The 70,979-nt window shown below is 43.3% G+C and overlaps 2 protein-coding genes and 1 long non-coding RNA gene across 16 annotated transcripts in view; 1 reads left to right on the top strand and 2 right to left on the bottom strand.

The window, feature by feature from the left end:
* Nucleotides 1-5,975: 5,975 nt before the first annotated feature.
* On the bottom strand, nucleotides 5,976-35,323 carry Tmem39a (transmembrane protein 39a). Of its 12 annotated transcripts, none has more exons than XR_015632669.1 (10): nucleotides 35,036-35,323; nucleotides 33,818-34,009; nucleotides 25,843-26,065; nucleotides 23,263-23,346; nucleotides 16,523-16,677; nucleotides 12,383-12,725; nucleotides 11,452-11,639; nucleotides 10,430-10,610; nucleotides 9,501-9,621; nucleotides 5,976-6,446 (listed from the first exon to the last, which is right to left on the bottom strand). XR_015632669.1 is itself a non-coding variant. In XM_087575829.1 (10 exons), the coding sequence occupies exons 6-10, from the start codon at nucleotides 16,651-16,653 to the stop codon at nucleotides 6,180-6,182; spliced, it is 1,050 nt and encodes a 349-aa protein (XP_087431955.1). In that variant the 5' UTR covers nucleotides 16,654-16,677; nucleotides 20,151-20,200; nucleotides 23,263-23,346; nucleotides 25,843-26,065; nucleotides 33,818-34,009; nucleotides 35,036-35,323; the 3' UTR covers nucleotides 5,976-6,179. The 12 variants fall into 12 exon arrangements, 6 of the variants coding, with proteins under 6 accessions (XP_087431955.1, XP_087431956.1, NP_001013887.1 ...); XR_015632672.1 differs by having other exon boundaries at nucleotides 11,452-12,282; XM_087575829.1 differs by lacking the exon at nucleotides 10,430-10,610 and adding an exon at nucleotides 20,151-20,200.
* Nucleotides 35,324-43,940: 8,617 nt separating this feature from the next.
* Poglut1 (protein O-glucosyltransferase 1) overlaps nucleotides 43,941-70,979 on the top strand; it is a 27,848-nt gene continuing 809 nt past the window's right edge. Inside the window, exons 1-11 of one of the 3 annotated variants that reach the window (NM_001100652.1) lie at nucleotides 43,941-44,124; nucleotides 44,757-44,847; nucleotides 45,366-45,509; nucleotides 47,492-47,627; nucleotides 50,258-50,379; nucleotides 54,115-54,174; nucleotides 62,978-63,077; nucleotides 65,679-65,737; nucleotides 67,867-68,034; nucleotides 69,199-69,255; nucleotides 69,992-70,979. The exon at nucleotides 69,992-70,979 is cut by the window's right edge and continues 809 nt beyond it. In NM_001100652.1, the coding sequence (NP_001094122.1) occupies nucleotides 44,040-44,124; nucleotides 44,757-44,847; nucleotides 45,366-45,509; nucleotides 47,492-47,627; nucleotides 50,258-50,379; nucleotides 54,115-54,174; nucleotides 62,978-63,077; nucleotides 65,679-65,737; nucleotides 67,867-68,034; nucleotides 69,199-69,255; nucleotides 69,992-70,148 (1,179 nt within the window). In that variant the 5' untranslated portion in view covers nucleotides 43,941-44,039 and the 3' untranslated portion in view covers nucleotides 70,149-70,979. Of the gene's footprint in view, nucleotides 44,125-44,560; nucleotides 44,848-45,365; nucleotides 45,510-47,491; nucleotides 47,628-50,257; nucleotides 50,380-54,114; nucleotides 54,175-62,977; nucleotides 63,078-65,678; nucleotides 65,738-67,866; nucleotides 68,035-69,198; nucleotides 69,256-69,991 lie in introns of all 3 variants that reach the window. The other 2 variants (XM_087575826.1, XR_015632668.1) reach the window with 2 other exon arrangements.
* Nucleotides 70,754-70,979, bottom strand: part of LOC103693581 (uncharacterized) — a 3,508-nt gene continuing 3,282 nt past the window's right edge. Inside the window, exon 3 of the long non-coding RNA XR_015633464.1 lies at nucleotides 70,754-70,979. This exon is cut by the window's right edge and continues 2,272 nt beyond it. This is a non-coding gene — a long non-coding RNA (uncharacterized LOC103693581).

A 70,979-nucleotide genomic window follows, 5' to 3' on the forward strand; every position in this document is an offset into this window, starting at 1 on the left:
TTTTAGAGACATTGATCACCCAAACAATGGTTTAATTTCTGCTGTTGATGAAGTCACACATAGGCCCAAGATGAACTTTTAATTTCATGGAGTGTTAGGCACACAGCAATCGTGTTTGGTCAAAATCAGGTTGGAAAGTCATTTGTCTACCAGGCCTATGTTCCTACCTTCAGAAGCCCTGGAGAAAATAAGATTTGTTTGTTTAGGACTGGAATGGAGGAAGTTCCTACTAAATCCAATTTCTCCTTAGATTGAGACTATCTTCTACCAAAACTGGTTCTACTTGCTAACAACATGCATCTCAGAGTTTGCTGTCCAAGAGTTTAATTTTGGGCATTTCAGAGAGGAGGGTCAGCTCAAAGTGGGCAATGACAAGAACATACTCCCCAGCATCTTTCCTGGACAAACGAGGTTGGAGGAGGGAGCAAATGCACCTTTGTAGGCAAGAGGAGAGGGAGAAGCAAGAAGGGCGTTTGGCTGAGCCCAGCGCCAGTCCTAGCAGTGTAAAATACTTGGCACACTGGTCACTTAGTTTGAGGTACATGAGCAATGCAGGAACTGGTTCTCAATGTGGGTCAAAGAGGAGGTAGCTGACGTAAGAAGCTGTGACTCCAGTCATATGCATAGCACTGGATGAACCCCGATGATTTGACTCAACGTAATGCCATTGTAGTCTCTGGTTCACAATTCTGCAGAGTAAAGCACTTTTTCAAAGGCCCCTATTGGCAGCCATGGGATTGCAAGCTGTTTTTGAACTCTACAAATGTTTCCAAAGATATAATTGAAATGTTTTCTATTCATTAAAAAATATATTAAAGCTACCCATAGAGACCTCTAAGTGTAATTAAAAGATTGTTATGCTTTAAAATGTACTCTAATAAATCATATATAATTCTTGGGATGGAACTATTGGTTGAGGACATGGGGGTCACCAAGATCAACACACAGAAAAGTAAATCATGTTATCAGACTCATAGTTCTGGTTTGTCCTCTGCGACATCACTTTTGTTGTTACTGTTACCTCAAGGTCAGATTTCACAAATTTCCCATAAACCTTGGTTTTGCTTTTTTAAAAAAATGATGATATGGGTAGCTGGGGAGATGGTTCAGCAGTTAAGAGCACTGTCTGTGCTTGCCGAGGACCTGGGTGGATTCCCAGCACCCAGCTGGGGGCTCAGAACTGTATATAACTCCAGTGCTAGGAGATCCATGCCCTCATCTGACTTCACCAGTCACACACATGGGGCAGAGACACACTTGCAGGCAAGACACCCATACACATCAATTTATTTTTTACAAAAAGAGAAACAAACTTATAAGGTCTTACTCTGTGGATCAGCCTAGCCTTGAACTTGCAACAATCCTCCTGCTTCAGCCTCCCAAGTGTCAAGATTTCACGTTTGAGTCGCCACATCCAGTTTTCATAAGCTTGTTTCTGTTACATCTTAATAATCAACTGTTTGCAACTTCACCCTCTAAACTAGTCATTTAACCAAAATCCCCAGAGTAAGTTGACATCCTGTGCGGAACTCTGTAGCTTAAGAGGAACTATGAGCCCACCGCGTGGGTACAGGCTGTTTCCCTATTGCTGGAATCAGTTAAGGGCTTTGGATTTGAGGGTGGGCTGTGTGGTGCGCTCACCTATGCTTGTTTACGGAGTGTGTGGAGACCACACACACCACCACGGGCTGGGGTTAGAGACAGGCCCGACACACCTATGCAGCTGTTGCGTGGGTACTGGGGATCTGAACTTGCATAGAGGCTTCTGCCCACGGAGACAGACCCCAACCTAAGGACTGAGTGGTCATACAGTGCTAGAAAGGGTTAAGGGCAACATTTCCTATCCTGGACTACATCATCACATGTAAGTGGGTGGGGCTTGGGATGTGGGAGGAGCCTAGAGACTTCTACGGGGGTACTTTGTTTTCCTACGCCACCAGACTTCTATATAGGACATAAGGTTCCAGCTTCTCATTCCTGTTCCTGTTCCATTGCTTCTTCATGTTTCATACAAAATATCCTCACTACCAAAGCACATGGTCCAAGCTGTTTCAACATGTACTGCTCTTTAGGCACGATGTAGTCAATCGAAGATGTCCTCCTAGCTTTGGCACGAGGCTCCACTTCCTTCTACGGAACGAATGTCTCCCCAGCCCTTGGAGCTTTATTCTTCTCAAGGAAAGCCAGCAACACCCCTGTGGTAATTGTCCTTTGTTTTTATCTTCTTACTGGGATTACTAGGGCCCCATGTATACCAGGCAAGCACTTTACCACTGACTTATACCTGGTACCCAGGTACCAGGTACCCTGGAACTGGAGTTACGAATGGCTTTGAGCCACCAGGTGGGTGCTGGGAACCAAACTCAGGTCCTCTGCAAGAACAACCAGTGCTCTTCACTGCTGAGCCAGCTCTCCAGCCCTGGAATCATTTTTTAAAAATTGCACTTATTGTAGGGGTACACATGATGGATTTGAGGCATACACGGAGATCGAGACAATTTTGGGGAGTCAGTTCTGTAGTTCCACCAGCATAAGGTCTAGGAATCAAAACCAGGTGTCAATGTTGGGGACGCCTTCACCTACTACACCCCTGTATCTTCTGACTTGATTCTGGGACAGGGTCTCACTACATTTTTCAGACCAGTCTTGAACTCACTCTGGTCAACCAGGCCTTGGATGTCTGACCTGCTCACCTTTAATTCCTGAGTGAAAGGGGTTACAGGCTTGAATCACCAGGCCTATCTATGTTATCACTTTATTTCTACCAACTTAAAATTAGTGTGGGGAGGGGTTAGAGAGGAGTGTTGGGCTCCCAAGTACACAAGTTGAGGTCAGAGACAACTTGCAGATTTCAGTTCTCTCCTTCCACCTTGTAGATTTGGGGAATTTAAGCTTGATAGCAAGTACTGCCTTTACCACTGAGCCATCTTTAACTTTCTGACTTCTGACCATGTATGGGGCTTCTAGGGTTACATGTAAGATTATTTCACACCTGGTATTCCGTTATCCTAAATTTCTCCTCTTCTTAGAACCTTCTGTTCTTGTGAGTTTATTCCATTTGTATAAGATTACCAATGCCTGGCCCACCACTATTCTAGCAGCACCATTCTCAAACCTGGAATCCTTCTGCCTCCGACTCCTGAGCACAGGGTGGCAGCTGTGCACACCTCGCTTTTATACTTCCCCTCATTTGACCTGCCTGGCAGCCATCTGCTGGTTGTGCCACACTTTCAGCCAAACCAGCTCTCATCATGTTTAAAAGAACAGTCTAAGGGGCTAGGGAGATGGCTCAGGGATTAAGAACACTGACTGTTCTTCCAGGGGACCTGGGTTCAATTCCCAGCACCCACATGGTGATTTATATGTATCTCTAACTCAGTTCCTAGAGGAGCCAATGCCCTGTTTCCATGGGTATTGGGTACACACAAGGACCAACTTGCATGCGACCTTTCCTTGTTGCTGCTGAGACAGCCTCACTATGCACCCCATCGACCTCAAACTCACTGTTCTCCAACACATTCCCAAGTGCTGGGATTACAGACATGGGCCACTGGACCTGCCTACATTGTTAGTCATGAGAAGCAAACCTTCAAGGTCCTAAGGAAAGTACAGAAAAATGGCCACTTCCCTACCCCGCTTTCCTCACAATTACATTTAGGTTCAGCCAATTTAAAGAGCAAGAAAGCTAATGCACCAGCAACCTTCTGCTTTGCTTCTGCCTCCGTCCATTGTACAAACGCATTCCCATCTAAAGTCAATGGCCTTACTGCTGTAAAACGAAGCTCTTCAGCTGGCCTAGTAGATATAAAGGCATCTGCTGCCAAGCCTGGAAATCCCAGTGGAATCTCTGGTTCCACATAGACGAGAGATTCAACTCTGGCACACTGCTAGCTGTATGCTCACTGTGCCTAGAACACAAAGCTGTATCTTGCTGTGTCTGACCTTTGCTGAAAAATCGGCTGATGGTTCCGTGAGTAAAGGCGCTTGCCATCTGCCACCTGATTTCGATCCAAAAATTGGAATAATGTGAGAATTAGTTCCCAAAAGTTGTTCTGATTTCCAAAAGCGCACACACACACACACACACACACACACACACACACACACACACACACACACACCTACTGCTACTGCAGAGGATAAATCAGGAGCATCATGAGTCAAGGCCAGCCTGGGCAACTTCTTAAGACTCTGCCTTTTAAAAGTAAAATCATTTCAGCCAGGAGCAGTGGTGCACACCTTTAATCCTAGCACTCAGGAGACAGAAGCAGATGGATCTCTGAGTCAAGGACAGCCTCGTCTATAGCCAGGGCTACACAGAGAAACCTGTCTCAAACAACAATCTCCTTAGCTGGCCCTGGTGATACACACACGTAACATTTCCTTCTAGAGACTGACATGGGAGTGTTGTGACAGCAAGACCTTTTCTAAAGAGAAAAAAAAAACCCTCCTCAAAGATGCTTTTCAACAGTTGGCAGTCATGAACCACTTCAGGCATTCTTACAGCTTTCTAAATGAAAACCCTACTTTACTACTTAGAATATGCCTTTAATGGGTGCCATTTCTGCTGTGTCCTTGCCCTGACTTCTCCCTACTGCATTCATCATTTCTACCAGAAACTGGGCATAGAAGCTGGCTGATTAAACAACTCACATCTCTTCAGGGTAAGCTACGGCATTTCCTACTGCTAAGCCCCAGGGCCTCTACAGCACTTGGCAGGAAACTTCATTTGCTGAGTGGGTAAAGGGTGGCTATCAAATAATTCAAACTTCAGAAGCAATATCCACAGCACACTAAGAAAGCCATGGTTAGCTGCAACATGAAGGGGGTCAGCCCCACACACACACACACACACTCTCTCTCTCTCTCTCCTAGAATGGGTTGATTGTGTTTTTTTGTTTTTGTTTTTGTTTTTGTTTTTGCTGAACCCTTTCCTTTCGAGCACTCCTCAAGAACTGGTTTGTGAATTAAGCTTTTGAATACAAGGTTGCTTGCTTGGCTTTACAAGTCACATTTGCATCATCCAAAGCATCAAAGTCTAAACGGCTGAGGCCAGCACAGAACACAGGGCAGTCTGGCTTTGGTCCTCTACGACAGGAAGTTGACAGTGCATCAGCTCCCAAGAGCAAGGGCAGTGGGGAGGTTAAAGCTCATGAATACGAAGGGGCTCAAGTGTGACGCTTACTTACTTATTTTTTGCACTGTTGGGGAACAAATTCAGACCTGGTGCATATGAAGCAAGTACATTAAGGTGAAGCTGCATCTCCAGCCTTTGAGTATGAAATCTACAACACAGATTTTGGCTATAGATCAAATTCTGAGACAAAGCAGCCACTTCTTGTGTTTTTCCTCCCCTCAGGACTGCAAACCGCCACTGTAAAGAGGTGGCAGCTGGAGTGCCCCAAGGCTGCTTTGCTGAGGGCTTGCCCGGCTGACAGCTCCCATCCCCCACACTCTGGTGATCCCCGGGGCATTTACACTCAGCTTCTCCCAGGGACCCAGCCACGTGTCTTCCCCTTCATGCGTGTGGGCACCCCAAACACTTCCTGTCTTTGGAAAGCATTGTTACATATAACTAAGAGTAAAAGGGAAATCTTTGGAAGTGAAAGCCATGAAAGGTCAGGCAAAGTGACAGCAAATCGTAGAACACAAGGGGAGATCACTCAGAAGAATCTCACGAGCAGATCAGCAGAGGCACCGCTTCAGAGGGCCTCCTCCCAGTAGACAAAAAGAGCACCGGACTCAAGACTTGAACTCACTTTGCTGCAGTTACCTGGTACTACTAACCAGCTAAGTTAAGTGGGGGTGGGTACTCCATCCGTCTGGTGGATTTGCTTTTCTACAGCAGTAATTATGGCCAGGAGAGGGACTAAAGATAACAAAAATGACTAGGAAGAAAACAGACACACCAAAGACACCATGTCAAGTGATATGCAAACCATGTTCCTAAGTGAATGTTACTCCAGAGCCAGACAAACAAGTCAATCTTTTACTGAAGGGGCAGCCTCTCATGTATAATATTCAAATATACTAACACATGAAAGATAACATCGTCTTGTTTATGGATACATTTAATATCCCTTACCCTTCCCAACTTTCAAAACAATAGTATACAAAATATAAAATATCTTAAATATTTATAAAAATCGCAAGAAAAAATAGATCGTATGAAAATATCTTTATCTGAGTTCTCCCTCACTGCTGAGAGGCAGCTTGGTCTGCCTTGAGTCCGTAGCTGTTGAGGGGTAGGAGTATGCCCTGCCTAGGACTATTCTGTCCCGCAGGAGCTTAAATAAAACATAGTAGTTGCAGAAAAGAACGAGTGCCATGGAGAGCGTGTGGTTCCACTTCTCCGAGCGCAGCAGCGAGTACAGCTGGTAGATGATGACACTGCCCTCGATGAGGATAAGCAGGTTCAACACTCGTAACGGGCGATGGAACAGGAACTGTGAGGAAGTTAGCAGACAAGTGTTACTCTGGGGAAAGCAGAGTTGCTGGATTCAATTTCCTAAAACAGTTTCATAATTATAAGCGCACATACCAACACCAAGTAAATCTGCACATTCAGTGGCAAACTATGCTTGCTATAGAGATCTAGAATCTTTCTCCTTTTGCTCAAAAACAAACAAAAAAAACCCTTTATTTCAATGCCTATAAAATGCAAAAAATGATTATGTACAATAAGACCTTTCTAACATGGTATCAGAGATGTATTTTATCTAAGGCATTCCAAAGTATATTTATCACATGGGAGTATTTTAGGCTTTGTAACACCAACCAAAAATTTAAAGCTACAATGTAGTAGTGACATAACTACTTTAAAATGTGTATTTAAAATATTATATATTTAAAATACCATAAAATATTTTAAAGTATATATATTTATTTATAAGTTGTTTATGAATTATAAAATAATTAAAAAATCATTCTTAGCTTAGGACCTAATATAAGACATAAAAAACAAGGCAAGTTTGGGGACATATCAATAGCTTGCTACGCAGCCTAAGCCGGCTGGTGCTGACGGTCAGTTTGCCTTAGCCTTCTGAATGTAGGGATTATAGGTGTTATTTTATAGTGCAGCTACCTCACCAAGCTACAACAGTGTCATCATTTTCCCTTAAACCCTTTACCAAACTTTGATTACTTACTGAAATCCTCTACCCCACATACTTCTGCTGAGTCCTTTCTCATTCCCCTGAATATGAAGAAATCAGGCAAAGACATGGATGGCAAGAGGGAGCCTGGGAAATGAGCAGGCATTAGAGCCGGCCAGAAATGGGCTTATTTTCACCTGGCCTTCACCTAAGGGCTCAAATCCTAGCTTATTAATAAAAGGTACTTTGACTGCAGAAACAGACTGCATAGTAACCTGTAACCATCCAGTCCTAAACCCAAATGAACCCAGGTGCTACATAGTTACCAATTTGGACCGAATTTCTGTCTCAGGAGCTTAAATGTGAGACTGAGGCTAACCTGCCAGGGCTGCTGTCAAGGACACTGAGTTTCTTAGCAATCTTCCGGGGACGAAAACTTTAACTTGAATTTTATAAAGATACTCACAACACCATTGGCTCAGAATTACTGTTCTACAAAGATTAATAAAGCTATTTTAGATTCTAGAGCAAAGTGTAGTTAACTGTACTAGTAACCCAGAAACTGAGCAAGTCAAAAAGAAAGGTGGCTTTAAAGTGGCATAGCTACTGCTAATAGGCAGACTTTATTTATTAAGTTAAATTTATCGGGCTCTCTTGCAGCTAAAGGCTGGCCCGGAAACTCTTAATCCTCCTGCCTCTACTTCCCAAGTGCTAGGATTACAGATGTGAGCTGCCTTCCTAGGCAAATAGTCAGGTTTTAAATGAATTTGAATGTTCTCACTTCACAAAAATGTTCTAAATGCATGGGCTCCTCCAGGGATTCGGATTGAGATGTGTAGAAAAGGGACCTGATCACTGTTACAGAGAGGCCAGATAATGTACACACAGTAGCTACTAGGGCTTCTGAGAAGTAGTGATTTACCTATTTGGTAATGAAAAACCAACAATTAATTCACCTTTCTTATATGAATTTGGCTTGATTTTTTCCAGCTATCCAACACAAACAAGAAAACTGTAACAGCTTAAAGGGATAGCACTGACCAAAATAATTAATTCGCAATACCCTTGAGACTCCACTGGCTGAATTAAATGCCTATGGGAAAATGAAATGCTATGGAGCTATGACGGGAGTCCCCTCCTCATCTTAAGGCAACCCCCCATGAGTAGATACTGTTTCCTTTTCAAGACGCTCTTCCTTCTTTCTTCCTATGCTCTCCCCATAGCAAGATATGTCCAGGCATCCTGCCCTTGATGGAGGTGAAAGGTCTCTCTCTCAGTAACCAGAAAATCCATGTCCTTTTACAAGGAATTGGGAGAGACAGGAAAACAGGAGATAGATTTTTTTTTTTAAATCTCCATTTTGTTATGGAATTTAAAGGTAATGCACGGGGTTGGGGATTTAGCTCAGTGATAGAGCGCTTGCCTAGCAAGCGCAAGGCCCTGGGTTCGGTCCCCAGCTCCGAAAAAAAGAAGAGAAAAAAAAAAATATCGGGAACTAAAGGTAATGCACTACACACCAGGTATTTTGACTAAAATGTACTCTCTGCATATACCTTTTCCCCACCCACATGGGTGAGCCAGCTGCCCTTTCTTTAGAAGTCAGACCCTTCGGATCCTAGAGCTGGAATATCTAGAAAACAGGTCATTAGACTATAACTCGAGGCATAAGGTCAAATGGGACAGAGCTGGGCTTAATGCCTACTGCTTTTTCGTATTTAAGTTTCAACTTTATTTCTTTCAAACTCACACAAATACTTAAAAACCATTATTCAGGGGCTGGAGAGATGGCTCAGCGGTTAAGAGCACTGACTGCTCTTCCAGGGGTCCTGAGTTCAAATCCCAGCAACCACATGGTGGCTGGCAACCATCTGTAATGGGATCTGATGCCCCCTCTCCTCTGGTGTGTCTGAAGACAGTTATAGTGTACTCATATACATTTAATAAATACTAAAAAAAATCCTGTACCAAGTAGTACTTTATACACAGATCTCGTTGGCTTGTTTTTGAGCAGGGCTGATACAGCCAAGACCTCCTTGAGCTCTTGATCCTCCTGCCTTCGCCTCCCAAGTATTAAGACTACAGTCATGAGCCCCCATGCCACACCCAGATACAATATAAGTGAAGGTCACTGCTAAACCAAACTATTAACAAATTAAGCTGTCAGGTGAAAAAGGAAGTCCTATAATTGCCTTCTTGTTTTAAGCAACAGTATATGAACTTCAAGCTGTCTTTCCAAAGACATTCCCAAGATCAAAGGCAATGTCACAGTAATAGTAATAATTACCTGTCATTATTAACTTCCTACTGTGCATCCATCACATACTGTGCTAGGTGCTTACTACATGCATACAGAATGGCCTCCTAACCCTTCTAGATTATGCTTGAAAATAAGCAAATGGTACTTGCATAAAAGCGGGCATGGGATCCATCAGAAGGCACTGCTACGTTGTAAGGTCCCATGGCTCTATATAAACATCTGCTGTGCCGCACCAACACCCCTTGAGGCCATATTGTGTTCTCTGACCAACTATGGGAAAAAGAAATGCACTGTTAGAATACTGAGAATTAGGGAAGACAGTGTTTTGAAAGGTCAGCTATAATTCTATGGAAAATCTGATTAAGCTTTCAAGGCTTCATCTGCCTGAACTCTAGACATACATTCCACAGCCAAAGCCTTAGACGTTAGGAAGAATTTGTTATGATAACTTCACTGCTATACAGTACACAGCAATTACTGAGTATTAGGCTTAACTCCGTGTTGAAGGACTTACAGGCTTGGAAGAACAAGCAGGCCAGAAAACACAGTATTAGAGGGTGACTTGTCGTCTGGATCCCAAGTGAGCAGTAAAAGGATACAAACAGGAAGCAAAAGCCAATGACAGCAAAAGCAAGAGAGAAAGGAATAGACTGCCAACTAGAAGACATCTGCTGCATAACTACACCCTGGAGGACCACTCTGCTGTGTCTCGCAGAGGTGACAGGCTGTATAGTAGCACAGACACACACAAGCACTAAAACACAGACTTCTCTCTTTACCACTTTCTTAGGTTATTTCTATAGAGGTGTCTCTAAGGAAAAGAAATTAGGGAAGAAAAAGTTTCTTTCTTCCCAGCATCAATGTAATGGAATTGCAGAAGAATGGAAATCTTCAAATTAAACCTTTTTTTTTTTTCCACTTAAATCTAAGTTAATTCATCACTTCCTGATTTTGGAAAGGTTAGTTTCCTAGGATGAGAACCGGGACAGCAGTTTAGAGATGTTAAAAATAACCATTATTCTAGTGCCCTGCAGCTCTCCCAGTTTACAGCATGTTCCACGGCCTTGCTCACACTTACCAGCATTAAGGTGATGATACACCTCATGGCCACGTGCCACCAGTAGCCTGAAGATGTACAGTACTAGGACTGTGGGTTGTACTTTCAATTGTTATTGAAATCTGTCCTTTGCCCACATTCAGGTTTCTTTTCAGCCTGGCCCAATCTCTTTCAGTTCCTGGGCTTGAAGGCCTGTGCTAATCTGTATCAGACATCAAGGCAGATAATTGAAGGGAGAACTCTGAGGGGAAAAGGGAGGGGAAGGTCACCTCAATCTGTCCCATTTAATGAGGGGGAAACTGGTGGATGAAACTGTGAGATATTTAATTATAAAAGAGAGGAAGGCGAAGAGGGTCCATATTTGAAGATGCTCCAAAACTGAGGGACAGTCATGACAGGAGGCTCACACTGACGGGATGAAGGCAGCATTTGGAAGCTAGCTAGGCATTTTGAATCAGAGGCCATACGAAGAAATGATTAATAAGGGTACGCAATAAAAGCCAGGGACAATTTCATTTAAGAATAGGAAAAACAAGGAAACAGTACAGAGATTAGGAAGAAAATGACTACACCCGATCTGATTAATTAAAAAGGATTAAAGCAAATTCCAGCTGTTTCAATGTGGGGTGATGAGGTAGCAACTACTGAGCTGTGGCAATGAAGATGCGAAGACAAACCTTAAGTCTTACACAATAGTTTAAAATATATTGTATGTACATGTATGTATACACACACAGACGCACACGCATATACACCCAAATCTGTCTGGGTTCGGGTAAAGGGTGAGAACTGAGAACTCCCGACCAAGTACAAGGCCCTCCAGAGTAAATGGGCAGCTGAAGTGTGGACCCACTGGAGGAGCAGCCTATGACGGTGGTGGAAATGAGTTAGCGCCTGCATTCTTGTTAGTACTATGACAAGCAACCATGTAAACAGAGACCAAGTGACGAGAGAGAGCGCGAGCGAGCGAGCGAGCGAGAGAATGGCACACAGAGCACACAAACATGACGGCATCATGAAGAAGTGCTCCGAGGACTACTCACATGTGCTGGGGAGCATTGCTGTAGAACCCATGTTCCAACTTCTGCCACTTGCCCAGGTGAGCCGCTGATTTGTGTAGCAAGTCACAGTATTTGGATGGTAGCAGCTGCGTGGTGAGCATGACAAAAGCATTGATCCACACCATAATGAGGTGCTCACATGACCAGCGCATGTCGTAATACTGGGTACTCTGGAAGAGATCATACGAGAAACGATCCATGCACTGGTGATGAACAGAGGCGGGGAAGGGTGTGGGCATACGCCCTGCAGACAAATTCCACACTGAGTCAACATGCACTGTTGTCCTGCTGTCCGTGCAGAAACTTCAGGAGCAGAGTCCTCCAAAACCAACCTGACTTTCTGGCTGCACGAGTTAGGGCTGGGAGGGAGAGTAATTGTGTTTAAGTGTGTCCTTCTAGAAGAACTGAGTGCTTCTGAAGTCCAGCTGCAGAAGTGCTTCTGAATGGGTGAAAGGGGGACCCTAAAATGGCCCCATGTGATATCCAGACCACTTATCTCTTCTTTTGAAATAAATTAGGTTTAGTTGGATGGTTAGGTTAAATTCAAGGAAACTTTTGAAAACCTGTTAATAACCACAGCAGTCTAAATTTCATTGAAATTTTGGTTCTCTTAAGCTGCTACGTAATCATTCTATGTTAAGTTCAATCTTTACTCTTCCCAGAAACTTAAAAAAACATTTTGGGGGGGAAAAAAAGGAAGGAAGAAAGAAAGGAGGGGCTACCACGGGGTGCATCACATATACGGAAATACCTCTCCGCCAACCAGGAGCGGTATTAGTGCACTCCAGATGCAGCCGAACTCCACCATCCAGGCTGCCAAAGGGGAGACAGAGAAAAGGGGAATTAAACAAGAAATACCCAGTTTATGTAACTGACACAAATCCAGGGAGAACAGAGCAGGATACCTGCTTACCTTCACAAAACACAGCGGGAGAAATGCTACGTAGTAGGCGCTGAAGAGGGAATTGAAGAGAACGTCCTTGATTCTGTGGTTGAAATCTGCCTTCAGACATTCCACCTCATTGCGAATGAGGTCAGGAGACAGGGGGCAGCTGTGGGTGGGGATGGGCGTGCTGTTATTAAACTGCTCTTTTAGAGACTCCAGCAGTAAGGACAGGAAATCTTTGGATCTGGTCAAACTGCCCACATTTGAGGCTGCGTCCTCTACTGCCTGGTGCTGAACCACATAGTCTGTGAGAAGAAGATGGGCTCTGCTATCTTGATGGAAACAGTAGAGAGGTACATAAACACCAAACCTGTAACACAAAGTGATTATGAAAATGAGACCAATCTCCATCTTGGCAGATCATGTGACCACAGCATGGTCTACCCAAGGCAATGTAACCCGGGCTTTGTGTTCTACAGATGCAGTATATACACATTGTAGGGTAGGACAGTACATAAAAGCCCCAGTGACAACAAACAAACATGTAGAAACAATCATTTTTATCTAGTGCAGTTTTTTCCAGAATGCAAATTTTATACATGGTCACTACCAGCGGTTATTCAAAGAACTGAAATAAAGCTCACAGATACCCAAGGGCCCATGATTACTGTTCAGGCTTCTCTCTGAGGTTCAGAAGGATGACTTTAGTTACTAAGAAATACAACGAGAGTCTGGTTCTCTCACGCTGCTTCCCGTGATGCACATGACTTTAATTACATACTCTAAATTATGTATAAGATGATAAATAGTCACTTCAAGACAGTCTGACTTGGGGTTGGGGATTTAGCTCAGTGGTAGAGCGCTTGCCTAGCAAGCACAAGGCCCTGGGTTCGGTCCCCAGCTCCAAAAAAAAAAAAAAAAAAAAAAAAAAGACAGTCTGACTTACTGCTCTTTCATCAACCCCAGACCAGTCCAGGACAGACCAGTCTTCCCAGTCTTTGCTGGGAATAGATCTGAAAAGAAACTATCTAAATCTGATTGCTGCTACAGGGAAAAGAGAGCCACCCACTCACTCTTCAGAGAGGGAAGTCTAGGCAGCTAGCTGCTGGCACACTCGTGCCAGGGTTGCTAGGTGCATGGTACATGTAGGTGAAGGAACTGGACTGCCAAGAACTTTACTCGGGGGACGCAGTACATAACAAAACCCAGCAGCGCCCCATGATAGTCCACGTAACTGCCTGCTTCATTCATGTCCTTGTTATGTTCTCCACAGATTTTACTTGTGTGCTTGATAGATTTGTTATCTGAGGACAGTATTTGTGTCCTGAATTACCAATTTAAACTCTATAATGCAATTTAAGTCCACTTAATTCACTGATGTGTCCTTGGTGCCTGAAATAATAGATGAACAGAGCAGTCACTTACTCAGTAACTACTTGAGAAATCAATGCAAAAGTCCTAGAAGTACAAAAATATCTACACACAGTACTCTGCTAAAGAAGTGAATTTTTAGAGAATTCTAACAATTTCTCTTTTGATCCTAGGGCTAAACTCAGAGTCCTTATAAATGCTAAGCAATCTACCCTGGGCTGTACACACCTCCAGCCATGAGCATCTTAGACTCATTCTAACTACTCTCACATCTTCATTAGGTAACTGCCACAACATGAATTAGATATTGGGGGTGGGGGTGTAGTCACTTCATGGATATCAATTCAGGTACAAAAAATACCAGTAAAAAATGATATATTTCATTTTATAACAAAACTAACAATAACACTTGTTCCTAATTTTCTATGAAGGGAAAAAATGAACTCTTTACTAATTGAGAGAATGGCTTGTGGTAGCTTCAGGATCCACTGTGCATAATGAAAATGTACATGTATATCCTTGAGAGGGTGGAATTCGGGCGGCATAAAAAGGCACAAGCTTCAGGTAGAAAAATCACTGTGTACTTGAAACCATCAAACAGTTATACTGCCAAGAGTCTGAGACCAACCTTGGCTACATGGTACATTCCTGACTACACAGTGAGACCCTGTCTCAAAAACAAATTAAAAATCTCTCTATTCAAAACTGTGTTGTCAGGGTTGGGGATTTAGCTCAGTGGTAGAGCACTTGCCTAGCAAGCACAAGGCCCTGGGTTCGGTCCCCAGCTCTGAAAAAAAAAAAAAAAAAGAAAAAGAAAAAAAACTGTGTCATCTACAATTTTATGAAGTTCAATGTTGCTGAAACGTGTGTGTGTGTGTGTGGGGGGGGGTGCCTTTAATCCCATCACTTGGAAGGCAGAGTCAGGTGGAGGATAGCCTGGTCTACAGAGTGAGTTCCAGGATAGTGCAGACTACAAGAGAAACCCTGTCTTTTACACAAAACAACAAGAAGTCTGTTGAAACACAAGCTGACATCTAGAAGTGACTGAGAGGCTCAGTGTATAGGAGAGTGGGATGGGGACCCCACTTCATTGACCTTCCTTGGCCTCTTATACTTCCTCTGTGGCTGCACAGCTCATCCTGTGGGTGAGTGATGCGTCCCATCCTCATGTTGAGCCCAACACTGAGGCATTTTTGTTTGGGACAATTAAGATGTCAGCCAACACGGTAAACAGAAAGCTAAAATGAGCTTGTACAAAGACACTTTTAATACTCGGCCAAATTCCTGTGAATATAACCAGGCTAGCCAGCTAGAGAATGAGACATGGAGAAGAGAGGTTACATGTATGTTCTAGTAGCCGGTTAATCCCAAGTTTGTGGCTGAAGCCAAGCAGTTAAATCAGGAGAGCCTCCTGATTGCCAGGTAACCTCAGTACACATGCAATAAATGTAGGCTGAGTAGGACAGCATGTGTGAATGAACTGACTTAGGGTAAGATGAGAAGAAGCAGAAGAACACATCAGACCATTGAGTGCTGTGTACAAAGAGTCATTAAACATTATTCCCCTTTTCTTAAAAGTGTTTCTTTGTGTAACTGCCCTGGCTGTCCTAGAACTTGCTTTATAGACCAAATTAGCTTCAAACTCAGAGAGCCTGCCTTTGCCTCCTAAATGCAAGATTAAATGCATGTGTCACCATGCCCAGCCACTAGAGCATTTTAAAGGATGTATTTCATGTATATATGTATTTGCCTGTGTATACATATGCTCACCACAGTGCCCATGGAGGTCAGAAGAGGGGTCAGACTGCCTGAAACTAGAATCATAGATGGCTGTGAATGACCAGGTAGGCTCTAGGAACTGACCTAGGCCCTCTTAAAACTGCTGAGCCATCTCTCCAGCCCTCAAGGAAGCGTTTTAAAGAAGGGAACAACAACACAATTAAAATTTTCAAATTATGGTCTCAAACTATATAGACCAGGATGACCAACCTTAACTGATCCTCCTGCCTCCACCTTTCAAATGCTGGGGTTACAGGCATTACCACACAACCCAGCTAAAGTTCCCATTTTGAAAAATCATTCTAGCTATCTACAATGAAATGGAATGAAGAAAGCAGGCAAAGACATGGATAAGAGCCACAGTTGTTAGACTTGGACTAACTACACTAGTGAAACCTTTAAGGTGAAAATGGGGGAGGGTTTTAAAAAAATACTTAATAAAAGGCAGATTATACAAATTCCAAAACATAAAAACAAATATATAAACCTAAGATTTGTTTAATTATGTAGTTTATTACTATTTTGTGGCCTTTTTTTTGGGGGGGGGGGTGGGTAGTAGGGTGTGAAGCAATGTGTTATCAGGTAGCCCTGGCTCATCTTGAACTCAAGAGATCCACCAGCATTTGTCTTCCAAGTACTGAGATTAAAGATGTGAGCTACCATGGTTGGCAATAAGCTTCTCAATGTACTTAAATTAAAAAGTCTGCTAGCCATCCTGATGATTGAATTCCTCCTTAGAGACCTTTACTAGATGAGCAGAGCTAACTGAAATATTCTCCACTGGGAGGGCAGCCACACATCTCAGTTTCCCCCAAATGCCCTTGGTTTATACCTTCTTCTCGAACTACGTTACTTTAGAAAACAAATTATTACATAGTGGGCATACCTACTGGCTTTCCAATTTTCTAAATTCTTACTTTATACATGAAGAATCTCATTTCCCCTCCATTATACGATTTGCATAACTCAAATAACTTCAAAAGATCTGTTAATACGATGTAAAACTGAAACACTCACGGATAGCCAAGGAAGAGGAGATTGAGGACTGAATGGCTTCGGAAGAGATTGACCAAGGTCCAACAAAGCACCCATCCACACAGAGTAAGGAGCACCAAGCGGGCCAGTATCAGAGCTGTGTAGTGAACCATAGATGCTGCACCTGCTTTAGTAGCCTGAAAGCGTAAAAGCACCAAAAGAAACATTTACACATTATTTACACATTTACACTTTTATACGCGTCTACTCAAAAGCAATGTGCCTTACACTTAAGACTCAGATGCAGTGAAAGCTAAATTGTCCCTTAATACAATAAAAAAAAAATGTGCCCTATCCACACCTACCTAACAGTTGAGAATTCAGACTTCTCATTTCCTTCTTTCACTCCATACCCTCATGCAAACCTCCTGTAAGTTTGTATAATTATCACTTGTTTATACCTGGGCTTCTTAAATCTTAACCCAAGAACCAGTCAGCAGAGGGCCTCCAGACTGTTTATTAAACATACCAATTCCAAACAACTTTCATTCCAGAAACAGGCAACAGGATTCTGAATCAAGGAATCTGTATTTCAACAACTTTCCAAATGATGTTTTTATGTACATGACGATAGAAAGGTGCTGAGCTGGTGGCAAGACCTGTAATCACAGCTATCTAGGAGGCTAAAGCAGGAAGGTCACAAGTGTGGAAGCTTCCTGGACTATAGAAAAGCCAGCTTGGCCAGCTTAGATGAGGATTTATAGTCAGCACCCAGTATCATAAGAAAGAACAGAAGATGGAGAGGCACTGACTATTCTTTCTTTATCTCCTACCAGACAGCGAGGGCCTCAATATCTCTCTTTTAAATCGTCTTCTGAACTTTTTGCTGGATGAATATTTAATAAATTACTAAAGATACATAAAATAATCACATTTTTCATAGATTCAAGTTTCCTTTTAAACTTCTGCACATATGGAAACAATGACTTATCACATTTAATTCTTTTTTATCACAGCTGCTCAAATATGTCTCTTTAATCCCAAATACTTAAAACTAACTACCTGTAGTAAGAAAACAGTTTTGGCAAAAGCTGAAGCTTCAAATGTCATGGTTTTCTAAAATGAACTAGAAAGGATATCAGGAGTAACGTGCAGGGAACTTAGCAGGCCCTGCTCATGACTAGGTAGCCGTCTTTCTGCTGTTGTTTTTCATGTTCGTATTTTCTGCTGCAGATAGGGCCTCGTTAGGTAGACCAAGCTGATCTCAAACTCCTAATCCTCATGTCTTAGCCTCCTCTGTGGTACCAACTCAAAACAGTAGTCTTAGGACCCAGAAAAGGAGTAAAATGATCTGCAGTCACCAACGCACATGAGAGAATAGCAGTTCAAGTCTTGCTTTTACATCCATGCCTCAGTTTACAGATCATAGTACTTAGCATACATAACGTATAATAAGTACTACACACTACACTAATGCTCAGTAAAACATTTCAGCAGAGTGGTTGGAAGAAATTAAGGGAGAGGTGGATGCAAGATGTGTGTGTGTGTGTGTGTGTGTGTGTGTGTGTGTGTGTGTGTGTGTTATACAAGATATTTATCACATGACTTCATCCCAGTTACTTAGAAAATGGAGGCAGAATTGCTTGAGGCCTGGAGATTGAGATCAGTCTGAGAACACAACCTCATCTCAAAAGGAGAAAGCATTAAATGAACTTTAAAACTCCTCTTGTCTAGTGACAACATAGCTGTCAGAATGACATAGTTCCTAGTATGTTTCTGATGCTGACTTCAACATACTGTACTTCCAATTGTATAAAAAGTACAGTATAATTACATACAACAGTGTTTGATAAAAATTATTGGAACTAGATTATGTATCATACTTTATCATTATCGTAATGTACTCCTTATAAGTTTATTCTTGTAGAACAGTACATAGTACAATTCTGGCAGCATCACCTCTTGACTACATCAAGAGACCATGTGGGGTGACTGACAGCCATCATCCTAGTTTCTCTAAATAATCTATGCAGCGTTCACACAGTGAGAAAACCTCCTAGCAATGCGTTTCTCAGATCTTTGCTAAGATATACATGATAGCATCTGTACATATGCTTACACACACACTGCTGGTAAACAGTATATGCAGCTAAAATGAAGAATAGCATTAAGTGAATACCACGCCTCTACTTAAGCCTCAAACTGTGGGAAAGGATCAAGGTATTCTAAGCTATAGTAGGAAAAATGGCTCCATTTCAATGGTGTAGATTACATGTTCTACACCAATGGACCTCATGTGTCAAATCCTGGGGAAGTTATTTAAGCCACTGAAGCTTAAATTCTCCTGCCTCCATTCTCAACTTAAAATCAGAAACTTAAAAGGCAATCTGGTGGGCTGGAGAGATGGCAGTTATAAGCACTGACTGTTCTTCCAGAGGTCATGAGTTCAATTCCCAGCAACCAAACGGCGGTTCCCAACCATCTGTAATGGGATCCAATGCCCTCCTTCTGGTGTCTCTGAAGACAGCAACAGTGTACTTACATACATAAAATCAATTTTTAAAAAAGGGCAATCTGGTATCATGGCACATACTTATACTCCCAACACAGAGGAACTGAGAAAGGAAAATCCTGAGTTGAAGCCAGCCTGGGCTACAAAGCGACACTCTGTTTCAAAAACTAAAATAAAAGACCGTTTCTAGGCACTGGTACTAAAACAGGATTTGTAATACTCAGTGACTTTGCCTTATTCCAGAACCTTGATTCTCAACTACCATGACATTCATGACAGAGCCCATGCGAGGTCTGGAACCAAGGCAATTATGACAAAACAGTCAGTCAAGAAATGCAAAGGTTAAACTTAAACAATTGTTTGTACTATGGTGAGTGCTACAGGAAACACTTAAGCAGCTACCGGGAGCACATGTAACAGAAGTCTAAGCAAGGGAAGGAAGGCTTCCTGTAGGCACACTCAGGGCTGGTGAACAGACCTCTGATCCCACAGACTGACTGCAAAGCCAACATCTCCCTAGACTCAGAATGAGTTCAAGGCCAGCCTAGGCAATTTAGTGAGCCCCTGTCTCAAAACAGGAAGTAAAAATTAGGCTGAGGTTATAGTTTAGTAGGAGATCTCTGGATCTCTTGCCAAGCATGTACAGAAGTCCTGTGTCCAATCCCAGTATCCCTGCCTGCACCCTTTTAAAGTTGTATTTTTATTTAAGCTGAGATCCGAGGATATAATAAGCTCTGGCCAAGGAAAGGGTAGAAAATTATTCATAACCTAGGTTAAGTGAAAAATATACAGATGTTCTCAAGCACATGAAAAATACATACACACACATACACATGCACACCAAACTTATATGTGCATATAAAGATTAAAAGAAACTGTACAAAAAATTTATTCTTCATAATGGGACTGTAATTTTTAATTTCTGCTTTGTTTTTTTAGTTTTCTCCAATGAAATATCCTATCTTCCTGCTTAGAGCAATGTTTAAAGAAAGCTGGTTCCAACTGGTGAAAGTTGAGTTCTGTTTAGTCTTGTGGAGCAAACAAAGCAGCAGTCTGGCCTGGAGGTGAAGCAAGCAGAGTCTACAGGGAGAGCTAGTCCCTGCTACCCAGGGAAAGCTAGTCCCCGCTGAGCAGTATTGAGCTTTCTGAGTTAATTACCTCCAGCCTGTCCTTAAAAATGACTGGTCTTTCTCAGGTAGGGATCCTTTCTGTGGCATAAGAAAACAAAAGAAGGCAGACATATTTTAATGGAAGACAGAAAAGATGTTGTATGATGAGCTTTATCCATCTAATTTAGATATTTTAGGAATTATGATACAGCTCTTACTTTAACTTCTGACTAGGTAGTAGCCACAGTGCTCAGATACGAAAGATCAATAAAATACAGGGTTTGTGGTGAAGTGTCAGTATTGTCCCCAGCCACCACCAGATGCCGGGCATTAGTCTGTGGATCTTCCCAGAGACAAGTTATCCAAGTTAGCAAACAGACTCTTCCTTCTCCTTGTCTTCTTCTAACATCACTGTCTTTAGGCCAGACAGGAGGGTCCAAGCTTGTAACTCAGGATTCGGGAGGCTGAGACAGGCAGACTGTGCCATGAGTTCAAGACAGACCTGGGTCACACAGTTAAGTGCCAGGCCAGCCACCATTAGACATTAAGACCTTTCTGTCAAACAAACCAAGTAAACAAACAACAAACCTACTCTTTTTAAAAGCCCCATGCTTCTGCACTTACTTGAAGGTCAACATGTCAACATCCTGTCACCTTTCAATGGCTGTATACTGCTCCATTCTGTGGACATACTGTAATGACTCTACACTCCCTTCCTGGACAGTGAAGTACAGATATCAGTCTTGGATTAAAAGTCTGTTTAAACTCAGCATCTCTTTTTCAGTAAGAATTGTAGACTGCTTTGAAAACGGTCAATGCCTTCTAACATGGTACAAAAGCTGCTTGATCATTATTTTTTTTTCTTTTTTTTTTTCAGAGCTGGGGACCGAACCCAGGGCCTTGTGCTTGTTAGGCAAGCGCCCTACCGCTGAGCTAAATTCCCAACCCCAATCATTATTAATTACATCATCAATGAAGGCATTAAGTGCTTCAAGCTTTAGTCTCTGTAACAAGGTGGAAATCCCAGTCACTAAGGGTTTACATGAAGTCAGGATTGAACCAGTTGACATGCATAGGTATTTTTCTTAAAAAAAAAAAAAAAAAAAAAAAACAAAACAAAACACCCAAGATCTCACATAGCCTAGGCTGACCTCAAACTCATGGTTTACCCAAGAATAGCCCTCTTCCAGATCTTCCTTGCCTCTGCCTCCTGAGTACTGGGATCATAGGCCTGCACTGCCACAACCAACTTAACAAGTACCATTTCTAACTGAAGGACTAAAAGAAACAAACAAAAATGTCTAGTTTAAAACAAAAGAACCAAACACTACTGAATTGCTCTGAATAAAGTTCTTTCTGGGAACATCCAAACTACGCTTCCAGTACAGAGAGTAAAGGGTCACCTAGGCCAGGGCTGTCATCTAGCTACATGGGAGACTGAAGCAGGAAGACACAGAGTTCATGTCCGCCTGGCCCACAGCATGGGCTCAAGGCCAGTCTGGGTAATTTAATGACAGCAAAGCAAGGGCTCCGGAACACATGTAGGTGACACAGCACCTGCCTGGCATGCATGAACCGTGGGTTCCTTACCCTGCTTTAAAAAAGAAAAAGGCATCCGTTTTTATTTTGTTTATTTTTTGAGTATGTAGTCCAGGCTGGCCTTGAACTCACTACATAACAAGGCCAGTCTTAACCTCCTGATCACACTGCCTCCCAAATGTTGGTACTTCAGGTATGTGCCACCAGATCAAGTTCAGCATCTGTCTGCTTTGATCACCTGAAACAAACTCCGTGAAAGGTTTCCCACTATTGAAAAGAAGCAATCTTACTACCACAGCTTTGCAGCTAAGTTCAACTACTGTGGTCACAGACACCCAGGTCTTCAGTTAGAACTCATACATACTGACTTTTATGTCTGCTCTAGAGGAAAACTCTGGGGCTGGAGAGGTGGCTTGGCAGTTAAGAGCCTGCAGCTCTTCCAAAGGAGCCAAGTTTGGTCCCCAACACCCATATCCGATTGCTCACAACCACTAAAACCTCCAGCTCCGAGAGATCTGTCCCCTTCTTCTGACCTCCATGGACAGCAGCACGCATGTGCTAGACACTCACACAAACACAAAAATCTAAAAACACGTAAAATCTTAAAAAAAGGAAAAGCTGGGGGCTGGAGAGATGGCTCAGCAGATGGGAGCACTGACTGATCTTCCAGAGGACCCAGGTTCAATGCCCGGCACCCACATGGCAGCTCACAACTGTCTGTAACTCCAAGATCTGACACCTTCACAGATACATACATACATACATACATACATACATACATACATACATACATACATACACGCATGCATACATGCAGGCAAAACACCAATGCACATAAAATAAAAAACAAATAAAAGAGAAAGATAACTCTGTTTTCTAGAATTATAGCAAATATTCATTTAGAATTTCATACTAAAATATAACTTTCCAAGATTAAGAATCATCAGTGACTTTGGCTAAATTACCATTTTTTGTTTTGGCCATCATTTTCATGTTAAATATAGTAGAATTTGTGAAAACACATCCTCTTGCCTCACCAAGTTTACACATAATATAAAAAATGATACCAATGACTACCTCGGAAACAACATCAACCCTTAAATAGATCATTTAATATTGCAATTCTTTCCTCTGTCTACTAAAGCTTAGGTTTTAATTTTCAGATTTAACCCTGTCTTTTCAAAACTGGAAGTTCCAATAAACTCAAATGATTTCTTGTTAGGACATTTCACAAGTAGTATACAAACCATTTCAAGTGAATGTTATCTGAAAATGAGTATTTCAGATTCAGCTACATAAGAACAAGTAACTCATTAACTGAAACACATCTTGTTTTTAACAAGAACTTTAGAATTAAACATTGCACACACAAAAAAATCTATAAGCTAAAAATAAGCTCGAATTGGAAATTACATTTCTAATAATTCTCTTAAAATACTTCACATTTAGATTTAAACACTGTTAGGAAACCTTTTTTCTTAAGTACTAGTACAACTCATAGAAACAATTAATTTATAACTCTATTAAAATTAGATTTGGTCATTTCACATTTTGAGTCTGATCCCGTTCTGGTGACTACGTCCAGCTAGAGGTGACAGAAGATAGTGAATGAGCCAGTATACCTCGGAAATGAGGGCCCATACGAGCCTCCTCGCAAGCATCACTGTGATGAATGCTGCCAGGTAATAATCAATGAGATGAAAATTCTACAAGAGAAACAAAGACGTGCATCAGAGAGAAGCACAGCGTGTACCAGCTCATTGCTGTAACAGTCTGCCCCCTAAAGGTCTCCAGAGACTACTACAGGACACAGAGATTCAGATAATCCCAAGACCTCTACTTCTCCTTTCGTGACAAACTGTATCTTTCCAAACATTAAAAAACTATCTAAAATATTTTTCAAACAACTTTATTGAAAAGAAAAGGGCTGGGCATGGTGATGAGACATGTCTGGTCTACAAAGCAAGACACTATCTCAAAAACTGTAATAATCTACAGTTATGAGACCAATCCATCTAAAGGCCACTTCATCAGGTGTCCAATTAAACAGATCATCTGGGATTCACAGTGTTTAAGTCACTACTGTTCATCTCTTTACTACATTAACCTGAGTATCTACTGCTAAGCCCTCTCCTACTTGGTATATCTGCTCTACTCACTTAGTCTTTCTAACTTGATTTAGAAATGCCTGGAAAATTGCATCCACCAGAGGCTACCTATGGTTCCTGATTCTGTTCATGTTCCCATGTCAGAAAGGAAAATGAAAGGTTTAGGAGGAGTATCCTAGGAACTGAAATGGGACCATTTTCATTCCGATGGTCAAAATATCTGCAAGTTTCTACATTTGCTTCAAAAGGAAAAATTTGAATTTCTTAAATAATTCAATAAATATGTATTGAACACTCAAAATATGGCAGGTTCCTGACACGAAGAACATGATGCTGAGGAAGACAGCAAATGGCCCTACTTTCCTGGCTCTCACTGTCGGCTGCGGTTTAAGAGGGAAGCAGAACAGAACTCAGCAGCCCTGCTCTACCTTCACGGTAAACCTGTATCTGGGACTGACTCCTAGACGAGCTTCTTCCGAGCTTCTTTCCGAGAACTACCTCTGGGCACGGAGAGATGAAGCATACAGTATACACTCAATGAGTTCATAATCCAGGCAGAGAGATAAAGAACTATAAAAGAATGTTTTTACACCAATTCATTACAATTCTTATATTAAAATACAAAGTCTCATCGCATGAAGTGTAAAAGGTCAATACAGAAAGAAAAGTCTTAACAGTTAATTCCAAGAACAACCAAATGTTATAAATACTTAAAACTTTAAAAACTTATTTCCTTCCCATATCTACCCATCTAGAAGGGTCTTATATATTTTGTAGCCAATACAATATAAATTAACAGAACAGTGACTTCTGCCTAGATAATATATATGTCAAGTCCTCTGACTAGAATCATGGACATTTGTAGACAACCTTTATGGAAAACTTTCTCTGCTTCATGATTAATATTACCTTTCTACATAATGAAAAAGAGAGCAAAAGAAGATTTAAAAGGTTTACTTTTATCATTATGTGTATGCATGTCTGTGTGGACGTGTGCACACGAGTGTCCATGAAGAACAGAGAGGGTGCTCTTTGGCCCTGGAGTGACAGGAGGGTGTGGGTCAGGACATGGCAGGTGTAGGAGCAGATCCTGACCCTCTGAAGAACAGGAAGCACTCTTACCTGCTAAGCACCTCTCCAGCCCATAACAACTCAGCACTCAGAGCTGGTTCCCAGCTCAATTTCATCTTTGTAAGAGAATTTATTTTATTCAGATTAACAATATATATAATGTACTTAAAGAACACTCCAACCTCCCTTATATTTAGGCCTGTGTATGTGAAAATGATGGAGGCATGTCTCGTAAGACATGCTCCTTAGAAACTGGGGCTGTAGCCCAGCTGGTAAAACAGACAGGAAGAGGAAGACTGGCAATTTACCATCATCCTTAGTACATAATGGGTCTGAGGACAGCCTGGAATATATGAAGTCCTGTCTCAAAACAAACACTGTCTTTTATGCTTTCCTACCCATTTCTAGTTCACAAAGGTTAACTACATCTACCTTAAAGGACAAATCAAAATGGCAGTCTAAGGAAGAACTGCATCAGACTGTCACGTGTTACGGACATTACATAATTTGGGGGTTTGCTTCAAAAATTATTATCCAAATTCAGCTTTTAAAAAGACATAGTTGATGCTAGAGTTATAGCTTAGTGCTCAAGTATGTTGTCTAGAATGCATAGGGTCCTGAGTTTGATTCCTGCTACCACTGAGAAAGTGGCTGGAATTTAATCATAGTGGCATCTGGCAATGAATTCAACACAATGTAGAGAAAGCCAAATAGTGCAAACTTTATGTTATTAAACATTTCTATTATTTTAATTTCTATTTGTTTTCTTTGGCAATATTTATATTTTAACAATTTTAGGGAGTTTTATTTCTGAAAATAATCTGATGTTTGGTAGCAAGATACTTTATTAGAGGATTTATTTCTAGATAGGTGGTAGCGCTATGGAGGCAGAAGTAGGAAAATTAACAGTTTCAAGGTCATCCTTGGCTACACACAGAGTTCAGGACCAGCCTGGGTTATGTGAGACCCTGCAGCTGCTTTCTTGCCTGCTGACAATGAACTTAAAGGCATCTCAAGACTTACCAGTGAAGTACAAGATGCAGGATGATTGTATGGATACCACCACACGGTCTTATAGATGTTGATATACTGAATGAACAGAACAATCAGCAGGTAGATGAAGAAAAGAAATTCAAAGAACAGGCTCCCATCTACTGGTAAGTCGGGGATTTGGCAATGACGAACAGGACCTGGGGTAATTAAGGCTGTGGTGGGTGGGACTGGAAGGCCAATAGCACTACCATTCCTGAAAGAGAAATCACAGTTAACTCAGTGATAGCCTTCGGTGTTACCCTCCATCTACTCTACTGCTGGCTTTCCCCACTCCTTCTCTTCCCCACACATTATCAGTGATCAGTGATGTAGCTATGTCTCACCACTGTCTCCTGGGTGAGCAAGACTAAAATTTCTCCACAGCTCTCCTTCAATTTAGTCTCATTACACAATCCATGCTACCCACCCCAAAGTCCTGACACTAGTCCATAGCTTATTCTGCTGGCTGCCCAAGTTAAAATAACCATCTAAACCACAACATCTGTCATCTGTCTGTCCATATCATCCACTCTCTAAAGGACTGGACTCCAATTTATAAAGTTTTCTTTAGCCTCACTTCCCCTCTCAATGCACTATCTTGATTCAACCACTTAACCAATGTTCACCTAAATCACTGCACCAAACCCCACATGTACCTCTGCTCTGCCTTAGGATCTCTCTATGTGAAATTACTCTTAAACTGTAAAATAGTTCTGCATTGCCAATGATATAACAGCCAAAGCTTTTTAGTAAGTCATGAGGCCCTGTCCTTAACAGGTGGCCTTAACCACAAGTCCCTCCTCTACCTGCACCACACACGATAGCCATGCTATGAGCTATCTGAGATGCATGTGTTATTCTTTCTGTGGATGCGTTCTCTTTAAATATACTATACCCACACCACCATTACCTTTCTTAACTTCTCACACACATAGTTATTGACAAAATTTATTTATGTTTTCTTATTCATTCTTCAAGACTCTTTGTTTTGTTTTAAGACAGAGTTTCCCCGTGAAGCCCTGGATGTTCTGGAATTCACTCTGTAGACCAGGCTGGCCTCAAACTGTGTCTGCTCCTGAGTGTTGGGATTAAAGGTGTGTGCCACCACCACCCAGCTTCATTCTTCTTGACTTTTAAGAGCCTGGGGGAGGGGGATCCTACCTCCGTGACAAAGTAGTAACTAAGCATGTACAAATTATCTGGGTTAGATCTGTAGAATCACAAAAAGAGGAAGAAAAAGAAAAGAAAAGAAAGAAAAAGAAAAGGAAAAAAGAAAAGACCTACTTAGTTAGGAGGATAGTTCAGTGGGTAAAGGTGCCAAGATTTGAATACTGGGACCGTACAGAAAACAAAACAAAACTCTGCGAGCTGTCCTCTGACCTCCATACATGGCACATGGCACATGCGTGTGCTCTCCCCATGCACAAGATATAGGGCTGGGGGGAAGATTGCTTTGGGGGATGTTTCAAACAAATGCTGGCACATCTCTCTTCATCAAACTTAAATTAATTATGCCTTTAATAGTGTATTTTTAATTCCGTCGCATAGTTTTTGCATCTAGATTTATGTCTTAGCTACTTGTTCATAATCCTGAGGACAAAAAAACTTTCCTTAATTCACTGCAGATATATACATTCCAGAAGACAGCAGACCAGTAGTCACAAAGAGAACGACAAAGTCAGTCCCTATCTGGTTCTGCTGTCCATGTCTCCTCACAGGTCAGAGAGAGCTTAGCTGTCCACAGTGAGAAGACAGAGATAGAAATAGTTTCCAGGAAATAGTTGGAGATCTAAAAGTTCATTCTTGTTTACACAACAAGGAAAAGAATGTTTTGTTTTAATACCCAAAGAAGGAACAATATTAGTGCTACCACTCTAAAGTTTCCAAATATAGGATTCCAACTGGTATGTGGCATTTACAGTTCTTTGAGGAACTCCTGGGAACACGAAGTTTGCTCATCTGAATAGTGAAGAACAGTATGACTTGAAGGAAAAGGATCAGCACCACCGCTACTACCTCACTTCAGTTAGCCATAAATGTCGACTAAAGATGCTGATGAAATGTCCTAAGACCAGGAGACTCTAATCTAACAAAGGAGAAATTCTTCTACCCCTTCAATCAAAATCAAGGGTGAAAGCAAGTGCAACTCACATGCTATTTAAGAGTTTAAAGGTCATAAGTTCTCCAAGGGTGGATACTTGTCCCACTAACCAAGCCAATGAAATGCTTGCTTCAGAACAGACACTTAAAGTTTTGACACAGAAGATTCACGCTTGTGATACCCTCTGCAGCTTTAGCTTTTTAAAACTTCAAGCCAAAAGACAAGAGACTAAGGTCAGATAACGCAATAAAGGGCATCAGAAGAAAAAGGAAAAGCACTCCTATATAAAGAGAATATGTAAGACCAAGTCGTCTTCTAAAATGTTGGAAGTTCTATAAAGTTGAAAGCTGGAGAGGGATATGTCAAAAGTTCTAAAACCAAAATCATTTAAAAAACTGAACAATGCACATATATTAAAATGCTATATTATACTCCATATATATGGCTATAAACCTATCAAACATAAAAATACCAAGAAATTTAAGAATCAACACACTTGATCAGTGGGGATCAAGAAACTAATTACAGAATATTTAGGAAGAATAAAACATGCCATTCCTGGTCTGAGGATACAGCTCAATGGTAAAGTGCCTGCATAACATGTAGAAGGAAAGGCCTGGGTCCCATCCCTAGTACACAGAAGGCAGGGAGAGCCATTTAATGATACAGACTCAGGTCTGAGAGTCCTAACTTTCCTGCTGTTTTTGTTGCTGTTGTATTGAATGTCTGATGCTCCTGCTTCTACCGCCAGTATCACAGAATTACAGGCCAGTCTGCCACCACCCTGGTTCAAGGGTTTGCTGAGGTCTAACCCAGAGCATCTAGTATGCTAGCCTGTACTCCACCTACTGAGTTACACTCCCTCACAGATTGAAGGACTCTCTATTCAGGGTGCACATAACTCTAACCACAGCAATTTCTTAAGGCACACAAGGTACTACCAAGAACGCCCACTAGAAACTACAATCCCTAGACTTTCCTGTCTTTCTTTCCTTAAACAGGTCTCCCGATGGCCTAGAAATCCCTACATAGACCAGGTTATCTTTGAGCTCACAGAGCTGCCTCTGCCTCTCCTCTGCCTCTCCTCTGCCTCTCTGCCTCTGCCTCTGCCTCTGCCTCTGCCTCTGCCTCTGAGCACTGGGATTACAGATGTTCACACTGCACGGGGCAACACCCAACTATCCACTGCAGACGAGCCATAAGAGCACTCTCTCCTTAGCATCAGCCTCTCCAAGGGAAAGCTACTGCCAAGCTGGCTGGCACAAAAGTAAAATCACTGAGACATTCCTACGGCCTGCACAAGGGCTTTCCAGAAAAGTTCACTAAGAGGGAAACTCACTGTGAATGGGACTTGCCACCCACGGCCTGAGATGAAATAGGCAAGGGGAAGTGTGAATAGTAGCACAGTTCCCGGGTCTCCAAGAAGTGAAGTCCCAACTGCAGGCCTTGCCTCCATGACCTCTGTCACATCTCTCCACAGAGGGGACCAAAAGCTGCTTTTGTTAGGCTGTGTCACCACAACAAGAAAAGTTAATTTATACAGCTGTCTTCACAAAGACCTACTTAGGACGACATCTAGTATGTGGCTGGTAAACATCTCCCTCCACTAATTAAAAATAAGACCACCTCCCCTAGATGTAAGAATGGTTCACTGTGATTCACACTCAACTCTCACTAGGTGCTTGCACACAGTTTGTGCCTAAAGACTCACGAGCAGGCAAGATCGCTCTTTGATTTGTGGGACAGCAAGCAGCACAGGTGAGATAAACAAGTGAATAAATCAAGAAAGACTCAAAAGGAGAGCAGGTGTGGTGGCACATACCTATAATCCCACTTGGGAGCTCTCTGCAAGTTCAGGGCCAGCCTGGGCTACACAGCAAGCTCCAGCAAGTTATCCTCAGACTTCCAGAAATACACCATGCACTCACAGACCCAGTCCCATCCCCAAATAAATTAAGTTTCTCTGTGTGACAGCCCTGGCTGTCCTGGAACTAGTTTTGTATTTTGTAGACCAGGTTAGCCTCAAACTCAAGAGACCTACCAGTCTCTGACTCCCAAGAGCTGGAATAAAAGGCACATACACCACCACCACCACCACATCCAGCTTATAATTTTTTTTTTTTTTTAAAAAAGAGAAACAAGCCTGTTTTGTTTTACTGGGGATGGGGGGGGGTGTTGATAAATGTACCCCAGTGACTCTGAGCCTAAGTTCCTCCTGCCCTACCTCTCTGTGCTGGAACTACAGGTGTGCACTTGTGTGCCTCAATTAAAAAAATGGCTTTTTCCAGGGGTTGGGGATTTAGCTCAGCGGTAGAGTGCTTCCCTAGCAAGCGCAAGGCCCTGGGTTCGGTCCCCAGCTCCGAAAAAAAAAGAAAAAAAAAATGACTTTTTCCAAACCAACCTTGTGAGGCAAACATACAATTTCATAAATAATATATCAATGAGAGTCACAACAATTCTTAAATCAATTACCTTTCATTTTTAATCTACTGAAAAACACATTCTTCCATCCCCTCATCTAAAATTGCAAAGATCACATATTTTAAAAGAGAATGGTAGTTCAAACCAAACATGACCAAACCTCAAAAGCCAATAAAAGGCACAAGAAAGAATAGGAAAATATATCCGAAGTCCCTCCTCAAAATAAATAAATAAATTTTAACATGAGCATTGCTAAAGTCAGTTAAAACTATCAATACTGCCAGGAATGGTGGTACATGCCTTTAACCCCTGTACTTAGGAGACAGAGGCAGGCAGTCCAAGTCTGAGGCCATCGTAGTTTACAGTTTGTTCCAGGCCAGCCAGACTCTGTCTCTAATAATCATAATAATTTCATCATCACCATCATCATCACCATCACCACCACCACCATCATCATATTTTATTTAAAATACCAGCATTTTCAAATGTTTCTCTTTCCTCCCCCACACTGTTTATAGAATCCAAGAGTAAGCAGAACTACCTAGGAATGAAGCTTCAGCCCTAGTCACTCTGTGTTTGAGGTAAGCCTGAGTATGTAGCCAAAGCTGCCCTTGTGCTCTAGATCCTTCCACCCTAGCCGCAGATGTGCACCACCAAAGCTAGGCTTTAGCTCCTTTTGAACTGCAGACTGCTTCCTTTCCTTATCCTTAAAGATATTTTCAAAATTTCAGTACTTAAAACATTAAAAGTTAGTCTGAGAGGACCAGCAAACCTAGCCAACTACGAGATTTCCTGATCACTTTTTCCTTCTAAGCTACCCCGAGCAGATCAGGAAGAAGCCCATGGAGCAGCCTTGAGAACAATAAACTAGAGGAGGAATGGGCAAAGCCAATGGACAAACTGACTCAGCTGACCTGGGTGGCCGGATGGGTAGCCGCTTCCATGCCCACCGCTCTGAAGCTAGGCACTCAGTTGACGGGAATGACTTCCGCAAGTGGGAGAGGATCATTGTTAGGTCAAGTGTATGTGAGTAGCTGTACTCCTCTGCTAGAACCTCCACATAAACTCAAATATACCAAGAGAGCTTGAAAGACAGACGTGTACTAACTGGTAACTCTGGAATCCAAAATCAAGACACGAAAACCCTCTTTTTAGGGAGGAAAAAAAGACTATTTGAGCAAAAATTATCTTGCCCAAGTGCATGACCAGGTAAAAGTATCTCTGTGCTGGTGCACGATCCTCCAGAGACTCCCCCTAAGTAAGATCAACAATAACTCATCCTGGGTGGGCCATGTAGCCCGGTAGTGAAGCACATGCTTAGCATATGTGTGTGTGTGTGTGTGTGTGTGTGCCAAGCATAGGAACCTCCCTTTGAGTTGTTGGTCAGAGAACTACAAGGCTCCCCAAACTCTTGTTGATGGCACCACACATATCAGGCACAGAACTTAAAAGGAACAGAGCTGAAATTGACCTGGAAACCTCCTTCCTGAGTACTAGCTCTCATAGTGAGAGGTGCTATGTAAGCGGCCAACAGAGAGAAGCACTCTTCCGAAGCTGTAAAGCATATGAACCACAACAATGACTGGACCAGTCAGAGATACCCCCAATGATACAACAGCGGCCCTTTTATCTTGGGTGGTAGTCCATAACTGTCTAGCCGAACTTAAAGGCCACTCAGTACTGTAAACATAGCCAACTGTCCATGGCCAGAGAAGTCCCAGACCGGAGAGGAAAACCTACTACTGGTCATGTTCCTAAACCTGTATTTTCTAACCATATGCTAAATATTTATTTGTTATACCCACAGATAAATGTAGCCCTCATCAGAGCTTCTTTTTGCAATGGATTGAGACTCTTACAATTAGTCAAATGCAGTTAGACTGGAGGTGCCCAACTCACACTGCTACATCTGCAACACAACACCTAGGGCTCAGGAAAAAAAATACCAGAAAATCAGACAGAAAGAGTCTCCAGGATACCTATTGGCAGACAGTGCCTGCTAGGCATGACAGGAAAAAACACACTTATGGAATGTTATGGGTTATGGCTGCCAGAACATGACAGCATAGTGTCAAGAGCAGCTGTCATGTCAACACGGAGCTAAGGTCATCAATGACTGCAGAGAGAGGGAGATTGCTTACCTCCTGGAACAAAATTCTGCATAGGATGAGAGGTCAGCTCTAAAAACTTACATATGAGCAACACTCAATAGACTCAGTAGGTTGTACATACATATGCACACATATGCACGCACACAGAACAGTAACTAAAGAGAGCACAAACTGGGGATGATGCGGGAGTTGGGGTGGGAGTGCTGTAGATACTGTGCTCCTGTACAAAGTTCTAAAACAAAGCTATGAAAGCTGGGCATAGTGCTACATACTCTTGTGATCCCAGCACTGAGGACAAAGGTAGATCCCTGGAGCTCAAAAGCTAGCCAACCTAGCCTATCTGGTGACTTTTTGGCCACTGAGAGCCCATGTCCCAAAGACAGAGGTGATGAGTGCCTGATGAATAACACCTCAGCTTGTCCTTGGCCTACACATATATACACACTCATGCACACGTGCACACAAACTCAAATTCTAGAATCCTGTATAACCTGGCACAATTCTTAACATTTTTAGGCTACAGTTTATAGTTATTATTAACATCAAACAACTTTTTGCCAGAATAACTTTTAATAATAAAATGTGGGGGATTAAAAGAAGAAATACTGGGTTGGGGATTTAGCTCAGTGGTAGAGCGCTTGCCTAGCAACCACAAGGTCCTGGGTTCGGTCCCCAGCTCCGAAAAAAAGAGGGGAAAAAAAAAAAAAAAAAAGAAATTCTCATGAGCCCTCACCTCTAACTGAGGAGCTATGAACAGTTCATGGTTTCCTGGGGTGGATTAAGTCAGTTTTCTTTAAGGCTGTGGCTGCTGGTAGGTCAGCCACATTTCAGTAGATGGTCCCACAACTGGAAGTAAATGGGCGGGACAAAGTGACCTCAAGGGGTAATTTTCTAAGGGAGTTGAAGGATAAAGATACGGTTCCAGGGTTAAGAGCATTATCTGCTCTTCCAGAGAACCAAGGTTTGGTTCCCAAATATATATGGTGGCTCAGAACCATCTAAACCCCAGTTGTAAGGGATGCAACAACCTCTTTTGCTATCTATAGGCACCAGGCATGCAAGTGGTACACAGACATACGTGTAGACAGAACACCCATACACATAAAAAAAAAGAATTGGACACTTCTACTTTGTGGTCCCTGTATTAACATTACCTGCCAAGAACTCTGAAACACTAAGTTTTCAGTCTTCGAAGGCAGAATTTCTACTTCAATGACAAGAACCAAGTTTGGTAAGCAAACATTTGAATAGTATTATTTTTATATCAGCCTTACTGATAATAGGATGTCATAAATTATGCCAAGTAGTATGCACAGAATTATATTGTCTTTACCTGTTCCTCAAGCCTGTTCCATTGCCACAGCCGCCACCAACCAAAGTCTGAATAGAAGGTAAAGCTGACCGGCTGAGTTGCTGCCGACTAGGACCCCTCCTTCTACTGGGCATGTCCAGGAACCAGGTAGTTTCCAGTGCCACCCGAAGTTGCAACCCAGGCTAACTTATTTCAGGTCAACTTATTTCAACTCTGGATAAAAATTTAAAAAATAATAATTAATAAATGAATAAATAAAACTAAATAACATAACTTTTTTGTAGAAGTCTGTGTAACAGCAAATGTTAAAACTAAGTGAGCAGCTCTTCTAAAATCCAGATTGAATTTTCAAACAAACGTTCCCATTCCTATATACTGCTTGGATCTCTGGGTAAGGTCAGAAGCTTAAATTCTGATGTACACCTTGTTCAGTATTAAGGCAAGTCATGATTTGTACCTTTTGTTGCTGACTTTTGTTAAATAAAACAGACTATAATCTACAAGGTGGAAGTCTACAAGAAACACTACTCAATTCTAGTATGATATTTCACATTAAAGTCACATGAAATACGGGACACATATCCCTGTCCAAAATAACAGGTTGTTATCAAGAAATCTGGCTGAGATAAGGCTTGCCACATATTTCTGACCTTGACCAAGTCGTTTGACCAGAGTTTGCTTCTTCATTTCATTCAAATGGCTGCCCTTTTCAGAAAAGCTACTGTAAAACCACTAGGAAATTAAATGAAACTGCAAAATTAAAGGGCGAAAAAGGTCTTCACGATGAAGGGGTGGGGGGGAGGTCAGAAGAGGACGTTATGTTTTCCTCACTTTAGGCAAATATGGTTCTGCCAACGTATACCAAGTACTTCCTAAATACAACTAAAAATACGCTGAAGACTTTAGGAAAAGAATTTTTTCCTTCGGAAAATTACTACTGCAAATGTTCTCTATTCCAGATCCTTTGAGTGCAGGCTATCAAACGCCAGGTGGGACAAAGAATCCAAACTGTTGGCGGCAAAGACAGCTGATCCCTGCTCAATTAAAGAGAGAGTAAGGTGAAGGCAAAAGGCTGGGACGCTCTGGCGAAAGACAGTTTAAAAGTGGACGGCGAGAAACCACAAACTTGAGTAGATTAGCCTCCAAAAAGGAATCACCTAGTGGTCCCAGTCCGGCGACCGAAAGGACCGAAGCACGCCAGGGACAGAGAGATGACAAAGCAGGTTAAGTAAAACTCACGCATGGAACAGGCTGGCCACGGAGAGAGATCCCTGGGAGGAGGAGGCGGCTTCACAGACCCGACACCGGGCACCCGAACTCACTCCCTTCTTTGAAGCGCTCCAAAACAGCTGCCCGGACGCAGGCAGGATCCCACAGGACAGTCGAAGAAACGTGTCGGGTCTCTACGTTACCAGACCCCGACCGGGAGTCCGTGCCAGAGCCAGACCTGAAGTCAGAAGCAGAGCCTGACCCCATCACCAAGCCTCATCATCCTCAGCTTCCATCGCCCAGGAGCTGAGGAGACGTGGCAGCGCACGGCGATGACGTCAGCTCTGCGTCGAGCTGGCCCCCGGAAACAGACTTGCGGCCAGCAGAGCCGGCTCGCCATCCTCCCGGCGCACCTGCGCAGTAGGACTCTCCCGTCCGCCCTAACTTTCCGGCCCACGTGTGGCTTGAGGGTTTTTTGGTTGTGGTTGTTGTTTGTTTGTTTGTTTTGTCTTCCCTCCAAATTCCCCAGGCTTTAGTCAGCTGGTATCTAAAGAAAGCCTTAGGAGAGGAGGGAGATTCGGAAATGCGACCTAAGGTCACGTCATTCATATGCAAACGACTGTTGTAGACACTTCAGACTCCAGCTTCCCCTTCCCCCCAGCACGGACTGTGTGTTAAATAATGAACTATGTAGATGCTAGAGATAAAAACCGAGTTCTAGAAAAGTTCAGTGTAGTAAAAAAGAGAACCCAGCAACAAGCGTCAGTAATGCTGTTAATAACAATAAATGGCACGGTTAGAAGTACATCTGAGGTCCAGGGATGGTATCCTAAAAAAGGTTCTTAGCCGAGGCTCCAAAGATGAGTAAGCTGTTTTCCGGTGGACAGTACTTGGTAGATAAAAAGATAAGGAGGACTCAATAACACAGCTCACTTTACCATGCTGAATTCAATCGCCAACCTTCACCCCACCAAAAAAAAGATGGGCAGCCCAATGATTCATTCCAGAACTGTTTGATATTAAAACAGTATCAAGGGCGGGAGAGACGGCTCAGCGGTTAAGAGCACTGACTGCTCTTCCAGAGGTCCTGAGTTCAATTCCCAGCAACCACATGGTGGCTCACAACCATCTGTAATGGGATCTGATGTCCTCTTCTGGTGTGTCTGGAGACAGCTACAGTGTACTTATATATAGTAAATGAATAAGTCTTTAAAAAAAAAAAAACAGTATCAAAATGAAGCCTGGTGTGTTGGTGGAAGCCAGAGGATCACGAGTTCAAGATTATCCTCAGCTACATGTAAGCCGGTGCTACATAAAACGCATGGGGGGTTGGAGGGAAGCAAGTAGGTAAGCACTGCAAATTTTAAAAATTAAAACAACCCACAAAACTGCCAGTCAATAATTCAGCCAATGAACTAAGCAGATGTTTCTCATAAGAAAACAGATACAAGGCTGGGACTTTCAATCCCAGGATTCAGGAGGCAAAGAGAGGCAAATCGCTGAGTTTGAGGTCACACTGGTCTAGGGACTGCACAGTCAGACCCTGTCTCAAAGAAAAATGTCCAATAAACATGTTTAAAAGTGTTCCGGGGTTGGGGATTTATCTCAGTGGTAGAGCGCTTGCCTAGCAAACGCAAGGCCCTGGGTTCGGTCCCCAGCTCCGGAAAAAAAAAAAAAAAAAAAAAAGTGTTCCACATCTTTACTTCTCATGAGGTTACAAATTAAAACCACTTTGAGATTCCAGCTCACCTCAGTCAGATTTTTCATCTTCAAGAAAAAAAGATAAACAAATGTAAATAAATAAAAACGTTGGCTAAGAGAGAGAGAGAGAGAGAGAGAGAGAGAGAGAGAGAGAGAGATCCTAGCAGTCATTATGGAGGCTTCTGAAAATTAAAACAAACAAAAACCCCTATGACAGGACCTGGCTGTACCAGTCCTGACCATATATACCCAAAGATAATTGCACATCCACGTTTGCTGCTGTTTCATTCGCAATAGCAAGGATACTGAGTCAGTCTACATTTCTATCTTCAGATGGATGGATCACAAAAAAGTGATCTGTACATGATGGATTTTATTAAGCCGTGAAGAAAAAATGAAAGGACTGGAAAAGATGATATGAAGTGAGGCAACAGGTTTGAAAAGAGAAGTGCCATGAGTTCCCTCTCATATGTATATTAATTGTTTATTATGTGTATGTGATGTATGTGTGTGGGGGTAGGGGCGAGTCTGGGCATGTGAATGCACAAGTATGGAGGTCACAGGACAGCCATGAGTACTTTCCACCTTGTCTGAGACAGGGTCCCCTTGTTAATGGCTGTTTCTATGCCAGGCTGTGTGACCTTTGAGCATCTGGGGATTCTCATGCCTCTGCCTCCCATGCTTGCTAGGACCACAGACACATACTACCACATCCAACTTGGCATAGCTTCTGGAGAACTCCTGGTCTCACGCTTGCACCGAAAGCACTTTCTACGCTGAACCTCTTCCCAGGTGTATGTCTTGATTTGTGTACGTGTGTGTTTGTGAAGGGATGAGTATGGGTAGAGATCGGGGAACTAGGAAGGGACCCAGAGCACGGGAAATGAGGCTTTTAAGGAAGCAGTGGGTGAGGAGGGAAATAAAATAACTGATATAAAAGAGGAAAGGGGAAACTGGAGCAAAGGTATTGCAGGAAGTTAGTGCAGGACCACAAGGGGACAACCAAGTAGGTGTGTAAGTGTGGTAAGGAAACCCGTTACTTTGTTAATTAAGAAATAAAATTTTAGAATCCCCCCCAAATCAAAACGAGAGTTTATATGAGATCTTCCCCAGACATCTTTGAATCAACTGTAGGACTAGTTAAACTTTATTAGAAATTGTTGCCCCTACACTATATTTCATTGGAATTTCACAACCAGGTTGGATAAGGAGCTTAGTGACTGAGCACTTGCTTAGCATAAGTGACATTCACAATTAAGATCCCCAGCACTGAAAAAGGAACGAAGACATCAAGGAGTGGCAGCATAGGCCTGTACTCTCATCCCTTTAGAAGTGGAGGCAGGAAGATCAAGAGTTCAAGGTCGTCCTCGGCTGCTTAGTGAGTTCCAAGCCAGCCCTGGTTATAAGAAAGCCCTACCAAAAAAATAAAGTAAACTAAACCTGCAAGCACTCGGGTAGCACACCATGATTCCCATTTCACAGAAGAAACATAAGAACTGAAAGCAAACAACGTGTTGAAAACAACCTACTAAGCCAGAATCGAAACAGTGGCTTGGCTGAAAGTGATCTAGCAAGAAAGTCCCTTTCTTCTTTTTACTTTTTGTCCCTCCCCGTTCCGTCCTGCTGAATCGATGCCCTCCCATGGGCTTCATCCCTGCTTGTACATGCGTATATCTTGTCAAGGCCTTCCACACAGAAACCCAGCTCCATTCCCCCTCACCCCAAAGGCAACAGAGACTCCCCTCCCGTACTCCCAGTCGGGACTGAGAGAGGGGAGTGTAAGGACGCGCCTGGATGTGCGAAAGGATGGATCGATCGAGCCTTTAAAAATTATTAGGCTGGTTACTTTGCAGGCAGGGGGTTGGGATGGAGGGTGACTAGAGATTTCTGTGTGGGGCTCTCCCGTCAACCTTTTCCCTAAGTGCCTGAGGGTCTCTGCACATGACTCTCCGTTCTCTTCAGGAACTGTCTCAATCTGAAAAGAAAATGTAAAGCAAGGAATAGGGGTGCAGCCAGTAACCTCCCCATTTGGGGTGCTAAGCCTGGGGGATTGCTGTGAGACAGACAGACAGACAGACAGACAGACACACACACACACACACACACACACACACACACACACACACACACACCCTATCTCAAAGATACAAATGTAAATAGCAGGTACTGACTTCCTGAGGTTGGATCCTACATCCCCTTTCAAGAAGAAACCCAGATGGTGATCTAAAGAAAAAGTCCCTGTCCTTCTCGGGAACTCCCTGTAATCCCCTACCTCACCCAAGTCCTTCCACCCTCTGAGCCTTAGAAAGTAGAGAAGTGAGACTAAGAGAGACCTCCATCCACTTTTCTCGTCTGGCCTCGAATAAATGCTGCCTACATCCGTCCCTCATCTTCCATATCCGATGATAGAGTAGCAAGGAATAGCAACTTTACCTTGCTGTAAAAGAATGGCTAATATCAAAGCCACTAAGGTGTTGAACCATGCTACCATGGTTCATTAACCCCAGTAACCCCCGAGGGGGCAGGCAGCAGGATCCTCTCAAGTTTGAGGCTAGCACGAGAATACACTTTTACAGTTTGTCTTCTTTCTTTCCTCCTTCCTTTCTTTTTTTTCGTTTAAGCCACACATGTGTTAAAGATTCTGCTAAGCTGACCCACCAAATTAGAAGTTTGTGATTGTAGCCAGATAGGATGTTGTGAATCCAGAGCCAAATTTATCAGGAGCTATTGTGGTCCTTTAATTGAGGAACGTCTCTCATAACCTCGAGTATTTGAGTGCTTGTATCCCAGTTGGAGGCACTGTTTGGAAAGGCTTAGGAAGTGTGGCCTTGTTGGAGGGAGTGTGTCTCTGGAGGCAGACTTTGAGAGTTTAAAAATATTTGCATTTTTTGTTTGTTCCCTTTGCTTCGTATTGGCAGTTCAAGATTGAGTCCTCAGCTTCCTGCTCCCTCTGACAATCCTTCCCTCCCGCATGGACTCTAAACCTCTGGAACCATAAGTGTAAATAAATTCTTCCTTTTGTAAGTCCCTTTGGCCACGGTGTTTTGTTTTGTTTTTAATCACAGCAATAGAAAAGTAACTAATGCAGATATCTATGGCCCCTTTAAGTGAATATTCATTGCCCAGCACTCAACGTTACTGACCAAAGACCAGCCTTGGCTTGGAGAAGGTTCTGAGGAAGGAGTGTCTGGGAGTGGCAGAACAAAGGACTCTAGGTCAAATCGTGGTTCCCAGCTGCTGGCCTTTGTTCTGAGGGAGACAGCTAGCCATACTGCTTTCTCTCTGTTCTCATTCTTTCTCTCTGAACTGCTTTCTCTGGAGATCTCCAGGCAGCAGTTCTCTCTTGCTTTCCTAAAACATTCTCACGCTAGCTCATGTCCTGAAGATCATAGGCCCAGTTTTTTGGTTTTTTGTTTTTGTTTTTGTTTTTTTCTTTTTTTTCGGAGCTGGGGACTGAACCCAGAGCCTTGTGCTTGCTAGGCAAGAGCTCTACCACTGAGCTAAATCCCCAAACCCCTGAGCTAAATCCCCAAACCCTCCAGTCTTTTATCTTACGTATCAATCCAATCATTGACTCCTGGTTTCCCTTTGATTATCCTATGACTCAGCATCCTGTGACCCTAGCCCGTTAATTCTTAGAGACAGCAAGCATACATTTTTTTTCTAACATTTCAAAAGAATTCAGAGATCTGCCTGCCTCTGTTACGCATAGATGTTAAAAAGGTAGCTGAGTAGAATCCTGTCCTGAAATTACCATTTCTACCTCACCTGCGCCTGAACTTCCGGTGTCCCGGGCTGACCTTGAACTCAGGATTCTGCCTGCCTCTGTATATGCCTGCCTTTGTATCTTTCTGAGAAGCTGGCTCATATTGTAACTGCCTCTATTCCTTTAGATTCATGACGTCTTTCATAATTCATATTGCATTCTTATCTTTTTGCATAATTGAGAAATTTTATTTTTTCTTTTTTTCATAGCAATGAGAAAGAAATTATGTATTTTCGAACTTATGTTTTTAGAGTTCTTTCCACAGTCTTAAGGGCTGTCCTGAAGGACCCAGCATTTATCATTTCGCTAAAACATTAGCCACACCTTTGCCACTAGGACTCATGCTGTTGGATTATCATGGAGTCACTAGTGCTAATAGGGAGAACATTCCTTAAAGGAGGAATGTGAAATACATACATTATTATACAAACACCCCTTATGCCCATGGCAGCCATCCACAAGTGTGGAGGCCCATATCTGCTGGCCCTGTCCCAGGGGCAGGAACCATATTATTCTGTCCCCACCCAAGCCATGCCAGACTCAGTCCTCACCTACCATGTTTTGTGACTATCATTTGAAACTTTTCAGGATGTGTGAACAGATTACTAGCTTCCAACAACCCAAAAGCTCAGACTGTCAGTAGATAGCAACTGTACCTGGAGCAGAGGTTTCTAGCTTTGCTGTAACCTACCTGATATTTCCACCAATGTATCTGGAAAAAAATGCCTCGACTCATGATTGTTTGTGCACCTGAACAAACTATGTCTTATTCCGTTTGCACGTATGGAGATTAGAAGACAACTTGTGAGAATCAGCTCTTTCCTTCCACTGAGGAATCCTGGCATCAAACCCCATTGGCAGCAGACACTGAAGTGACTTACTAAGGTGATTAAGCTTACCCAGTAAGCAATTCAACAGCCCTAGATTTTTTTAAAAAATTTTTTTAAGAGTCACACATAACCCAAGCCACCCTTAAAGCCTAATTGGTCTTCCCCCATCTCTGAGTGCTTGGATTATAAACATGTACCAAAATACCTGGGTAATCGTAGGGTAATAAAATCAGTTTGTCACCAATCCCAGTATGCTGGCTAGTTTTATATCACCTTGACACAAGCTAGAGTAACTTGGGAAGAGGCATTGGATCCCCTTACAGATGGTTGTGAGCCACCACGTAGTTGCTGGGAATTGAACTCAGGACCTCTGGAAGAGCAGTCAGTGCTCTTAACCAACAAGGCAGCTCTCCAGCCCCTATCATTGGTTTTTAAAAAGGTTTTATTTATGTGCTTGTATATCATATGTATGTGTGGATGCCAGAAGAGTGGATTAGATGCCCTGGAGCTGGAGTTATATGTGCTTTGAGACACACACCCCCTCTCCCATGTTGGTACTAGAAATTGAACCTTGGTCCTCCGGGAGAGCAGCAAGCACTTTTAAGCACTGAGCCATCTCTTCACCGTCTAGTTTTGTTATTAGTATTGCTTCTGGTTATCCCCCTGATGCAGCCACCGAAGTGCTGGTATTCATGGCATATGTCACCATGCCTGGTCACTTATGCCCTTTATGTGATGATCTAAGTGATTCTTATGCTTTTAATGAACAATTTTAAATCTCCTATGCTTTCCTAGAATTAGAAGAAAAATTTACTTTTCATGTTTTCAGTTCCCGTGGAAGTGTAATTTGTCAGTGATAAGGAACCTTTTTCCCATTTGTCTATTCTCACCAAGCGAGTTTCCTTAACCCATAAACCAAGTAGTTCCACCTTTATAGAATGTAATCCAATGACTCCTCATGACTGATATCCCAGGCTTACTAATGAATGTGAATTCATTCCACTCCTTCACTATGATCAGTCTGCCTTCCACACATCTACCCACAAGTCTCTGAATTCTGGCTCCCAGTGTCTCTAGCACAATAGTCACTAATATATCCTTCTTTCCAGTCTGGAGTGCCCCTCTAGCTCTTGCCCTAGAATTGCAGTTTGAGTTTCTTATACTCAAACCAGTTGCATCTACACATTAAAGTGTAAGTGATCACAGGGGACAGCTTCCTTTAAAAAAAAATGCATTTCATGTATCCCTCCTGGGATGTTATATACATTTCAACAACATGTACATTTTAATACTTATACTGCCTATATAACCAACATATAGATTTATTATTTTTTTTTTTTTGGTTCTTTTTTTTTTTTTTTCGGAGCTGGGGACCGAACCCAGGGCCTTGCGCTTCCTAGGCAAGCGCTCTACCACTGAGCTAACAACATATAGATTTATAACAATACTGCCCAGTATTTAATTACCCACTGTCAGGGAAAAAAACAAAACACCCATACTTTCAACAAATTTAAACAACTATTTTTCCTTTGTGATTCATGGGTCTCTAAGCATCTTACCTATAAAACAAGGTGAGTCTTAAGACAGCAACAGTGTACTCTTATACATAAAGTAAATTGTTTATTTATTTATTTGTTTGTTTATTTAATGTATGTGAGTATATTGTAGCTGTCTTCAGACACACCAGAAGAGGGCATCAGATCCCATTACAGATGGTTGTGAGCCACCATGTAGTTGCTGGGAATTGAACTCAGGACCTCTGGAAGAGCAGTCAGTGCTTTTAACCGCTGAGCCATCTCTCCAGCCCCCATAAAGTAAATCTTAAAAAAAAATTATTCTATCTTTAAACATACATGTCTGTGTGTGGGTACGTACACTTGAGGGCAGGTCCTCACTTGAAACTGGAGTTATAGGCAGTTGTGAGCCATGGGACATTGGTATTAAAAAAATTTCAACTCAAGCCCTCTGCAAGAGCAGTGTATGCTTTTGGCCACTAAGCCATCTCTCAGGTCCTTTTTGTTCCTCTTTGGATTGGTTGCTGTGAGTCTCCTGGTTTGTTGTTTGTTTAGAAGAAGCCCTAACACATTTGAAGTCCTGAAGTCCACTTTGTGTTTGGGAAGGTCTGGTAGCACTTACCTACAAACTTTAGAAGCTGAGGAAAGAGGATTGTGAGCTGGAGACCAGCCTGGGCTGTACTATAACACTATCTCAAGAATAAGAGAATTTAACGATAACGATAAAATATATAACTTTTAAAAATCGTCCAATTGGTTTATTGATATTCTGGTTTAGTATGGCCTTTTGGAGCCTACCACAAACCTCAGTGCAAAACAAGGGTTTGTTTAACGTGGTCGATTTGTCTTATACTGCTATAACTTTCTATTACAAAGGGACCTGTGCAACCTTTTGTGCCCTAACAGGATGCATCCATTCATATGGTCAAGTTAAGTCGTTTGGTGTTCTGGAATGACCTAGCCTAGGTTCTGTGTGTAGCTGAAGCAAAAAGCAAACTACCTCCGACCTTTGGTTTCTCACAGGACTGACTTATTAAATGTGCTATCCTCATGGGATGCCAGATGTCTTATTTCCCAAGCCAGGCTCCCGCAGGCCGAGGGGAGGGCTCGGCAGCCATCTTTGTGTAGGGCAGTTCCCACGTGCCGAGGCGTCCGCCGCCATCCTTCTGCCGGGCGGCGCTTCCGCCGGCGTGCCGGTCGGAATCCGCAGTGGTCTGCGGGTGATGGAGCGGCTGTCGGGCTGTAGGCTTAGGCCATGGATGCTGTTATTGCTCCTGTTCCCGGTGCAGGGCCGCCAGAAGGACTCAGGTGGGCTCCGGGCAGGGCTGAGCTTGCCGCCTCGGCTCGGGGTCTGCTCGGGTCCCTGGGTGCTCGCGCTAGCCCCCGGCGCGCGGAGGATGCTATGCGGCTGCTGCGCGAGCTGAGAAGCGGGCGGGGGCGAGCATAGGTGTCTGGTGGGCCTCTTCTTCTGGTTCTAGACCCTGGAGAGTAACCCCAAACTCCGGAATTGGGGATGGTAGGAAAAGAAGAATGTTCCCCGTTTACAGCAGAACGCTGTTCTGTGCCTTCCTAGAGGCACTTAGCTGTTAGGACAGAATAGATGAGGGAGGATTATGTCCAAGAGTTTGCATTGATTGTCTCGGTGGGGCCCAGTTTGATTAGGTGAGAATCCATGTCTAAGTCCAGTGTCTCCTTAACCTATTGAGGGCCGAACATTAAGCTTCTGACTTTTCCAATTTCTTAGATACCTGATGGCGCAGGTAGAGAAGCAGACTTGACTCAAGCCCCGACAAGTAACCCAAAGAATCCTTGGCATTTCCACTACTGGGAAAGGAAGGGGAATTTCTCCAAGTGTTGGTCTTCTGTTGCTTCTGCCTGCTGCTTGCAAATGCGAGTGCCAGGGGTATTCTGTTAACTCTCGTTTCCTTCACTTTTTGAAGGCTCAAAATGGAAAGTATTTATTGACCAAATTAACAGGGCTTTGGAGAATTATGAACCATGTTCAAGTCAAAACTGCAGCTGCTATCACGGGTGAGTCTATATTGATGTGTCTCTGAGAGCTGGATTCTTGTCATAGGCACCTCCCCCAAGTCCCTTGAGAGATCTTGATGGCAATTGTCAGTGATCTAAGCACATCTCGAGAGCGGAAAAGGTATCTTAGGTGGCTCTGCTAATGTATGGAAATGCCCTGGGATGGGAGAGTCTCAGTGCTTTCCACATCCTCTATTCCCCGTGGTATTTAGCAACATGTGCTTTCTTTTTCTCCCGAAAGTTGAGTCTCTCAAAGATTCACCTGCTGCTAATGATACTTACTGAAACTCACTCTGTGTGAACTTGGAAGGAGATGGGATTTATTCCCTGGTTACTGCGGCCTGTGCTGCCGAGTTTGATGTTTTCTTCAGTTCCCCGTGGTGCTCTTGTAGTAGAGCTGCTCATTCCTCTCTTCCCCCTGCTTAGTGTATTCTCTAAACAGAACGCCTGGGACTGGGTGGGATGACGTCGTCAGTCTCTCGGCCTGCTTTGGCTCCATGTTTCCCATTCTTGCACAGGGTCATAGAAGAGGATCTGACTCCTTTCCGAGGTGGAATCTCCAGGAAGATGATGGCCGAGGTGGTCAGACGGAGGTTAGGAACCCACTACCAGATCATTAAGCACAGATTATTCAGGGAAGACGACTGCATGTTTCCCTCCAGGTACCTTCTGGCGTGCTCTAACAGTGTTATTACGTTGCAGGCTGACTTGGTAGCACTCCTAGGAACCAGCTAGAGGATTAAGAAGTGCCTCTTCCCTCGCATTTTAGGGCCTCACATTTCAGTATGGGTCATCTCCCCTTGCCTGGGACTTTATTTTATTTTTATACCAGCTATTTTATGTGAGCCCAGTGTTCATCACCAACTGTGATGGCTTTGGCTCTGTCCCTTCCCTTTGCCTGTTTCCACAAGCTGTGAGGAACAGGCAGATGAGACCTGGCGGGGTGATGTGGGCTGTAGGTGAAGTGAAGCAGAGGGACTGATGAGTGTCTGTTGTGGGCCTGGCTTTCATGGCTGCATAGATAACTCACTGCACAGATTTCTTCATTGAGTCCTCTATCAGAATATTTAAATTACTCCTTACAACACCCCTGCAAAATTTGGTTAATACAGCCATTGCCGTAGCGAGCATTCTTATGTGTACACCTTTGATTGTGCTGGTCATGTATACCCGTGGGCTAAAGTCCCAGAGTAACTAGGCCAAGTGATGTATTTTGTTTTTGTTCCCCATGCTCTTAAAAGATATTTTAATTAATGAATTAATTTACTAATTTGTTTGAGATAGCATCTCATTATTTAGCTCTAGTTGGTCTGGAACTTGCTACATAAACCAGGCTGGCCTTGAACTCAGAGTTCCAACTGTTTGTATCTCCACAGTGCTAGGAATAAAGGTGTGGGCCACCATGTCTGGCTTATATGCTCTGAAGTAGACCTCATACCCTCTAACACACTGCTGTGCGTTAGACTTTGAAAATCTTTGTCGGTCAGCTTGTTAAACGTTGCCTGGTTTCTTTGACGCTTCCTCATTACTAATAATGAATGAATTATGATGATGTGATGTTTATGAGCAATGGTTGTCTTCTTGTATGTAAAACTGTTTTAGCCTGGCACAGTGGCTGTAATCCTGGCTCTTGGGAAAGTCTGAGGCCACATGGCCTCTATGCTAAGTTTCAGGCTAGCCAGGTTGCCAGAAAATTCTGACCAGTCTGTCTGTTAGGAGCTCAAAGGATAGAGGCAGAAAGAAGCTAAGCATTTCCCTTTCTTTCATTCATTCATAAATACATGATACACACTCTCAGGGAGTCTAGGCCGAAAGTGGTTTTGTGGTCTTCCTGATTGTTTCAATGACATTTCTGTCTTGCAAAACTAATGTTGAGAATGGTCTGTGTTTAGGTTGAAGATATGAAAGGTTTCCTTCCTCCAGACCTAATCACGGTATTAAAAAAAAAGGTATCAGAGTTAGGTTTCTGATACTGCCACGAAACATCTGAGACAAGTAACTGCGGAGGAAGGTTTACCGTGGCTCACGGATTCCTTCCATGGTCAGATGGCCCTCTTGCTTTTGGGGCCTATAGTTATGTAGCACAACCTGGAGGTATACGGCAGAGAAACCTGCTTACCTCCTGTCGCTCTGGAACGTGAGAGGGAGTTGAGGAAGGCAGAGAGAACCCAACAGCTTACAGTCTCCTTTGAGGGAATAACTCCCGTGATCTAAAACCACCTACCTCTTCAACGTTTACCATCACCTCCTAGTCAGGCAAAGCTGAGGGCCAGACATTCAAGATCCAAACTGTTAACAGTCTCCCTGTCTGGTAAGGAAGGCCAAGGAACTCAAATAGAAAATGAGGTCTTCCAGTCTCTGTATTAAAATTTGCATCTCATCTATTAATTAAACAGTTCTGTGTTGAGGAAATAAAAACCTGGCAGCAAGTGGAGAAGTAGTATTCTAAGTTAGGATTGTTGGAGCAATTTAGCTAAGAAGGGATAACCTGCTCCATGTAGGTAGTCCCTTTAGAAGCATTGCTTTTAGGGGACTGCAGTGGAGTGGTGATCTGGGCACTGGCTCCCCTCACTTTAATGTTAGGATCCTTCCTACAGCCTGCAGGCACTGCTCTGATGCTCTTGTGTTTTTGTCTGGTTAACAGGTGTAGTGGTGTAGAACACTTTATTTTGGAAGTGATCCGTCGCCTCCCTGACATGGAAATGGTAATCAATGTCCGAGACTATCCTCAGGTTCCTAAGTGGATGGAGCCTACCATCCCTGTCTTCTCCTTCAGTAAGGTGAGGACAGGAAAGGGGCACATGGGAGGGAGCGGAAGGCGGTCCTCCGGGGTGGGCAAGAGAGCTTCTCCCCTGGCAGTAGGGATGGGTGTTAGTGAGGATGAGACCGGAGATCCAGGACTGAACTTAGCCTGTGTTAATTCAGTCATAAAATAAGACTGAAGAGATAGAATTGAAGACCCATACACACTGTAAGATTGCCTCAGTGTCTAAAGCTAGGGCTAGAGAGTGAGGTACCTCAGGAACATAGAGCATTGAGAGAAGGGTCAGGGAAGTTCATACGTTAGTTAGGAAATGCTTCTGTTGGGAAAAAAGTTTCTCACATTCCTATATTATATCCAATAGCCATAGTGCTGAGTACCATCTGTCCTCCCAATGCCTGCATCCCATGGACCCAGCATAGGTGCTGGGTCACTCCACATGGTTTGTGCCTAAACAGCATGTTGTTCAGATAAGCTTAGGGTAGCCAAGAGAGTGGGGAGGAGAGGGTTGGGGACGGGAGGCCTACTGGGGTCCTACAGTTACCCAATAGTAGTAATCGGGTAACAAGCACAGACTTAGAGAACTTGGGGCAGAAGACAGCTTGTCCAGGCTCAGGTTCATGCAGATGGTATATTGGTGAGGAGGGGCCTTCTGTAGAAATGAGGCATTCTGAGTGTCGGCGCCTGCACCAACTGTGGCCATACAGTCACAAAGCGGCCAGGCCCAAATCCAATATGGCTCCCTACACTGAGTAGGGTCAGGAGACTCAAAGAAGATAGTCCATAATCTTTGGGAAAGAACGTGTGTTCTGGTTTGGTTTCTTCAAAGCAGTATTCTTACTTCGTGTTGTCCTTTCATGCGAGGACAGTTGCACATGGATGTATATGTGTGCACAGAGAGCCAGAGGTCAGCCATTTGTGTCATGCCTTAGGAGGTGTCTGCTTCATTTTTTGTGTCTGGCCTGGGGCTTTACTGATTGGGCCACTGGGAGTTTGGCGGGCAAGGCCCTGGGATCCACTCTGTGCCACTGTGCCCAGCTTTTTGTAGGTTTGGGGGCTGGAACTTTGGTCTTCAATGCTCTCAAGGCAAACACTTCCATGCCATCTCTCGGATGGCCACCCCATTCTTCTTTATCACGGTTTTCTTTCTCTCTAGATTTCTTTTTTCTGCATTATAAGTGGTTCGTGCTGATTTCTCAAAAGTGCCAGGTCCTAGTGTGACCATGAATCTTCTCGCTTCATTTTCATCCCTACTTCCCTCCTGTTTCTCACAGTCACTGACCGTACTGTCCAAAGGGAAATAGAGTCTGCCAGCTTTGGCTGACTGTGGAGCTGTGTTGGGAATGCTTGATGAGCCGTATGCTGTGAGCTGGACTTGATGGCTTCTGCCTGTAATCCTAGCACTAAGGAAGCAGAGCTAGAAGTATCTCTACATTTGAGGCAGCCTATAGTAGGCATAGTAAGTTCTAGGCCAGCCAGGGATACACAGCAAGACCCTATCTCAAAGCAGCAACAACTAACTCCTCCCAAGAGATGTTTGTGACTGGACTCCACCTGCATTCTCCCATTCTGCCCTTGGCCCTTCTGATCAATGGGCAGCTGAGGATTTATTGACGAGCCAGTGTGAGGTCAGTGGTGACACAGTGTAAGACCAGATTGTGCTTATTAAATATTCATCACACTGTGCTCCCCCTCCCCCTCTCTCTCTTCTTCCGCTTCCTCATCCTCTTCCTTCTCTCTCTACATGCTCTTTCTCTCTCTTCCCCCTGGCTTCTGTCCTTGGGGCTGGTGGACTCACCCAAGAGCAGCTTCCCAAGAAACATGCCTTTAATATAACACACACACATATTCATTGCACACCATCCTTTTAAAATATTTTAAGTCATTTTGTGTTGAAAAATAAACCCATAGGTAGAATTAGGGATATCATTTCCCCCATCTAGGAGATCGAGGCTAAAATAGAGCACTCGCTCATAGCTGTGAAGAGGAAGGGTTAGCATTCAGACTACTATAACTAATGGTATTTCCTGATTCTTACTCTCAAATACCCCCTGGAAAAGAACTAAGAACTGGTAAAGCAGGGAAACACCAAGATGTGAGAGTAGTTATGTTTTGACAGAACCGATTATTCGTAATTGGGAATATTATCTCTCACATGCTTAAAAAAGAAAAGAAAACCCTCCAGAATTTTGAGGAACTGAAAAACTTGACCTTAATGCTTAATATGGTTAAAATTTCTGGGATTCGGGGGATCTATTGCTTTTTTTTGAGACGGGGCTGTCTTGGAACTCACTTTGTAGACCAGGGTAGCCTCAAACTTAGATCACTTGGTGAGTCTATTACTTTTAGCCCATGGTAATTCTTGCCTATAAATACCTCTAGTCTAGGTATAAGGCGTTGTTTTGTTCTCTGGTGATGGGTATTGAACTGAGGTCTTCATTTATGCTAGGTAAGTGCCGGATCACTAAGTCGTATTGTATTCCCAGATCTAATGTCTAGAATATAGACCTCTAGACAAAGAAGATACTTCTCTGGCAGGTGGGCACTGTGAAGGCATTTATCCCAACTCTATCTAAAGAATGCGCCCAGCTACTTCTCATTCATTCTCTCCCAAAACTTACATAGAATGCCTTTCTGTTTCCTTCAAAGACATCGGAGTACCATGATATAATGTACCCTGCGTGGACATTTTGGGAAGGGGGTCCTGCTGTGTGGCCACTTTATCCTACAGGTCTTGGGCGGTGGGACCTCTTCAGAGAAGATCTGTTAAGGTAGGTCCTTTAGAAAGGTTTTGTTTTTTCCTCTTGGTGGGTTTTCTTGAAGTAAGCAGTAGGATATAGTCATTAATTTAAGACTACTGTCTGGGCTCTGGAGATGGCTTAGTAGGTAAGAGTTCTTGCTGAGGATCTGAGCTTGCATCTGTAACATCCATGTAAAACTTAAGCATGGTTCTAGGTACCTGTAACCTCCAGTGTTCAGGGGGGCAGACAGAGACAGGTGGATCCTGGGAGCTCGCTGGTGAGCTGGTCTGGCCGACATGGTGAGCATCAGGTTCAGTGGAAGACCATTTCTCAAGCGAATAAAGATTGACATCTGTCATCTTCCTCTGGGCAAATATGTACGTACAGGTGGTTGTATACACACACACATACACGCAAACATAAAAGTCAGCAGACTGTTGTTAATAGCATAAGCAGTTTTGCGTGTCTATAAATATTCATGTTGGGGCTAAGGTTATATAATTTAGTTGGTAGAACACTTTCCTGGCACGTGTGAAGTCCAGGATTTGACACCAGCTCTACATAAACTGGTTATAGTGGCTTATGCTGGGGAGATGGAGGTGGGGGGTTCAAGGACAACCTCAGCTATGCAGTGAGTTTGAGGACAGCCTGGAAATCATAAGACCCTGTCTCTGAATGGAAAAATCACTGTCAAAAAAGGGCAGAAGAATCTCTCCTAGTTTGTCAGCAGGGCCTCTAAAGGAAGGGTTATAAGAGTCTTGAAGTGGGCTGGAGAGATGGCTCAGTGGTTAAGAGCACTGACTGCTCTTTCAGAGGTCCTGAGTTCAAATCCCAGCAGCTACATAGTGGCTCACAACCATCTGTAATGAGATCCGATGCCCTCTTCTGGTGTGTCTGAGGACAGCTACAATATACTTATATAAGCAAATAAGTAAATCTTTAAAAAAAAAAAAAGTCTGGAAGCTTTTTAAAGATCATTTTCTATGTGTATGAGTGTCTCCATGTTTGCATGTATACTACATGTATGCATGCCTAGTGCCTGCAGAAGTTAGAGGAGGGCACCAAATCCCCTAGATCCAGAGTTGTAGATGGTTAGTGAGCTGCCATGTGAGAGCTGGGAACTGAACCCAGATCCTCTGCAAGAGCACCAAGTACTCGAGCGCTGAGGCCTTTCCAGTCTATTTTCTTTCATTCGTTTTACATTTTAGTCATTCTTTCTTTAAGAGAGAATTAACCTTTCCTTTTGACATAGGGTCTCACTCAGTACCCCATCCTGGCCTCAAACTCAAGTAATCCTCCTGTTTCTCTCACTCTGGGATCACAGACATGAGCCACCATACTTTTAGTCGCTATGGTAATGAGAGTAAATTAACTGACCTTATTGTAAGGAGGGATAGGTAATTTGTTGAAACAGGGCCTGGCTTTGTAACCCAGGCTGTCCTTGAAATATGCTATCAGCTCAGGCTGGTCTTAAACCCTAATCTACCTGGATACTGGGCTTTGCCCTCCCAGATACTAGTATTAAAGGTAGAGACTGCTCTGCCTGGCTTTTAAATTTGGGATGTACTTGGTATTTGGTGCTAATGATGGGTTATAGTGGATCCTTGGTATATTAGGGGCAAGTGTATTCCAAAACTTTCTGTTCATAACTGAGGCATGCTAAGCTTAGCCTGTTGATTCCACCCTACCGTACTTTTCAGGGTCTAAGCCAGCTATATTTTACACCCACGATTCATACAGTATTTGTGTTACTCCGATGACTCCCTGCCCATATAACCAGACTTGCTATACAGAACAAGGTCACCTTGAATTTTCCTGCAAGTGTGGCCCAAGATTCAAAAGGGACTGATCAAAACACAGAAAGTGTTACCAACCCAAACCAAACCAAACAAAAAGCCCCCAAAGCAGAAGGCCTGCCTTCCGTTACATCAAGCATGCTTGTCAGTCTTGGTTATACTGGTATTTGACTGGGTAATTCCTTGTGGTAAGGAGCTGGCCTATTCCTTACAGGATAGCTAACATCTCTTGCCTCTGCCCACCAAATGCCAGTTACAGTTCCTCAGAAATGTTTCCAGATGTCACCAGGTGTGCTGTGGGTAGGGAGGAAAGCAGAATCAGTGTCCATGAGGGCTACGGATGTGGTTCAGTGCTGGGGCACATGCCTGGAATGTACAGCGTACCGGCCTCAGTGTCTAGCACTCTGGAAAGCAGGAGGAAGACTCAGCTACATGGAGAGTTGAGCAGAAAACAGCTCATTTTATTTACTTTTGAGACACATAGCCCAGGTTGACTTCAGATTCCCTCTGCAGTTGAGGATGACCCTGAATGACTGATCCTTCTGCTGTTACTTCCCAAGTGCTGTGCTTAGTATGTACAGAGAGCCATGGAAAGAAATTCTTTTTCTTTCTTTTTTTTTTTTTTTAAATTATCTCCTACATTTAAATTATGTGTGTCTCTGTGGGGTTATGCACAATGACAGAGGCCTGAAGAGGGTGTTGGATCCTCTGGAGCTGGAGTTACAGACAGTTGTGAGCTGTCAGACGAGGGCACTGGGAACTGAACTCAAGGGCGTTACATGCTGTTAGCCGTTGAGCCTTCTTTCCGTCCCCGAGAACTCCCTCACTGGAGTCTTCCGTAGCTGTGGTGATAAGGGAATCCCAGATATTGTGCTTTCATCTTCGTGCTTTGCCTGAGAGTTTGAAACAACGCTTGTGTCATTTCCCATTGAATACAAAAAGACAAAACCCTCCAATCAGTGTACGGTGTCTTTACACTAAGAAATCGTTCTGGCCCCGAGCTGGAGATTCAGGTAAGAGTTGTCACCAGGGGTGGTACAGGCCTGCCATCCTGGCATTCAGGAAGCAGAAGCAAGTGGGGCTCACTGCAAATTCAGGGGCAGCCTGAGCTAAGCAGTGAACTCTAGGCCAGCAAAGGCTGTGTAGTGAGAGCCAGTCTTGAAACAAAAGGAAACAAAGAGAAAGTGCTAGCCGGGCCAGGTGGCAAACACCTCATGTAATCCCAGCACTTGCAAGGCTCAAGCAGGAAGAGGGTATCAAGTCCAGCCTGGGCTACTCGGCTACATAGCCTTCGACACCCACTGTGAACCTGTTCCATAATGAAAGGGAAAGATGGGCCTGGAAATGTTGCTGAGTTGGTAGACTGCTTCTCCAGCACACACAGTGCTGGTTTATTTCTCAGCACCATAGAAAGCTGGGACTTAAAGTGATGTGAGCTAGAGTTTCAGTGAGGAAGGCTGGTCACGATAATACTTGCTAACTATGGAGTTTGAGGGCCTTTATCGTTTTTAGAGCACTTCATGAAGCGTTAAGAAGCCCAAGACACTTTTAGATAACAGACTACGCACCTTTGGTGATCTTGCTTCCAAAACATAATTCCCTTTCACTCAATTCCTTTGCATTTCTTGTCACATGCTGGTTTTATTAATAGCCTTCTACCTAGAGAGGAAACCCTGTCTGTGCCCTGTCTGTGCCAACTCAACAGTCCTGTGCATGCCGCTCGGACTCTGCTCTTTTGTATCTGTAAGCTGATGTTACTGGCCTGGTGAATTTGTAGCTATTCCTTGTGAGCTCCTTCAGACTGTCAAAATGCTAACAGAGGGCTTGTGGTTTTGTTCATAGCTTGTTTTAGTAACCCTGAATGGATTTATTTAAAGGTGCAACATTCTGAACTAATCTTCAGAAAGGATTAAAACATACATAGTCTAGGGAAAAGCCCCAAACTAATTTAAAAAATCTGTATTTTTAGGTCAGCAGCACAATGGCCATGGGAAAAGAAGAATTCTACAGCATATTTCCGGGGATCAAGGTGATTATATTTTCAGATCTGTAATAATGATGTTCTTCCATATAATGTATCTTATTGCTCAAAGGAAAAGCTAAGATGATTAAAAAAATAATGTGGAATGATGGCCAGGCATAGTGGTGCACATTTGTAATCTTGCACTTGCACTCAAGAGACAGAGGCAGCATGACTTCAATATTGGGTTCAGGGCCAGCCTGTTCCACATAGTGGGTTCCAGGATTTTCTGTTCCAAATAGTGGGTTCCAGGCCAGTCAGGGTTATACTGTGAGACCCTGTCTCAAAATAGCCACCATCACCACCACCACCAACAGAAACTTGGACTGGCAGGATCTTAGACTAAAGAATTCAATTGTGGTGGTTAGATTTTTGTCAACTTGGCCCAAACTAGAGTAATGTGGGAGGAGGTCACTTCAGGTGACAATACCTCCATCAGATTGGTGTATAGGCATGTCTGAACAGGTGTTTTCTTGATTGATTGGTGATTGATGTGGGAGGGCCTAACCCATGGTGGGCAGTGCTTCCCCTGGGTATGTGGCCCATGGAGGGATAAGCACCTCCATGGGGCTAGAGAGGTGGCTCAGTGGTTAAGAAAAAGCACTGACTGGTTAGACAGTGGACTTGAGAATACAGGTGGGCCTAATCCCCATCCTACTGACTAATTATCTGATTCTCATCTTTGTTGCTATATAGCTGAGACTATCCTTGAACTTGACCTACCTGCTTTCCAAGTAGCTAGGATTATAAGCATGTAGGCACTGTGCCTAGCTCTTGCCCTTTTTTGTTTGTATGTTTTGAACCCACTTTGTAGCCCTGGCTGGCTTGCAGCTCACCATGTATATAGTCCAGGCTGACCTTGAGCTCACAGAGATCTTCCTTTGCCTCCTGAACGCTTCGATTAAAGACGTGTGCTACTATGCCCGGCTTGTTTTTCTTTTTTCTTTTCTTTTTTTTTTTATTAACTTGAGTATTTCTTATATACATTTCGAGTGTTATTCCCTTTCCCAGTATCCGGGCAAACATCCCCCTCCCCCTCCCCTTCCTTATGGGTGTTCCCCTCCCAACCCTCCCCCCATTGCCGCCCTCCCCCCACCAGTCTAGTTCACTGGGGGTTCAGTCTTAGCAGGGCTTCCCCTTCCACTGGTGCTCTTACTAGGATATTCATTGCTACCTATGAGGTCAGAGTCCAGGGTCAGTCCAAGTATAGTCTTTAGTTAGTGGCTTAGTCCCTGGAAGCTCTGGTTGCTTGGCATTGTTGTACTTTTGGGGTCTCGAGCCCCTTCAAGCTCTTCCAGTTCTTTCTCTGATTCCTTCAACGGGGGTTCTATTCTCAGTTCAGTGGTATGCTGCTGGTATTCGCCTCTGTATTTGCTGTATTCTGGCTGTGTCTCTCAGGAGCGATCTACATCCGGCTCCTGTCGGTCTGCACTTCTTTGCTTCATCCATCTTGTCTAATTGGGTGGCTGTATATGTATGGGCCACATGTGGGGCAGGCTCTGAATGGGTGTTCCTTCAGTCTCTGTTTTAATCTTTGCCTCTCTCTTCCCTGCCAAGGGTATTCTTGTTCCCCTTTTAAAGAAGGAGTGAAGCATTCACGTTTTGATCATCCGTCTTGAGTTTCATTTGTTCTAGGCATCTAGGGTAATTCAAGCATTTGGGCTAATAGCCACTTATCAATGAGTGCATACCATGTATGTCTTTCTGTGATTGGGTTAGCTCACTCAGGATGATGTTTTCCAGTTCCAACCATTTGCCTACGAATTTCATAAAGCCGTTGTTTTTGATAGCTGAGTAATATTCCATTGTGTAGATGTACCACATTTTCTGTATCCATTCCTCTGTTGAAGGGCATCTGGGTTCTTTCCAGCTTCTGGCTATTATAAATAAGGCTGCAATGAACATAGTGGAGCACGTGTCTTTTTTATATGTTGGGGCATCTTTTGGGTATATGCCCAAGAGAGGTATAGCTGGATCCTCAGGCAGTTCAATGTCCAATTTTCTGAGGATCCTCCAGACTGATTTCCAGAATGGTTGTACCAGTTTGCAACCCCACCAACAATGGAGGAGTGTTCCTCTTTCTCCGCATCCTCGCCAGGATCTGCTGTCCCCTGAGTTTTTGATCTTAGCCATTCTCACTGGTGTGAGGTGAAATCTCAGGGTTGTTTTGATTTGCATTTCCCTTATGACTAAAGATGTTGAACATTTCTTTAGGTGTTTCTCAGCCATTCGGCATTCCTCAGCTGTGAATTCTTTGTTTAGCTCTGAGCCCCATTTTTTAATAGGGTTATTTGTTTCCCTGCGGTCTAACTTCTTGAGTTCTTTGTAAATTTTGGATATAAGGCCTCTATCTGTTGTAGGATTGGTAAAGATCTTTTCCCAATCTGTTGGTTGCCGTTTTGTCCTAACCACAGTGTCCTTTGCCTTACAGAAGCTTTGCAGTTTTATGAGATCCCATTTGTCGATTCTTGATCTTAGAGCATAAGCCATTGGTGTTTTGTTCAGGAAATTTTTTCCAGTGCCCATGTGTTCCAGATGCTTCCCTAGTTTTTCTTCTATTAGTTTGAGTGTGTCTGGTTTGATGTGGAGGTCCTTCATCCACTTGGACTTAAGCTTTGTACAGGGTGATAAGCATGGATCGATCTGCATTCTTCTACATGTTGACCTCCAGTTGAACCAGCACCATTTGCTGAAAATGCTATCTTTTTTCCATTGGATGGTTTTGGCTCCTTTGTCAAAAATCAAGTGACCATAGGTATGTGAGTTCATTTCTGGGTCTTCAATTCTATTCCATTGGTCTATCTGTCTGTCTCTGTACCAATACCATGCAGTTTTTATCACTATTGCTCTGTAATACTGCTTGAGTTCAGGGATAGTGATTCCCCCTGAAGTCCTTTTATTGTTGAGGATAGCTTTAGCTGTCCTGGGTTTTTTGTTATTCCAGATGAATTTGCAAATTGTTCTGTCTAACTCTTTGAAGAATTGGATTGGTATTTTGATGGGGATTGCATTGAATCTGTAGATCGCTTTTGGTAAAATGGCCATTTTTACTATATTAATCCTGCCAATCCATGAGCATGGGAGATCTTTCCATCTTCTGAGGTCTTCTTCAATTTCCTTCTTCAGTGTCTTGAAGTTCTTATTGTACAGATCTTTTACTTGCTTGGTTAAAGTCACACCGAGGTACTTTATATTATTTGGGTCTATTATGAAGGGTGTCGTTTCCCTAATTTCTTTCTCGGCTTGTTTCTCTTTTGTATAGAGGAAGGCAACTGATTTATTTGAGTTAATTTTATACCCAGCCACTTTGCTGAAGTTGTTTATCAGCTTTAGTAGTTCTCTGGTGGAACTTTTGGGATCACTTAAATATACTATCATATCATCTGCAAATAGTGATATTTTGACTTCTTCTTTTCCGATCTGTATCCCCTTGACCTCCTTTTGTTGTGTGATTGCTCTGGCTAGAACTTCAAGAACTATATTGAATAAGTAGGGAGAGAGTGGGCAGCCTTGTCTAGTCCCTGATTTTAGTGGGATTGCTTCAAGTTTCTCTCCATTTAGTTTAATGTTAGCAACTGGTTTGCTGTATATGGCTTTTACTATGTTCAGGTATGGGCCTTGAATTCCTATTCTTTCCAGGACTTTTATCATGAAGGGGTGTTGAATTTTGTCAAATGCTTTCTCAGCGTCTAAGGAAATGATCATGTGGTTTTGTTCTTTCAGTTTGTTTATATAATGGATCACGTTGATGGTTTTCCGTATATTAAACCATCCCTGCATACCTGGGATGAAGCCTACCTGGTCATGGTGGATGATTGTTTTGATGTGCTCTTGGATTCGGTTTGCCAGAATTTTGTTGAGTATTTTTGCGTCGATATTCATAAGGGAAATTGGTCTGAAGTTCTCTTTCTTTGTTGTGTCTTTGTATGGTTTAGGTATAAGAGTAATTGTGGCTTCGTAGAAGGTATTCGGTAGTGATCCATCTGTTTCAATTTTGTGGAATAGTTTGGATAATATTGGTATGAGGTCTTCTATGAAGGTTTGATAGAATTCTGCACTAAACCCGTCTGGACCTGGGCTCTTTTTGGTTGGGAGACCTTTAATGACTGCTTCTATTTCCTTAGGAGTTATGGGGTTGTTTAACTGGTTTATCTGTTCCTGATTTAATTTCGGTACCTGGTATCTGTCTAGGAAATTGTCCATTTCCTGAAGATTTTCAAGTTTTGTTGAATATAGGTTTTTATAGTAAGATCTGATGATTTTTTGAATTTCCTCTGAATCTGTTGTTATGTCTCCCTTTTCATTTCTGATTTTGTTAATTTGGACGTACTCTCTGTGTCCTCTTGTTAGTCTGGCTAAGGGTTTATCTATCTTGTTGATTTTCTCAAAGAACCAACTTTTGGTTCTGTTGATTCTTTCTATGGTCCTTTTTGTTTCTACTTGGTTGATTTCAGCTCTGAGTTTGATTATTTCCTGCCTTCTACTCCTCCTGGGTGTATTTGCTTCTTTTTGTTCTAGAGCTTTTAGGTGTGCTGTCAAGCTGCTGATATATGTATGCTGTCTCCTGTTTCTTTCTGCAGGCACTCAGCACTATGAGTTTTCCTCTTAGCACAGCTTTCATTGTGTCCCATAAGTTTGGGTATGTTGTACCTTCATTTTCATTAAATTCTAAAAAGTTTTTAATTTCTTTCTTTATTTCTTCCTTGACCAGGTTATCATTGAGTAGAGCATTGTTCAATTTCCAAGTATATGTGGGCATTCTTCCTTGATTGTTATTGAAGACCAGTTTTAGGCCGTGGTGGTCCGATAGCACGCATGGGATTATTTCTATCTTTCTGTACCTGTTGAGGCCCGTTTTTTTACCAATTATATGGTCAATTTTGGAGAAAATACCATGAGGAGCTGAGAAGAAGGTATATCCTTTTGCTTTAGGATAGAATGTTCTATAAATATCCGTTAAGTCCATTTGGCTCATGACTTCTCTTAGTCTGTCAACATCACTGTTTAATTTCTGTTTCCATGATCTGTCCATTGATGAGAGTGGGGTGTTGAAATCTCCCACTATTATTGTGTGAGGTGCAATGTGTGTTTTGAGCTTTAGTAAGGTTTCTTTTATATATGTAGGTGCCCTTTTATTTGGGGCATAGATATTTAGGATTGAGAGTTCATCTTGGTGGATTTTTCCTTTGATGAATATGAAGTGTCCTTCCTTATCTTTTTTGATGACTTTTAGTTGAAAATTGATTTTATTTGATATTAGAATGGCTACTCCAGCTTGCTTCTTCTGACCATTTGCTTGGAAAATTGTTTTCCAGCCTTTCACTCTGAGGTAATGTCTGTCTTTGTCTCTGAGGTGTGTTTCCTGTAGGCAGCAGAATGCAGGGTCCTCGTTGCGTATCCAGTTTGTTAATCTATGTCTTTTTATTGGGGAGTTGAGGCCATTGATGTTGAGAGATATTAAGGAATAGTGATTATTGCTTCCCGTTATATTCATATTTGGATGTGAGGTTATGTTTGTGTGCTTTCATTCTCTTTCTTTTGTTGCCAAGACGATTTGTTTCTTGCTTCTTCTAGGGTATAGCTTGCCTCCTTATGTTGGGCTTTACCATTTATTATCCTTTGTAGTGCTGGATTTGTAGAAAGATATTGTGTAAATTTGTTTTTGTCATGGAATATCTTGGTTTCTCCATCTATGTTAATTGAGAGTTTTGCAGGATACAGTAGCCTGGGCTGGCATTTGTGTTCTCTTAGGGTCTGTATGACATCAGTCCAGGATCTTCTGGCCTTCATAGTTTCTGGCGAGAAGTCTGGTGTGATTCTGATAGGTCTGCCTTTATATGTTACTTGACCTTTTTCCCTTACTGCTTTTAATATTCTTTCTTTATTTTGTGCGTTTGGTGTTTTGACAATTATGTGACGGGAGGTGTTTCTTTTCTGGTCCAATCTATTTGGAGTTCTGTAGGCTTCTTGTATGTCTATGGGTATCTCTTTTTTTAGGTTAGGGAAGTTTTCTTCTATGATTTTGTTGAAGATATTTACTCGTCCTTTGAGCTGGGAGTCTTCACTCTCTTCTATACCTATTATCCTTAGGTTTGATCTTCTCATTGAGTCCTGGATTTACTGTATGTTTTGGACCAGTAGCTTTTTCCGCTTTACATTATCTTTGACAGTTGAGTCAATGATTTCTATGGAATCTTCTGCTCCTGAGATTCTCTCTTCCATCTCTTGTATTCTGTTGGTGAGGCTTGTATCTACAGCTCCTTGTCTCTTCTTTTGGTTTTCTATATCCAGGGTTGTTTCCATGTGTTTTTTCTTGATTGCTTCTATTTCCATTTTTAATTCCTTCAACTGTTTGATTGTGTTTTCCTGGAATTCTTTCAGGGATTTTTGCGATTCATCTCTGTAGGCTTCTACTTGTTTATTAATGTTTTCCTGTGTTTCCCTAAGGGAGTTCTTCACGTCTTTCTTGAAGTCCTCCAGCATCATGATCAAATATGATTTTGAAACTAGATCTTGCTTTTCTGGTGTGTTTGGATATTCCATGTTTGTTTTGGTGGGAGAATTGGGCTCCGATGATGCCATGTAGTCTTGGTTTCTGTTGCTTGGGTTCCTGCGCTTGCCTCTCGCCATCAGATTATCTCTAGTGTTACTTTGTTCTGCTATTTCTGACAGTGGCTAGACTGTCCTATAAGCCTGTGTGTCAGGAGTGCTATAGACCTGTTTTCCTCTCTTTCAGTCAGTTATGGGGACAGAGTGTTCTGCTTTCGGGCGTGTAGTTTTCCTCTCTACAGGTCTTCAGCTGTTCCTGTGGGCCTGTGTCTTGAGTTCACCAGGCAGCTTTCTTGCAGCAGAAAGGGTGGTCTTACCTGTGGTCCCGAGGCTCAAGTTCGCTCGCGGGGTGCTGCCCACGGGCTCTCTGTGGCGGCAGCAACCAGGAATACCTGCACCGCCCCTTCCGGGAGCTTCAGTGCACCAGGGTTCCAGATGGCCTTTGGTGTTTTCCTCTGGCGTCCGAGATGTGTGTGCAGAGAGCAGTCTCTTCTGGTTTCCCAGGCTTGTCTGCCTCTCTGAAGGTTCAGCTCTCCCTCCCACGGGATTTGGGTGCAGAGAACTGTTTATCCGGTCTGTTTCCTTCTGGTTCTGGTGGTGTCTCACGCACAGGGGTCCTGCCGCTCCTGGGCCCTCCCCCACGGGAGCCCAGAGGCCTTATACAGTTTCCTCTTGGGCCAGGGATGTGGGCAGGGGTGGGCAGTGTTGGTGGTCTCTTCCGCTCTGCAGCCTTAGGAGTGCCCACCTGACCAGGCGGTGAGGTCTCTTTCCCACAGGGTCTGGGAGCAGAGAGCTGCTGCGGGCCGGGATCCGCGGGTGTGGGTTTTTTCTTTTTTTTTCTTCTTCTTTTTCTTTTTCTTTTTTCTTTTTTTCGGAGCTGGGGACCGAACCCAGGGCCTCGCGCTTGCTAGGCAAGCGCTCTACCACTGAGCTAAATCCCCAACCCCCCGGCTTGTTTTTCAAATTGCAGTGTTATACTGGACTCTACAATGCATTCACAGCGAAGGCTATTCTGGTAGGCAGCAATCATGTAGCCACACAGCTGTGAACAGCAGTGATCGTAGGCATTGGATGAACCTTCCAAAAAGGAAAACCATTCCCTGAAATAGATATATAGTGACCAGAACATCATTGTCTTAGTTAGGGACACTATTGCTGTGATGAAAAACCATTACCAAAAGCAACTTGGGGAGGAAAAAGTTAATTTCACTCACAGTTCCATATAACAAACAGTTCATCATCAAAAGCCATGAAGGCAGGAACTCACACAGGGCAGGAACCTGTAGGCAGGGGATGATGCAGAGACCATGGAAGGATGTTACTTAACTGGCTTGCTCCTACTGCCTTGCTCAGCCTGCTCCCTTATAGAACTCAGAACCATCATCTCAGCCAGTGGCAGGACCACCCACAATGGGCTGTGCCCTCCCCCATTGATCACTAAAGAAATGTCTTAAGCTAGATCTTATGGAGGCATTTTTCTTAACTAAGGCTCCCTCCACTCCAATGACTCTTGCTTTTAACAGGCAGACATAAAACTAGCCAGTACAATCATACTCTTTAAGATCAGATGCCACCCAGAGGTGGTAGCTTCCACTTAGAATAGCAGTGATTGAGAGTTCACTAATCAGGGTCAGGAATTCAAGGCCACATTTGGCTGTATAGTGAGCTTGAAGGTAGCATGGTGTCTCAGAGTTTTACTGCTGTGAGCAGACACCATGACCAAGGCAACTCTTATAAGGCCAACATTTAATCGGGGCTGGCTTACCGGTTCAGTCCATTATCATCAAGGCGGGAGCATGGCAGCATCCAGGCAGCCATGGTGCAGGAGGAGCTGAGAGCTCTATATCTTCATCTGAGGGCCATTAGGAGAAGGCTGCCCCTCACATGGTTAGGAGGAAGGTCTCATTGCCCACCCCTACAGTGACACACTTCCAACAAGGCCACACCTCCTGATGGTGCTACACTCCCTGGGCCAAGCATATCCAAATGACCACAAATGGGCTATAGGAGATTCTGTTTTAAAACAAACAGTAAACCTAGATGTAAGCAAAGGAAGACTTGACGCTCCCCGTCTTTGATGGGTAAAGCGGGGATAGCCTGAGCAACCAAGATGCTGCACTGGACCCTCTTCCTTCACTGTCCCAGACTCAGTGACTACCTGCCCATCTGTGCCAGTAGCCACCGTGCTGGCCAAGGGCTGCTCAGGGATTGGGAACATTACGGTGTAGGCCACATAGATTTATGTTCTGTATTTTCTCTGTAGGACAAGCCCTGAAAGAGATCCTCTCATTCTTCTCTCTCGGAAAAATCCAAAACTCGTTGATGCAGAATACACCAAAAACCAGGCCTGGAAGTCTATGAAAGTAATCAGCTACCGTCTGAATCGAACCGCGGCAGCGCTGACTCTAAGAACGTTGCCCTCTGGGTAGCGTTTGAGATTAGGTTTCCTCTCGGTGGTGAGATGAGTGCAGAGCAGGCCCCGTGCAGTGGTGCTAGCGTTCGTGTAAACCGCCGTCTCCGGGCCTTGCCCGCTGTGCTAAGTGTCAGTAACCCTAAAGAGCTGAGTTTATAAGTCTTTCCTGGGAGCGGCCAGATCTAACTGTGGGGCTACCCAGGGCCTTACCGCCTGGCCTGCTGTGGCAGCGAGGGAGCAGTGGAGCAGCTCCAGTGCGACTATTCTAGCTATTATTTATAGCCACCAAAATTTGAATTTTGTGTGAAATGGGAATTCCATGTGAAATTTGAATTTTATGTCATTTTTTCTTTCTACTTTCTTTTTCTTCTTGTTTGTTTTTAATTATGAGACGGTGTTATAATGTAGTTCTGGCTGTCCTGGAACTCACTATGCAGAACTGGCCTCGAACTCACAGAGATCCATCTCCCTCTTCTGAGTTCTGGGATTAAAGTCATGTGCCACCACACCTGCATTTCATGTAATTTTCACATATCAAAAATATTTTCTTTCCCTTTTTTTAATTCCAGTCACTTGAAAATGAAAATATCTAGTCCACGAGTTTTATACCACTATGTGGTGCTGTGGGCACCTGACTTAAATGAATGGTTCTCAATGGCCGTAGAGAGCTTAAACAGTGAGCTAAATCTGGGGCCCAGGTTGCAGGAATCCTCATCTCACTAAAATCTGAAAAATGCGGCCTTTAGCTTTGAAGTCCATCTGTCCTGACTGTGACTTCTTGCCTTAAGAAAGAACTTAAAGTCCTAATTTCCTCGTTTGCAATGTCAACAGAGCATATAAGAAGAAAGCTTTAAGATTCATGGAGGGAAACCTCAGTGTATATCTGCAAAGGATGCATTTTTTACATTAGTCTCATTTGTACTTTTTTGTTGTGTTGCTGTACTGGGGTTTGAACCCTTGCCTTAGAATGCTAGACAGACACTGTATCCTATAGCTATACACCATTAGCCCATGACTGTTTAATTTAGAAGTTTTATTTTGTGTATGAGTGTTTTGCCTGCAAGTATGGATGTGCACATATGGATATGTGCCTGGTGACTGCTGGAGTTGTGGACATTTGTAAGCTGCCAGGAGGAAGCTTGGACCTGAGCCCAGCTCCTCTGTAAGAGCAGCAAGAACTCTTAACTACTGAGCCATCTCTCCAGCCTCGTCCTTAGCCTGCCTTACACAGTTTTAATCAAGCAGGAGCAGATGACAAAAGAAACAAAAAAGAAACAAAAAAATGCATAGGAATTCAAGGGCATCCTCAGTTACTGACTTTGAGCCTAACCTGGGCTACGAAACCCTGTGTGAAAAACGAGACAGAGAAAGGACAGCAAAAACAAAGAAATGAAAGAGTGCATTAATTCAGTGCACATGTGCTCAGCGTCTTCTGTGGAGGGAGACAGGGAAGTAAAGAGAAAAGGGTCAGCAGAGGGTGGACAGCTGCAAATGACTGCTGCCTAATGGGGATTAGAGCTTGGTGTGCTGGATCTGTGACTTAGGGTTCCATTGCTGTGAAGAGACCGTGACCAAGGCAACTCCTATTAAGGAAAACCTTTAACTGGGGCTGGCTTACAGTTCAGAGATTTAGTTCCTTATCACCATGGCGAGAAGCATGGCAGCAGGCAAGCAGGCATGGTGCAGGAGGAGCCAAGAGTTCTGTCTTGGGGGAACTCTTCTGCACTGGGTGAAGCTTGAGCACTAGGAGTCCAGGAAGCTTGTCTACATGGTGACACGCTCCCTCCAACAAGGCCACACTCAATAGTGTCACTCCCTGTGGGCCAGGCATATTTAAACCACCACAATCTGCGTTATCACCACGACCATCATCATCATCATTTTTCTTTAAGAAATTTAGGAAGCTGGATTTTTATTACTGATGGGTGGATTTTGAGGTTGTGTCTTCTGTAGCCTAAGCTGGCCTTGAGTTTTTTTATGTAGCTGAGGGTGACCTTGAACTCCTGATTTTCCTGCCTCTACCTTCACTTGCACTTCAGTAAAATACCCCATTGGGATTACAGGCACCGTCTGGGCTGCCAGGCCACAGATGTGGGCTTCTGTGAGAAGTGTCACGCCACCTAGTGAAAAGGTGGCAGTGGCTTGCATATTTACTTGTCAGTCCTTTCCAGACCCAGCAAAGGTCTTTGTGAGTTCCAACCATAAGCCCCATAAGCCAGCACTCATGACCTATGTGTGTATGTGAGGTTCCCAGAGGGAGGTGGGCTATACACCATGGCCTCTTAGCTCAAAAGATGGTAGCATGACTTCAGGTGAGTTCAGACTGTAAAACCAAATAGACCTGAGTCAAACCCTGTTGCTGTTGTTCAAGATCACGTGACAGTGAGCAAGTCCCAGCTTGAAACCTTTGGTTTAGTGAAGAGAGTAATGTCTCCTGGGAATGTTAGGTTCATTATGATACTTAAACGAGGTTATGTTGGTGAAATGTTTTAACAGCGTATCTGCCCATAAATGCTATTGCTAGTGCTGATAACTTCCTATTCCCCTACAGGATACTTTGGGAAAGCCAGCCGCTAAGGATGTGCATCTTATAGATCACTGCAAATACAAGTAAGACATCCCCCCCACCCCCTTTTTGGTTTCTCTGTTGTAGCCCAGGCTGTCCTGAAACTTACTCTGTAGATCAGGCTGGCCTCAGAGATCCACCTGCTTCTGCCGCCACAACCCAGCCTAGTTACTTATGTCTATATTGCCTTTGAAATGCTTCCCTTTAGAGACTTTAATCCTAAAGTATCATGTTAATTAATTTGGTTGGCTTTTACTGAGGCATTCAGGGCACTGAGCTGAGTCCAGTGGGGACTATAGAGAAGAGTGAAACATGGTTCCCTAACTGATTCACATTAATTAACTCGTCAGGATCACCTCTCTCCACAACACTTGCCCCCATAGTTAGGTCACATGTATACCCCGGTAGTAACTGTTAAAATGAAGGCTATAGTGATAGCACAGTAGTAGACATGTGTGTGTGTGTGTGTGTGTGTGTGTGTGTGTGTGTGTGTGTGTGTGTGTGTTACAGGAGGCCCTAGGTTCATTCCCAACATTGTAACAAACAGACAAACATCATAATGAAATACCAGCACTAAGGATGAGCTAAGAAGGTAAACTGAGGCTTGGAGGACAGTTAGGGTGTTGGAGGTAAGCACAATGGCTATACCCAGCAGTAGGGTAAGTTCTCCTCCATTAGAGACAGGTACGTATATGAGAAATGCTGAGACGAGAACAGCCTTTGCTTAGAGAGCTTTCCCAGGGAGCTTCTCGGAGGATTGATTAGCTTGTTCTCCCTGCACTTTGGAAGAAGAGGGTGATGTCTGGGAAGAGGGACCCTCTTTGACTTGATGAATTACACAAGGGGAGACAAAAAGATTGGGAGCCTGACCTACTGCATAACTCAGTATATAACCAAGGATGAACTTGAACTCCTGACCCTCCTGCCTCCACCTCCCGAATGCTGGGATTGTAGGCATGCTCTCTTAGGCCCACTGTGGAATAGTTTCTTCTCAAAGTATATTTTTGACATGTATTTACTTCATGTTGAGTGTATGTGTCCTAATGCATACATGTGGAGGTCATACTACTATAACTCGCTGGGGACGGTTCTCCCCTACACCCTATGGGCTCTGGAAATTTAATGAGAGCACCAGTGGAGCCATTTTTTATAGCCCAGTTTTTTGTTGTTGTTGGGGTTTTTTTGTTTGTTTGTTTTTTGGGTTTTTTTTTTTTTTTGCTGTTGTTTTTGGGTTTTTTTGTGTTTTTTTTTACATTATTTGTTCTTTTTTAACTTTTGTTTTTAGTGTACACCATTGAACATCTTTTTTATGTAAGTCTGAAGTCTATTAAAAACCAAACCAAAACCTATTTCTTTCTGATCCTGTTTTCCACCCAGCACACAGCTGCTGGCCTCATATAGCTCTTTCTGGAGAAATTATTTCCTCTTGTTTACCTGACATTCCTGGAACACCTGCAGCTCCAACCCAGGAAAAGCAAGGAATTTATGGAAACTGCACAGATACACACTCATGTGTCCCTGAAGACTGAGAATAGGGCATGATGGCTCAGTGCCTACAATCTCAGCACTTGTGAGGATAAGGCAGGAGGATTTCTGTGAGTCCAAGGCCAGCCAAGGTAAAACGTGAGGCCATGTTATAGGTGGGGTTCCCATTGCTGTAATTAAACATCATAACCGAAATCCACTTGGGTTTATTTCAATTTATAGCCTATAGTTCATCATCCAGGGAAATTAGGGCAGGAATTCATGGCAGAAACCTGAAGCCGGGGACCAAAGCAGAGGCCATGGAGGGATGTTACTTACTGCTTGCTTCCCAGGCCTGCTTAGCCTCCTTCCTTATATAACCCAGGACCACCTGCCCATGGGTGGCACCACCCACAGGAGCTGGGCTTTCCCTTGTCAGTCAATCAAGGGAATACCCTACAGAGCTGTCTATAGGCAAACCAATGGAGGATGTTTCTTAATTGAGACTCCTTCCCAAATGACTCTAGTCAGTGTCAAGCTTAGAACTAGCCAGCATATCCTTTCTCAAACAATAAACGAAAAGATACAATTAGAAAGGGAAGGAGGGAAGCCATAAAAGCAGAGCTGGGAGTGAGGGGAGGGGGAATGGGAAAGGTTCTGTTCGTGGTAGCAGCTATGTAAAGTGAAGTGTGCTTTCTTCACTTTGCAGATACCTGTTTAATTTCCGAGGTGTAGCTGCAAGTTTCCGGTTCAAACACCTCTTCTTGTGTGGCTCGCTGGTCTTCCATGTTGGTGATGAGTGGGTTGAGTTCTTCTACCCACAGCTAAAGCCCTGGGTTCACTACATCCCAGTCAAAACAGACCTCTCCGATGTCCAGTAAGTACTCATCGTAAGTGCAGCCACTGACGTTGGAGCGCTTTAATTTAAAGTGCCATTTCTCCGGGTGCCTCCTTAGCACAGTGGGCAGTGCGTCAGCCTCATAAAGCGCCACTTCTAACATAACATGCAGATGAACTGAAAGGGCTTGGATCTTTCAACCACTGAGGATAGTTGGTGTTGTCATGTTGTCCATAGGATTTCAGGTACAGCATGAGAGTTGTCTAAGTGAAGCCCTGGCAGAGAGCCATGTTCATGCCGGGAGGAGATAGAAAAGGGTGTGAAGGGCCAGAACTGAAGCCAGTTCCCTCCTCTGGCTGGAACGAGGATTTGGAGACAAGTTTGAAATTTGCACTTTTTATTCCTATTCTGGGTGGGGAGCGGAGGGAATGCACGCCTGTGAAATAGCGTATGCACATGCCAGTGCGTGTGCGAGCTGGTCAGAGAGCAACTTCCAGGAGCCTGCTCTCGCCCCTCCCCCTTGCTCAGGCGGTGTCATTTCTATTGAGGGGCTGCATGCTCACCTTGCCGGCTGTCCAGCTTCTCGCAGGTTTTCCCGTCCCTGCCTCTTGCCGAGGTTACGGATGCACACCGCCACATCCAGCTTGTCAGTGGTTTCAAGGGCAGCTCCTCAGGCTTCTGCTGTCACCTGCTGAGCCATTTCTCTGGCCTCAGAAATTATTCTTCACATTTGATTTCTTTTCTTTTTTTTTTTTTTGTGATTGTCATTTTTGTTTTTTCTTTCTCAAAAATATATCCCAAGCTTATGTAGTAGAATTAGCATAATAAGTGAGAGCCAACCATCTACTTTTACCTTTTTTTTGACATGGTTTTGTGTAATTCAGGCTGCCTTCCATGTGCTGGGAATATCGGCATACACCACGATTCCTGGGTTGGTTGGGTTTACTGTTTTCTTTGCTATTACTTTATCTATTTAGGAATCCTAGTCTCTTTGCTTTAAAGAATTGGCTATCAGGCCAGCAAGCTCCAGGGATCCATCACTCTCTACCTTCTTAGCACAGGGATTAAAAGACAAGCCACCATACCTGACTTCTCATGTGGGTCTTGGGCCCAAACCCAGGTCCCTGTGCTTTTGTGGTGAATACATTAGCAGCTGAGCCATTCCCCCCAAACTTGGCAGTGTCGTGATTCTTGTCTTTTTAGGGAGCTGTTGCAGTTTGTGAAAGCAAATGATGATCTTGCTCAGGAAATTGCTAAAAGGTAAGCTCTATTCATCTGTCCTTTCTTGTCCATCTCATCTGTCCCAAAGTTTTCTACGTATAGTTACCATGATGATGTCCATACCTCAGCTTCATTGCAAAGGCAGTCCAGAGCGAAAGCTGCCCTGGAGGCAAACAGCACACATATTCGCCAGTGTTCCATAGCTACACAGTAGATTCCTCTCCACAAGAGGTGCTTAATTTTAAATTGCATGTGTATTTGTGTCTATGTGTGGGATGCGTGTGTCAGTGCTAGTGCCCAGGAGGTCAGAGGCATAGAACCCCTAGAGCTGGAATTAGAGGTACACATGCTCCATTGCAAGAGTAGTAGTAACTCTTAGCCACTGAAGCCCCTCTCCAGGCCCTACACTTCAGTCTTTGAGGAACTAAGATAAACGTTTTTAGCCGGGCATGGTGACTCACACCTGTAATCCCAGCAACGGAGAGACCGAATCAAGAAAATTGCTTTGAGTTCCAAGATAGCCGGGGCTGTCTCAAAACTCCAGACCAGTACCAAAACAAAACAACAAAACTCAAGTGCTTAAAAGTGAATATTAGCTGCTTAATAATGCTTGCTTTTAAGAAACAAATGTTAAGTTTATAACCCTTAGTTATAGGGTTGTTTGTGAGAAGCAGGCGAGTTAATTCAAATAAAATACTTGGAATGAGGCTCATGATAAAGTACCCAACCATATGTAGCCTGTGATATAAAATATTCTTGTTGATCTTCTGTCTAGGGGAAGCCAGTTCATCATAAACCATTTGCAGATGGATGACATCACTTGTTACTGGGAGAACCTCTTGACTGAATATTCCAAATTCCTGTCCTATAATGTAACAAGAAGAAAAGATTATTATCAGATCATTCCCAGACGTTTGAAAACTGAACTGTAGTGTCCATCACAGGACCAGAATCCTGACTATGGATCTGAGATGCTCTGTGGTGAAATACCATGATCATGCTGCCTATACCTTGAACACCTTTGGCCGAGCCAAACATCCAGTTTTCCTTATCATGTTGAAGCCAGAGGAACTCTTGAGAAAGATCTAGTACATGTATAATGAGCAGAAATTTAACAGCTCAGCTCTTTGAATCATGAAATAAGGATTTGGAACTGCGTTCTATCTTTCATTTTCTTTTGATCACTCACAGCTTGTGCCTCAGGTCGGCTACATCATCACTGTGAACCTGACTGGGTCCATGTAAGATGCTCTTTGTCCTACTATTTGGAGCAGACCATCGTTTGGAACTAGTACCATACACTAGCAATTATGAAGTTATTTTAGGCTTGATCTCTATTGCTTTATTTTAATGTAGAAATCCTTTGGAGTTTGTGAAGAAATCCCACAGCGATCATTTCCTCTGGAGTCTAAGGAAACAGTGGCTGTGCCATGAGTGCCATCGGAGGTCTCCTTTGTAAACTCAGGAGGTTTCCACAATGCCTCAGTTGCATAATAACTTCTGCAGTTGGATTTCAAATTTCCATTTTGTGCCTTCATGCCCTTTTTATTCTCTCTAATGGAGAAGAAGAGAAATTTCCTAGTACATTCAGGAAGTAGTCTCATTAAAGAACTGTGCCCCTGCAATGCTAGCACTTCTGAGGAAGAGGCAGGAAGATGAGTTCGTGGCCACCATCAGCTGCACAAGACTTGTTCAAGGAGAGCCTGGCTACATGAGGTCTTGCCTCATAAACTTGAACTCACACACATCTTTTATTTTGGCAT

The sequence above is a fragment of the Rattus norvegicus genome, chromosome 11, assembly GCF_021556685.1.
Source record: "Rattus norvegicus strain SHRSP/BbbUtx chromosome 11, alternate assembly SHRSP_T2T, whole genome shotgun sequence".
Lineage (NCBI taxonomy): Eukaryota > Metazoa > Chordata > Mammalia > Rodentia > Muridae > Rattus > Rattus norvegicus.

Bases quoted from the DNA above. Each gene is read 5' to 3' on its own strand.
- Tmem39a (NM_001013865.1), bottom strand. From the start codon at position 33,930: ATGCCCAGTAGAAGGAGGGGTCCTAGTCGGCAGCAACTCAGCCGGTCA. The intron at 11,640-12,382 runs GTAAGCAGGTAT...GATCTCTTCCAG, and splicing joins TCCCGCTGTGTTTTGTGAAG to AGTACCCAGTATTACGACAT. The intron at 6,447-9,500 runs GCAAGTACCATT...ACTTCCTCACAG, and splicing joins GATCCCATGCCCGCTTTTAT to TTCCTGTTCCATCGCCCGTT.